This window comes from Colossoma macropomum, unplaced genomic scaffold, assembly GCF_904425465.1.
Source record: "Colossoma macropomum unplaced genomic scaffold, Colossoma_macropomum, whole genome shotgun sequence".
In the NCBI taxonomy this organism is placed as follows: domain Eukaryota; kingdom Metazoa; phylum Chordata; class Actinopteri; order Characiformes; family Serrasalmidae; genus Colossoma; species Colossoma macropomum.
The window spans coordinates 20,001-75,465 of NW_023495417.1; the positions used below are offsets into that span (position 1 = coordinate 20,001).

At 35.7% G+C, this 55,465-nt stretch overlaps 3 protein-coding genes across 3 annotated transcripts; all 3 read right to left on the reverse strand.

Annotated features, from left to right (window-relative positions):
* Positions 1-6,708: 6,708 nt before the first annotated feature.
* LOC118802071 (golgin subfamily A member 6-like protein 22) lies at positions 6,709-51,320 on the reverse strand. The gene is made up of 13 exons (XM_036562531.1): positions 51,130-51,320; positions 16,113-16,175; positions 15,639-15,962; positions 14,377-14,390; positions 13,658-13,697; positions 12,780-12,814; positions 11,494-11,554; positions 10,819-11,295; positions 10,677-10,745; positions 9,434-10,185; positions 8,525-8,531; positions 8,158-8,226; positions 6,709-8,085 (listed from the first exon to the last, which is right to left on the reverse strand). Exons 2-13 carry the CDS (start codon positions 16,129-16,131, stop codon positions 6,770-6,772), a joined length of 3,183 nt encoding a protein of 1,060 aa, XP_036418424.1. The 5' UTR covers positions 16,132-16,175; positions 51,130-51,320; the 3' UTR covers positions 6,709-6,769.
* Positions 20,377-27,889, reverse strand: LOC118802068 (trichohyalin-like). The gene is made up of 4 exons (XM_036562528.1): positions 27,549-27,889; positions 27,407-27,475; positions 24,608-25,273; positions 20,377-22,390 (listed from the first exon to the last, which is right to left on the reverse strand). The coding sequence occupies exons 1-4, from the start codon at positions 27,634-27,636 to the stop codon at positions 21,030-21,032; spliced, it is 2,184 nt and encodes a 727-aa protein (XP_036418421.1). The 5' UTR covers positions 27,637-27,889; the 3' UTR covers positions 20,377-21,029.
* On the reverse strand, positions 27,873-29,704 carry LOC118802069 (microtubule-associated protein 1A-like). The gene is made up of 2 exons (XM_036562529.1): positions 29,576-29,704; positions 27,873-28,194 (listed from the first exon to the last, which is right to left on the reverse strand). The coding sequence occupies exons 1-2, from the start codon at positions 29,667-29,669 to the stop codon at positions 27,887-27,889; spliced, it is 402 nt and encodes a 133-aa protein (XP_036418422.1). The 5' UTR covers positions 29,670-29,704; the 3' UTR covers positions 27,873-27,886.
* Positions 51,321-55,465: the final 4,145 nt, after the last annotated feature.

The window sequence follows — 55,465 nt, forward strand, 5'->3', positions numbered from 1 at the left end:
AATATTCAAAGCATCATGCTTGTATTTAATTCAATACAGTAACATTCTGTATAGTCGCATTAAATGAAATACAATAACTTCAGTAATGCAGTTACATAGTGTATAATCACAATAAAATAAGATACAGTAGCACTACAGTAATAGTTAAAACACTGAGTTTCCATACTGAGACCCTGACAGAGTGGAGTGTGTTGTTTTCTACCCATTTCCAAAGCCAAAACTGTAAAATTGACAATAGCTTTGGATTTGTCTGAGGTAAATCTGACCATCCACTAAAAGCACAAACATTATGAATATGTTGATGTGAAGCAGCCAGATATAGTGATGCTCCCACCTACATACCTCATTGTGAGTCAGATGTTATTATCTATTTATGTTTTATTTTTTTTCATTGATAGGCTTGAATGACTATGAATGAACAGAATCACTGAAAAAATATACATTCAATAACACAAAATTGTATGCTAATGAATTTCTGTTTATGTTAACACAAAAACTGAACTTAGATATAAACTTCTTGAAAGCTGTTTGCTGTATATTTTACGGTTAATGATTTTGACTAAGGAAAGAAGGAGCACCATTTACAGGTAGCATCCAGTCTGTGCTTGACAAAATTAAGATATGTTTCACAATTGTCATTTTTCAAAAATACATTTCTGAATTATATTTTAAAACTGATATTGTTGTGCAAAGATTTGAACACACCCTAAGAATTAAAATGTCTTATGGTAGTGTTTGAGTTTCCCAGTCCTAGACTCCACCCTGCACTGCCTACTCTTGTTGTTTATTTTCCCTGTTTACATTTGATTGATATCAAGTTAATAATTAACTAATAGTGTGACTCAGGTGTGCTAGAGCAGCAAAAACTGCACTGCTGGAACTGTGCACCACAACATTTAACACCCCCGTAAATCAACAAGAAAGATGACAGAAACCTTCTTCCCTAAAGATCACTGCACTTGGCTCACCAGAACCTCCGTTACCATTCTTACTTTATTCAACACATGGTGGCATTTTTTGAGTAGAGCAGACAGAACGTAGCATATTATAATTAATAAGCAGGTAATAAACAAGAGAAGGATCTGCTTGAAAACAAATCTTCAAATGAAATTCAAATGAAACAAATTCTTATTCAACCTTTGGCTCAGTCAGATTAAACAAAAAGTCTGACTGTGCAAAGCACATTGTAGCAGATGTTGATTTGAGTATGAATAAAACAGTTTGCATCATAACAGAATAATGCATATCAGGAGCGTCGCTAGGCCAGTATTAAAGCCCCCCAAATGTTTTTTAGTACCTTCCTAGTACAAATTCACAATATATTGTAAGAGCAGAACACTAAGAACTGAGGGAGCTACAGCATCTGCTCTGATCCAGCGCTGCCCTGGTTATGCTACCAGAGATTTATCATAACATTAGAGGACACTGCAACCCTCCTCTGTTTAGCATTGTGGAAAATTGTGTTGGCTGCCTCAGTCAATCAAATCAGACCTGGGGGAGAGTCTTTGGTGCTGCTCACTCTGCAAAGTAATGTGAGGTAGCAACTGCTGATGCTGAAGATTTTCAGCACCAAGCTGATGGTGCTGTGCATCCTTTTTCTGTAAATCTGAAATGGATCTCCCTACATAGTGCATTACATAGCAATTAAAACAATGGGTCCTGCACCCAATCAGAGCATAATATGTCTAACAAATAGCCATTTAGGGTTCAGCCACATGTGCACCATTTCTTGTAGTATAAACAATGTACCATTTGGGTGTAGAAACCAGAATTTCAGAGATTCAGCCTGGATTTTTACAGCAGTCTTTGTGTACATTGAGTATTTACAGCTTCGAATGTGGCTCAGTCACTCAAATTTTAGGACCAGCATTATGTGTTTTATAAAAAAGGTGTTTGTCAGTTTTATTGAAGACATATCCAGAGGTTTCTTCTCAAATCCCCTCAGCTACGGCCTTATCAAAATCATGCTGACTAAAGATTATCTCACTCATTAAGATCACTAACATCATAATCCACATCTAATACGATGACAAAATAATATTTTGGAGTGTGTACCCTCAGCCATTAAGTGCCCCTGGGCGGTCACTAGATCACCCAAATGCTAGATTCTGCTTTCCTTTTTAAACAATGATATTACTAAAAACGTCTCTGGCATACGTGTGACACAGTGAGCTGTTTCATGTTAGCCAGCTATTACAAACTGGGGGCCTTGTCTGGGAATTTAATGTCAGCTAGCATTAACAAAGGCTTTTAGCTAGCTTAATTCTGCAGCCCCACACAGTTCATAGAATAAAAGCAGGCACGGTGATGGCAGAGCAAAATACTAGGTCCCACTTTATATTAAGTGTCTCTAATAACTGTGTAGTTACGTGTGAACAACATATGCAACAACAATGTAACTACTAATGATTTAGTCACTGTTACAGATGGATTACAGAAGCACACCTTATTTAATAACACAAGTGTATCTTAATAGTAACAGTCTATTCTCTCTCATGGAATTACACAATGGTAATAACATAATTGTGTTTACATTGTAATCACTGGAACAGCAGTTTTTTCTGATTTTTTTTTTTTTTGCAGCAGTAAAAGGAAGTATGTAATAACTTACATTAAGACATTACTTACACTGTATCTGCCAGCTTTCCTAACATTTAGCTAGCATTTATGCTACCAGTTGTAACCAGTTTCAGCTTTAAACCAGTCTGTATTGTGACAGAACAGCAGATTTCCCTCATCTTAACATGTAACTTTTATGATATTAATTAAATGTGTTGCATTTCTCCCAAAGCAATGTCTATATTACCACTCCATTATTACACAGTACCTACATAACAACTACACAGGAACTGTCCCCTTATTTTAAAGTGTAACTTTAATGCTGCACTATAGGAAAGTTCCTGTGTAGAAGTTAAACTTGTGTAATTACATGAGGCAAAACTGAAGTTGAGACACATGTGTAATTACATAGGCTGCATTTCTTAACATTGGCTAAATCATCAGTAGTTACACTGTTGTTGCATATGTTGTTCATGTGTAATTATACAGTTATTAGGGACACTTAATATAAAGTGGGACCAAATACAATAACACATTGTAGTGTTCACTGCTATTAAAACAAACACAGCTTTTGAACAAGTCATGGTGCTTTATTTTCAGACTGTTGCTGGTGACAGCCATGCTGTAGATAAGCCGGGTTTTCTCTAACAGTTTGCTCTAACCCTCAGCTACGTCTTAATTCTCTCAGCCATCAGCCCCTGGCTGACTCTCGGTTCTCTCTACTCTACATAAATACTTAATACTTAAACATGACAAAAATGTTTTTATGTGTTTCTGTTGTTTAAAATGGAACTAATTAAATAATGAACATATTTGAAAAAAAAATTTATTTCTAAGAATTAAACGGGGTATGGCAACAATGCACAATCGTACCATAGCACGATGAAATCTAAAAAAAAAAAAGCACCATAAAATCAAATTTTTTTCTTTAAAAACATCCTTTTATTGAAAACAAGAACAAACAAATCCAAATTATACTTAGTGAAATGTATGACCCAATATTTACAAATATTAGAAATTAATACAATCTCAATTGTTATTTGGATTGTATGGTAATAACAACATCATAATAAGAATTTCTGGTCATGTGACGTCATAAACGATTTGTTCTTTCAAAGTAAAAGACCCTTATTTCACAAATAAATAGGAAAACACATACTGCTTTTTAGTAAAATAAAAAATAAAAATAAAAAAAGGAAAATATAAAATCTTGATTGGGCCAAGATGGCCTAAAGACCTAGCTGAGGTACATCTACATTTCACAAAATATATAATTCATATGTTAAATCACTTGAAGTCTTGAAGTTGGAATTAAATTGTCCCATATGAGCTCAATATGAGTTCAAAGTGCAAACTTTCAGCTTTAATTTGAAAGTATTTACATCCAATTTTCATACAAGGCCCTTCATATTTAGGGCCTCAAAAATATTTGGACCCTTGGCTGCTCGGCTCTTCCATGGCCAGGAGTGTATTATTCCCTCATTGTTTGCATTTGGAATCTGTTGCTTTTAACCCTCAATATGAAGTCCAAAAAGCTTCACTGCCAATGTAACAAACTTGAAAAATCAAAACAAACCCATCACAGACATAGCAAAAAACATTACATGTGCCCAACCAAGTATTTGGTACGTCCTTAAAAAGAACGAACTTTGTGGACAGATGGTTTAGCACAAGATGTACGCTAAAATTAGGGTGACCTGATTTTAAGGGTGACTCCTAAAAGAGTTTGCCAAAAACATCAAAAAAGCCTGTACAGTTCTGGAACAAGATCTTATGAACAGATGAGACAAAAATCATTGTGTACCAGAATGAGGGGAAGAGAAGAGTAAGGAAAAGAAAAAGAATTGATCATGATCCAAAGCATATCACCTCATCTGGAGGTGGCGTTATGACGTGGGCATGTATTGCTGCCAGTGGAACTGGTTCCCTTGTATTTACTGATGATACGACTGATGTCAAAAACAGCAGGATGGATTCTGAAGTGTATACAGCTATATTATCTGCTTAGATTCAGCCAAATGCTTCAATGGCGCTTCATAGTACAAATGGACAATGACCTGAAGTGGACTGTGAAAGCAGCCCAAGGCTTTATAAGGCAAAAAAGAGAAATGTTCTGCATGCATTTCACCCCTCTGGAGGTTGACCAATCAGAGCAGAGTTGGCAGGCTGATCAATCAGAGCACACTGGGCTCATCAGGAGGTGGGGATTAAAGACACAGGAGCTCTAAAAGAGCATTTCAGACAGGGGGTGAACAGAGATGTACAGTATGAAAAATAATAATGTGTTTCTGGAACATTGAATGATGTAAATCTATTCTAGAAGACCCAAAAAAAATAAAATTATGAACATTGAAAATAAACATAATACGTCCCTTTTAATCACTGTTACCAAAAGATAAAAATAATATCTGCAACAGTACCTCAACAGAAAGCAGTCATCCAGATGAAATGTCACAATTCATTAGAGCAAATCCATTTTGTAGTGAGATCAGTGACATTATGTTTGGAGCCATTCTTTGATCAGGTCTTATAGTAACCTTACATATTAAGGTTCACTCATTGTCTTTATTTTTACCTAGATTCTTCAACTTACCTTATCCTAATCTGATTTCAGCTTTGTCCCATCACATTCCTCACAAAGAAATACACTATTCATAGTCCTCAATCGAGTTCCACCAGTCAGAGACGTTGGTTTTCCATGTAAAAATTTAACTGTGTGGTTTGATGCAAAAAAGCATGAATCAGTCTCTGTTGGATGCTACACACTGCACCACAGTTTCACCGTCAGATGTGATGTGTTTATTTAGGATGAGAAGAAGAGTGTCCAAGGGGGTGAAACTCAAAGTCTGGAGTAGTGGATTGTAGGTCGGCCTTTGCAGCCAAATATTTGAAAGCTGACAGGCAGCTTTGACCTTTCTGAGAAAAAAATAAGGCCTCTGTTTGCTCTTCCTTCTGCTGTTCAGCTCTGCGCTGGTTGTGCTTTACAGGCTCTGTTGTGGAGGGACGGTATTACACATTTTTTTAAGCCACTTATCCTTCTGGGTAGTGGCGGGAGCTAGAGCCTATCCTAGCAGCCATTGGGCAGAATCCAGGTAACACCCTGAACAGGTAACCAGTCCACTTTCATCATTCACACACACAGACTTAAGGAGCAATTTAGCATGTCCAATTAGCCTGTGGGAAGAAACTGGAGTACCTGGAGGAAACCCACACCGAACATGCAAACCTCACACAGAATGGACCCTGGTCAGGCCCTTCTTGCTGTGAGGCAACGTCGCTACCCACTGCACCACCATGCAGCCAGGACAGGGTCACAGTATCACATACTGACTTTTTTGGTGTGCTAAAGTAGATATGTAGTAATGGTTAGCTGCAGCATAATGAGAGCAAACGGCGCTCAGTTATTGTAAAAATAAATAATTTTGTTAAAAAAAGAAATAAATAAATAAATAAATAGAATGCTTCTCAACCAATCAGTTTGGAACTAACTGTGTAAATGTATGTATTATGTATTAGCTATAGCTATAGCTACAGTTAAAATTAGCCATCATTTCTAGCTATTATTTGATCGTTATTTGTGAATTTACATGGTATGATTAGGTTTTATTTAAACTCACACAGAATTCACATTTCAAATGTTTGTTGTAGTTTTTTAATACATTTATAATCTGCGCAGTTTACAAATGATTTGATATAAATCACACATTCTGATAAAATAAGATGACAATTGATGCAATTGGAGAGCTTCTATCTTCTGTAAAGAGATTATCTGTCTCTAATAAGATTCTCCTTTACGGAATTATTGTGACTCCATTATACAAACAAAACTGACCACTGTTCACCTGGTGTTGGTTTATGTACCATCATCCTAGTCATATTTTAGTATTACAGTGAATAGACATCGTCCCTGATCTGTGCATAATTCAATCACTAATCTTTTGTCTGATGTGTAAAGTTCTGTTCTAGAGTCAGAATTGTTCACAGTGGTGCTGATAGGAACCAGACGTCTGAAGAGTTTAGTGCCTCTGAAAGCTCCTTCACAGAAGGTTACCAAACCCTTCCTTCATAAAGTCCCTCAGCAAAACAACCTTTTCTAGACCAAAAACCACTTTAACATTCCTCTAGACTGTCTTTACGTACTTCTTCTCCATGATCATCACAGCTGACTGAGGAACCTCTTTTCTGTAAGGATGTGTCTCTCAGCACATCACTAAAACCAATTCCTGAACCTCTGAAAGATTCCCTTAGACCCCCCTTCTGCTGCTGGAGCTGCTCTCTCTGAGTCTGAGCTGCTCCTCACTGTTCTCTCATAAACCTCCTCCAGAAGTGAGTGAGTCTCTCTGAGCTCTGAGAGGCTTTGTTTCAGTGTCTCCAGCTCTCCATCCTTCTCCTCCATCTGTCTGCTGAACTCTTCCTGCATCTTTGACTTTGAGACCAGAATGTTTCTCTGGAGTTCAGGCAGGATGACCTTCATGAGTTTCCTCTCTGCCTCCATTCTGGCTTCTCCTTCATACGTCTCCCTGATCTCCTCCATCTCCTGTCTGTGTCTCTCCTCCATCTCTCTCCTCTCCCTCTCTCTCTTTTCTTTTAGTCTCTTCACCTTCTCCTCCATTTCTGTTCTTCGCTCTAACTCTCTTTCCAGCTCTCGTTCCAGTTCTCTCTTTTTCTCTTCATCCCTCTCTTCTTTCATCCTTCTCTCTAGCTCAGTTGTTCGGTCATTCAGTTGTTTTATCTCTCCTTCATGCTCTTGTACTGCTCCCTCAATTTTTCTCAACGAGTTCTGCAACTCCTTTTGTAGTTTTTCTTTCATTTCTTTTTCTTCTTGTAGCTTCTTTTCTTCTCTTTCTTTCATGATCTTTGTCTCCATAGCTCTGATCTGAGATTCTGTCTCCAGGTAGATCTCACTGCTGTAGAATTTCTCTCTGTTTCCTTCCACCATCTTCTCTATCTTCTCCAGCAGCTCTGAGATTTGAGAACCATCTCCACTCTCCTTAATGCTGAGACAGTGAAACCTGTTCCCACATTTCTCTACAAGTCTCTGCACCTCCTGGTTTCCTGACTGGATAAACTCTTCAATGTTCTTCTCTTGGACTTCATCAGTCACAGTGAAAAGGATCATGGTGTTCCTCAAACATCTCTCTCCAAAGATCTCCTCCATTTTCTCCAGCGTGCCTCTCTCCTCTCCTGTAGACTGCTTCACTGGTATGACTAGGAGGAAGGCGTGGGGTCCTGGGGCAGACAGATGGACACAGAGTCCCACGTCCTGTCTCAGCTCCTCCAGAGAGAGTCCAGGACAGAACCAGTCAGGAGTGTCCACCACAGTCACCTGCCTCCCAGCCACCTCCCCCTGTCTGCTCTCACTCTGCTGCCTCACTGTAGACGCTCCAGCCTGGCTCCTCTCCTCTCTGCCCAGGATGGTGTTTCCTGCTGCTCTCTTCCCACATCCAGTCCTCCCCAGCAGCACCAGCCTGAGCTCTGCTACAGGAACTGACACTGGAGAGGCCAAACTACAGGATTCTCCACTCACTGGATCAAAAACATAAAACAGTAGAAGTGATTATACTGTTCAAATAGATGCTTTGTAAAACAATACTTCACTTGTTGGAGGAAGACTTAGACTGTTTCTTCTCCTGAGTGGTGCTGCAGATTCAGGAGTCTCTTCACTCACTATGAAACAGAAGAACCAGACAGAATGGAGATTATGTTATTATGTAGGGGAAATCTGTGAATTACGACGGTGTTTAGGGCCACTGTTAATAAAAATAAAAATAGCAAACCTCGAGAATAAAGTCGCAATATTTCGCGAAAAAAAGTCATAATATTTGGAGGATAAAGTGGGCTAACTGTAGGGGGGCTGCCATAACGCGTTGGCGTCTCAGTTGCTGTACTGGCTCGAGTTCCACTCACTCCTGTCTCCTTGTGGATCAATCATTATGATTATCATTCTCATTGTCTGTGAAACTACATGCCCTCTTTGAATGATGCGGAGATGTAGCCACTGATAGCCATGTAGACAACCCTACCTGTGATTCTCCTTCAACAAAACAGACAGACAGTTTCCTCCAAGTCCATCTGGCTCTTTGTTCTTAATAAACACAGTTTCCTGCTCAGCCGTTTCAGCCGTTTCTTATACTAATAACAGGCTGGTGCTGATGTGCAGGAGAGACAGGGAGACTGAGTATTTCTTTATGGGTGAAATCAATATGAAACTCCACCAACTCAGCGCCCCTCATTTAACACGAGGAGGTGCTGCTTTCTTTTGCAAAGCCTTTGGCCACAACATTGCAACCTTTCCTGGTATTAATGCCAATTTAATGTCGAAATTGTATGGCTTTTTTTCTTGAAAGAGTACGACTTTTTTCTTGAAATATTTTTCTTAAATATTTTTTCTAAATATTACAAACTTTTTTTCTGAGAATATTACGGCTTTTTTTTTCTCTAAGTCACTTTTGTCTCGAAATATTATGACTTTTTTCTTAAAATATCATACCATATGAATTTTTTCACAAAATATTATAATTTTTTTTCAAAATGTTACGACTTTATTTTCTAATTATCTAAGTCTGCGATTTTTAATTTTATTAACAGTGACCCTAAAACGCTATTATAGTGAAAAGTTTATGAAACTTTTAGCTGTTTAATTCTTACACGGTACAAATACCCAACTGCATATTACAGCGTTATTATATTTTTATTACATTACATTATTTTATTACATAAATCTGTATATTTATTCTAACCTACTTAACACCTACATGGTGTAATACATTTGTGATAAAAATAAACAGATTTTTTAAACAGCTTTACTTATAAACAACTTTAATATTAACTTACTTTTTTGAGGCTCAATCTCTTCGCTGTTTCTCCTCCTGGCTGGAGCTGCTGAGTCTGGATCTGTTCTCTCCTGCAGCTGCTTGTTTCTCTCCTCTAGAAGTCTGTCTTTCTCCTCAACCTGCTTGTCTCTTTCCATTAGCTGTGTGTTTCTCTCACTTAGAAGTCTCTCCTTCTCTTCAAGCTGTTTGTCTTTTTCACTCACTTCAGTTTTCTGTTGTTCCAGTAGGATCATCATCTCCTGTAGTTTGCTGCTCTTGTCCTGCAGTTCCTTTCTCAGAGTCTCCAGCTGCTTTTTACTGCTTTCCTCCTCTTTCACTGTGATCTCCAGTAGAGTCTCTTTCTCTCTCAGCAGTTTGATCTGATTCTCCAATTGTGAGTCTTTATCTTTAAGCTGTTTATTAACACTTTCTAATCTTTCATTAGTTTCCTTTAATAATGAATCTCTCTTATCAACAGTCTCTAAATGTTCTTTTATAATCGTTTCTTTATATTTCAGTTCTTGTTTTGTCTCTTTTAATTCTTCATCTTTCTCCACAAGTCTTTTCTCCATTTCTTCCATTTGTTTTCTATGATTCTCTAATGTCTTTGTTGTTTGTCTCAGTTCATCTTGTGTCTCTGTGAGAAGTTTGTCTTTCTCTTCTAAAATCTTCTCCTTCATCTGGAGTGTTGTTGTATTTTCTGTCAGAAGTTTTTCTTTCTCCTCCACTTGTTTTTCTCTCTCCATTAGCTGTGCATCTCTCTCAGTTATAATGGTTGTTTTCTCTTCAAGTTGTTTAGCCTTCACAGTTAAATCTGTAAGAAATCATCATTTTGAGTTCACAGTTGGCTTGGATGGTATTTCACAAAGAAGGTTTTCTCAGTAAGCTAGAAAACTTAAGCCAAAGGTTGTGGCTTGTCCAATAGGATTGTTGCTCAGCTCTTCTCCTATTGGACTGGCGTGTTTTTGGTCTAAGTTTTCAGGCTAACTGAAAAATCCTGTTTTGTGAAATGCTCCCCTGCCCCACCCACCGTCACCCCCATGGGATCACATATTTTCAGCACAGCGATATCAAAGACTTCTGTTTATTAGTCAGTACTAAAACATTAACAATGTCTAGATTGTATCTTCCCATTAGGAAAGTCTGATAAAGATCAGTGAGAAGAAGTAGAGTCAGAAAACCTCACTTGCTAATTAATGGGAGAGATGAATTAAAGGTGATGAATTTATTAATGTTATTATTTGATCATAATATGTTCTAAAGATCATAAAGACTGAGGTTACTGTGGTTAAACCTGAAACTCACCAGTCGTCTGTGATGAAATGAGAGTTGTCAGGGTTTCAGTTTCAGTCTGTAGGTCTGAATTCTGTTGTGCTGAAATGATAAAGACAGAATATTAATTTATCAGTCAGATATTTTACAATCAGTCTGTGTCTTAAATTCTTACCTGTGTGTTTAAGTTGTTGTTCTTTCTCTTCTAACTCTTTCTGCTGACGGGTGAGTTCAGTTTTCTGTTGTTCCAGTAGGATCATCATCTCCTGTAGTTTGCTGCTCTTGTCCTGCAGTTCCTTTCTCAGAGTCTCCAGCTGCTTTTTACTGCTTTCCTCCTCTTTCACTGTGATCTCCAGTAGAGTCTCTTTCTCTCTCAGCAGTTTGATCTGATTCTCCAGTTGTGTGTCTTTATCTTTTAGCTGTTTCTGATTCATCTCAGATTCTTTGTTCATTTGTTCTAGTTTGCTTTTTGTCTCCTGAAGAAGTGTTTCTTTCTCTTCCAGCATCTTGTCCCTCATCTGAAGTGTCTCTGCATTTTTTGTCAGAAGTTTTTCTTTCTCTTGTATTTGTTTGTCTTTTTCCATCAGCTGTGTATTTCTCTCCATTAGAAGACTCTCTTTGTCTTTCAGAAGTTTATCTTGTCTTGATAACTCTATAAAACATACAATAATGTAATATCTTGCCCATTTTCTGCATTTTAGGGATGATTAACCAGTGAATTAAAGAAAATGTCAGATGTAACTCGTTTCTATGCAACAAATAACTAAAATTATTGTTATTATAAAACCTCAAGATTGTCTTAATATTAGAATAGGATCATGTTTTGTTGTGCATTTCCTTTAAAACACACCTGTCAACAGAGCAGATTCCTTCATTTTCATTCTCTCCTCTTCTGTCCATTTTCTGGTGTCCTAAAGCAGCAAATAAAACAGTGTGAAGGTTTCATACATGGAGCCACACTATTTATTTTCCGAACAATAACTTTCAACTGTTTAACTGTTTCATAACGCTGTCAGATGAAAAATGTGCCCACTTAGAATAGACTGATCTGTATTATATCAAGAATGGCAATAAATTACAAAGATAGTTGATATAATATATACATATACATATATATATATATATATATATATATATATATATATATATATATATAATATAATTATATGAATTCAGTCATTGGAAGTGTTTCCCCAAACGAATGACGGTTTCACCAAATCATTGTTGATGTGTCAGTATGAATCACCTAAACAAAGTTTATTTTTCAGAAATTTGAAAAATACCTAAATATCTGTTGGATGAGGTGGAAAACTTGGTTATCATTAAATGAAAAAATATGCAAAAAGTGATAGAAGCAGATTTTATAATAAGTGAGGACGTAGTGGGAACAAACATTACGTTTCCGTTCCCTCTGACGATGACAAAGTCTTAAACTGCACATGCTTGAAATATTACATCAAATTAGTACACCACCAATAGTCCCTTTACTATCTTGAGCATACTATTCAGTACAGTAGTATGCAAATTGGGGCGCAGACATTGACGCTATATCTGGAATGTCATTCCCAAGGTTTCACCTGGTGATGTAGGAGTGAAGTCCAAAAAAGCAGATAAAATAAAGTGGTAATTAATCAGTGTTTCCATCAACTACTCTCACACACAAATTCTCAATGATAGCAAATTACCAACCAATTTACAACTACCAGTTATTTACACTCAGGTATTCATAAACAGCTGGTACATTTGTCACATAACAATACATCTATTTGCAGGAATGAGCCAATGATATTGCCTATTCTACAAAACAGTCCAAAGAGAAACGTTGCTTGGTGCTAAACACCTGTTCATTACAGATTTAACATTCCAATCATTTACACACATTATGATACAGAAGCTGACGTCTCATTGATACATTTACATTAAAGCTGCTACATTGTTTCCCAGCTTGGTCTACTGTGTTCACTCAAATAATGTTTATCACTTGTATTCATGGCTTTGTCAGCCATTGGAGTGCTTCATATAAACATGCAGTCTTTATGATCAGTTTACCTTGCATCCCATTAACATACATCATGGTTCCATACTGCAAATTACAGATTTCTCAACAATCAAACTAAAGCAGATCAGTATACTCACCTCAGATATTAAAACAGTTTGAACTTGAGGAGAATCTGTTTAGAGACAAAGAAAAACCTTAAAAACACTAAAGGAAACACTGAATAAGACAAAAGCTTTGTCTGTTTTTCTAAAATAATGACGATGTTCTGCAATAAGTTCTGAAGTAATAACAATGCATGTATAATAAATTTTAAGTAATACAAAGGGCTCATCTCCAGGATCATAGCTGTTTAGAACCAGAGCAGACTTTTTAGAGAAAGCAGTTAGTAAAAAAATCCTAAACTGCCAAACTAAACTACACAAAATTAAGACTATACTTTTTTACAGTTCTACTGTATTTTACTGTATTTTCTACTTGTACAGTAAGACAAGCAAGAATGGATCTATAGCTTCTAGATTTATCATGCTGGCCTGACTTCTGTCTTCAAGCTATTTGGTCTGGTACTTAACTCTGTGTAACGTTTCAGAGGCCCAACCACTTTTTGATATTTCAGTATAAACTAACTTCACCTCCTTCATGAAGTATTTTAAAAATATGAATATTGACAGAAACATCTCTTAAAAACTTAAAACAGGCCTAAAACAGACAGAGATATCTGATCCACAGGCTGGTACTGAGGAGGAAAGGTGAAAAATTCACAGTTTTCACCTCACTGTTTATGTAAATCATAAATCCAATCAGAAATGAGTGTTTGAATACAGATTTACACATTTAAAATACACTTCAGAAGTGTTCTGGCTCTGCTGTGAGTTCTACATTATAGCAACACACATAGCTGATTACTGAACACACAATACAGATAAACACATTCAGTCTTTACAACAAAAAGCTTCATGAAGAATCAAGACATCAAAATAAAAGCAGTCATGTTTACTTCAGCCTGACGTCCACTCACCTCTCTCCTCTCCACCCGACACACCTTTCACTTCTGATATCTGCAGAGGTTAATAAGACATCTGTCATAATCCAAACTCTGCACTTTCTAAGTAACTATGATGATGAGGGGTACTGCACTGTAAAAAAAGACCACCCTTTCATTTATTTAATGTCCAGTCAAAATAGCCATTAAGTACAAATTCAATTTTTAACATCAGGAAACATATATTTAAGCAGGAAACAATAAGAATAAAATGAACAGTTTCAGTATTTAGTGTGTCCACTCGTTTCCTTCATTGCAGCTTCTATTATTTTTGTAAGATTTGCTTTCAGTTTAAAAGCTTGTAAGACTTGTACATAATGGCTGTTTTGACAGAAAATTGCATAAACAAATGTTGGTCTACTGCACCGTACTGTATGTACTGTATGTGTGTGAGTAGGTCTGTTAGCAGTTATCTCACAGGAACAGTGACATCACTCCTAACAGATCCTACACAGATTTTCTGCTGTCTTTTGTTTGTCATGGTAAACGTCACTGACTCTATGTTTCTGCATGCAGTACGGTTTTGCACAGGGGCACTTTGGGAAGGAAGGAGAATGTTTATTTTAAGATCACAGACTTTTCACATAAACTTTATATGGAACTTGATGTGACTGGAACTAAAATGTGACATAAGTACAAAACTATCAGTCATCCTCATCAGGGAGAAATTAAAAATATAGCAAGCATTTACTTACACTTGAGAAAGGACCTGTGTGAAACAACAGAAAGGAACACAATGTTAGATAAACCATGATTAGAAACCTTCACATCATCTATAATTAGAACACTTTTCACTTTAATATGTCCTTATCATTTCCTTATCCTCATTACTTTTCTGTTACCCAACAACTCTAGAGCTTAAGAGTTGGTTAGAAGCCCAATCAGGGATCACTGCTACATTAATTAATACCTAATGAGATCTTCAGATAATAACACTGAAGGTACCACACATGTCGAACAGGTGGTGGAGGTGACATCATAATCTCTGGCCACCAAAACTTGAAAGCCACGTACAACGCTATACATTAGCAATGCAATCATATAACTTAAAGAGGTGTCTTTAGTGTTTAAAGACCCTCATCTCAGTGTAGATCACGTTTAATTATACTTTTTATGCAAAAACAGCAGTTTTGTTTTTCTCTATCAAATATTATGCCAATGTGAAATGTGGACAACATAGGGACAGCAAGACTTACTCAGATGAATAACACATACTGTGCTGGGCAAAACCAGAGAAATTTAGAATTAAAAGCATTAAGCATTTATTTGGTGAGGAAAACATTAACATTACAATAAATACAAATAATATTACTACAATAAGTAGTGAATTTATGTGTGTCTATGTGTTAAACTATTTCCAAATTACTTCTCATAGCAGACTCGTGTTACCTGTAGTTATAATCCAATAACTGGTTTGGTTAATCAATACATCATTATTTTAAATCAAGTGTGTTGGTGATAGAATTTAATAAATACATGTGATTGCTGGGGGCATCCAAGAGAAATGGATAATCAACCAAACTTTGTTTTTCAGAGTAGCTCACAAGATAACAACTACTGTTTTCAAATTCAGAAATTCTGGTTACTGTTTACTGTATTCATTCATGCATCTATTCTAATGATATGTGGTGTTTTTATAGGCAAAAACAAATGGTTTAAATCAATTTGCTTATGTGCCTCATGCACAGTACTGTATATTTATCACCCTCTTTAACAGTAAACTGCCAGAGGCTTCCATGCTGTTTCAGTCATTCCTGATGTGGGTTAAAAACAAAAGAACTTGGGCCCCCAGAGCACCATCTGCTTCGCTGCACAGTAGCATCATTTGCTCATTACTCTGTACAGCGATCTTCATTTATTTAACCAGTGCAAACTTCTGTATGTCTGTATTTCTCATTTGAATTTTGTGACGAGACTACTGATGATGATGTAATACACAGTGGACTTAATCACTTACCAAATACTCCTACTGTACACTCCTCTGTTGTGTCTCCATTGGTGACCTGACACAGGTACTGTCCTGTATCTGATGGTCTACAGTTTCTGATCTGTAAGGAGACGTTTCCTCTCTGCAGCTCCTGAGTGAACAGACTCATTCTGCCCTCGTAGCCCCTCCCTTCTGTCACCTGCCTGTTTTTATAGAGACAAACACAGTCTGTCCCCTTAAACCACCTGATCTCCACGGCAACAGCACTGATTTCAGGAGACAGACGACAGGAGAGAGTGACCACATGGAGAGGCTGGTACTCTTCATCACTGGGGCCAAAGAGTTTAAACTCATCTATGAAGGAAAAGTCATACATATGTACAAGTAGTTTAATCGACTGTGTCTGCATAGTAAGAATCAGTGAATATAACACAATGTCAATGTTCATGTTATGAAATCAAAACCAGCACAAAACACTGACAAATCTCTGAACATTTCACTTACTGTTGCCAGCAGCTGCCATCTTTATCTCTTTACCTCCTCCTACAGATTCACACTAATACAATCCTACAGAGAGAGAGAGAGAGATACACACACAGAGAGAGAAATACACACACACACACACACACACAGAGAGAGAGAGAGAGAGAGAGAGAGAGAGAGAGAGAGAGAGAGAGAGAGAGTTCTGCAGTATACTGAGTTATTCATTTTAATATCAGCTCTTCTGTGGTGAATTCAGTGTGTTTTTAGCATGATGCTAACTCTCTTTACCTCTGCTGTTCTTCAGTCACATCGCTGCTTTAACTGAAATATAAACACATTTTAAAGCGACTAACATTCAGGTTTGGTCTTGTAACTCCATCATCCAGAATAACAACACGGTATTTAAACCAACTCTTACAAACTACTCTCCATTTTAGCGTCCAGAGCGGAATCCGGAACTACTTTCACTTTCACCTTGGTTCGAGCGTCAGCCTGGGTTGCCAGATTGGCCCCACGGTTGTTCCAAATCCTCAATACATGTATCAAAAACTGTCGTTAATACTAAAACTACATCACAGACAACTTTCAAATGTATTTGAAGGATTTCGTTGTAAAATGCATTATATATTTTTTTTCGTGATATACTTTAAAAGTGGGCTTCACATATGTAAGAAAAGTCAGTGCTATATTGTGATTAATAACACCTTTATTAGTGAAATAAAAAAAGCTTTTTTCTTGTCCAACATTAATCAACTGATTTTCTTTTCAAAAACCCACTGTACCAAATATGGTACAAATGGATGTTCAGCAATTTGAAATGAAACTCTTCATTTGTTTTTATTCCAAAATATGTAAGGAAACATATTTGTTATTTAGGGCAATAATGCTGCTCTAATACCCCCAAAAGACCGAACTGTGTAACAGGGCCACATACACTCAATAATGTATTTGCGTCAGTTTGTAAATGCTGAGGACAGTAATGCATTACTACTTATATTACTTACATATTTCAGGGACACGATAAGAAGTCACTGGTTTTATGTGTGACTAAGTTGTGCTCAGTATTAAGTCTTCTCTCTTGCAAAAGACCAAACAAACAAACAAATAAGAAAGAGCAATGTGAGCAGATTTTTATTAATTAATGCTGCAGCTAACACACTGTCCTAGTGATGTCTAGAGTGTATTCAGTCGTGGAATGAACTCATTGGATCCCTTTTACTCCAACATCCATGCATACAAGGCTACACCCCCTCCCCACTCTGGCTGCTCAGATCTCATCCCTCTTATGCTAATTCCAGAATACAAACATCGGCTTAAGCATTTCAGCAGACATCTTCAATATTTAATTTGCCATGAACTACTTCACCATGACTACCATCATTCCTGAGCCAAAGTAATCATCTGTGTCTTGCCTTGATGACTACCAGCCCATAGCACTCACTCTAATCATTATGAAGTGTTTTGAGTGGTTGGTAATGAAACACATGAAGAGCAGTTTTCCTTCCACACTGGATTCATTTCATTTTGCATATCACCCTAACTGGTCTACAATGGTCTGCCATCCCCTTCTCACCACCACACACAAAAAGTCAACACTGTATCATTAATAATCATAAATTTCCTGTCTTTATGTCACTCTGGCACCAGTCACTTGATGTAACTCACTCAGATTTGAGTCTTCATTTTCTAATCTTGCTTTCAGTGAGGAATGAAACTGTGCTGTGGTGAAACTGTTGCATGCTAACCCATTAAAGTAGCGTGCTACTTGCTATCTGAGCAGAGCCAGGTACCAACGAGAGCCGGCATGAGGACAGTGCCCAAGGCCCAATGGCCACTAAGAGCTATGGTGAAGCGGCATAAAAGCTGTGATTGATTCCTTGTATGTAGCTGCCAGACCACTGTCAAGGCAAAAACAGTGTCGACTGGCTTCTGTTAAGGGCAGCATGAGCACCTGAACCGAGAGGTTTGGACCCTGGTGTCATTGCCATGGGATGTCACGGCTGAGGCAACATGACATTAAGTTTCTCTTGCCATCTCAGGTCAGGTGCTCATGCTGCCCTTAATGAGAGCCAGCCACCGATGGTTACCCTTGAGGCTCGGATACTCATGTCGGCTCTCAGTGGTGTCTGGCACATCCTCTTATTAGCATATTTGAGTATAATGTATTGTGATAGGATCCAGCTTATTTGTCACAAGACTAAGCTGCTAAATAGCAGCCTGTGTTTTTCAATGAAAAAATGTGAACTCTGCTCTGCAGTGACACATTTGAAACTAATATAAGTCTAAACATTCATTGTAAATCATCGTAAATTTAAGAGGAGTTAAACCTTTAAAAAATACTTTTTTAAGTGCAGGGGTCTTTAATTCTTTGCTGCTATGGGATGGCAATCATTCCTAAAACATGGCAACTATTATTTGTTGAGAACAAAATTTTGCAAGTAGTTTTGCTTTTATTTCTAGAAAAACATCAGAGACCCCTAGTGACCTCTATGTGCATGACCAAGGCTTCTATATATAAAGAAAGACACATTCACTGATGGACTGTACAGGTACTTTCAAAACTTAGGAAAGCAAGTTTCTTTCATGCAATAATCAAAAGAACAACACATTGATATCAGAATCATTTTATACTCATCAATATCTCTTCATAACACACACACACACACACACACAGAGGGGACAGTACTGTATTACTATCCTCATGAAGACTTGGATGGACCAAAGTGCTACTGCAACCAAATTAATATAATTCAGTGTCTAAGGTTTGAAAAGGATATCAAGGCCTTTTCAAGCTCATTTTAAAATAATAGTTAAAAGGTTCCTGGTGGGTCTAGTTATAAAAGATCTTTTATAACTGTGCCCACTATTTCTTCACCATACCTAATCTAATCAGTGCCCTAAACTTTGGAATTTTTTTTTTCTGGACTCACTAGAAGATGGACTTAACACCCCTGTCTGTAATACTCGGTGTGAATTTCGTGTTATTTCAGAGCACTACAAAACATCATATATCATCATAAATTCAGGTATCAGACTTCTTTAAGATGATATTTACATATACAAATAACATCTAAATAAAAATAGTAATATGAAAGGACCATGTTATCTCTTTAGTTGCATCATAACTGGACCTTTATAAAGGAAAAACAAGAAATATAAAAATAAACATTTAGATTTACTACAAAGTCCCGATTTGCACTCCAATACAAAGGAAAAATCTTTGTACACATAACTTAGCCAAGACACAAGGACCAATGAAGGCCTAAGCCCACCTAGACAACCCTTAGAGCTGCGCTGGTAAGATAACAATATTGTATAAATGAAGAATTTTGAATTTAGAAGTCATTTATTTTTATTGGTGGAATCATTTCTAAGGAAGAACTAACATGGCACACAGTGCTTATAGTTTATATACAATGACAGACCTGATTAACGTGCTCTGAACAAACACTGTTCAAGGTACAGAACAACATTGCAAGTCAGATCTTATAAAATCCACAGTGTATACAAACATCACATTATAAAAATATGTTGGATGTACATTTGATGCAGGATAGAAATAATTTAAAATCACACCACAATTCAATGTAGCAACATCTGACTCTTCATTGTTACCGTACATTAATATAAATGTAACAGAATTATGTCCATTTACTGTAGTGTCCTGAAGCTTTAGGGGGTCCTTTTCCAGCAGCTGATGAATCACTACTGCAATTCAGAATATGAATATGAAGACCTGAGATGATAACGCTGGTTGAGAATTACAGTTTAGGCCAGAGAGATATTCATATCCAGACTTATATATGAATCTGTTGTCATTTTGTAATTACTGGTAGTTATTTGCACAGTTGTATTGAACGCTGGGTAAATGGGGGGATGACCTGTTATATCTGTAGGCTTGTTGAAATGATGGTCTTGTCTTCTAGTGGCCTCCATAAACACCTAGACATAGACTGAAGGAGTTAAAAGTGGGATTAAAAGTAAAAACTAAAAGTTTTAACAGATAAATTTAACAGTCACTCACATTTTAACATTAAATTAACATTAATGTAGTGCTCAGATTCTGTACAACCTAGACTAAAATGTTTTTGTCATGAGCCTTTACAACAAAATGGGTAGTTCAGCAACTAATAGGGGGTTCTGGTCCTTGCACAATTATGAATTAATATAATTATGGGCAAAATCCATTTTTCAGTGATATAAATTTGAGAAAAGTAAGATCAAAAAATGAGAAAAATCTCATGGAATGTGATATTTGTTATAAGTACTTTAAAGGTCTAAGTGAAAATGCAAGTAATTTTTAAATTATTAAAATAAAAATATGTCTCTTCTGGAAATGTAAGTGAAAAAGAGTAACTCATTCTTTCAAAATAACACTGAAATACAGTAAAGAACTACAATTATATTTCCAGCCCTGCTAATCAACTAATTAACACACCCTTAATGAGTTGAAGTGGTCATGAAAGAGAAGGGGAAACCCACAACTTGTGGAAAACAGGGGTACCCAGTGACCAGAGTGGGGAACCACTGTCTTACATTGAGACAGAACGCCATGACTGCTTGACTTTAGTCTTTTAGTACACAGGTTGTGGACACTACCTGGTCTCCTGAGCGGAAAGTGTGACAGAAATAGCAGCAGTAACTGAGGGAGGTGGTGCTTGTCAGAATTTTACAAACAGTCAGTGGGAGAGCGACAGGCATTGGCATGTATGTATCAGAAGTCTTCGGCCTAAAATTCTATGGTAATGTTCTTGTCCACATAACAGAATTACAGTATTAATGTCAGCTTAGAATGTAAATAAATAAGAGTCATTCTCTTACATAATGATATCATTTCTGATTCAGTGCTTCAGGACTGATTCATTCTGGGTAATATCACATCTATCAGTGGTACGTTTTCATTTCTGCATTAAGAATCAAAGTTAATACTGACAGAAATCAAACATCCATCACTCCTCCACCTGATTTCTCACTCTGGTCCTTTTTTCGGAAGAGCCACTTCAGCACTCCTCCAGACTCTTCTTCTTCTTGAGGTTCTCTTCCTGATGTTGTTCCTCTTTTCTCAGTTTCTGCAATTCTCATCACAGCCGTCTCATAAACCTCCTTTCTGAGCGAATGAGTTTCACTGAGTTCTAAAAGTCTCTGTTTCAGTGTCTCCAGCTCTCTGTCCTTCTCCTCCATCTGTCTGCTGAACTCGTCCTGCATCTTTGACTTGGAGACCAAAATGTTCCTCTGGAGTTCAGGCAGGATGATCTTCATGAGGTTCCTCTCTGCCTCCATTCTGGCTTCTCCTCCATACGTCTCCCTGATCTCCTCCATCTCCTGTCTGTGTCTCTCCTCCATCTCTCTCCTCTCTTCTTTTAGTCTCTTCACCTTCTCCTCCACTTCTGTTCTTTGCTTTAACTCTTTTTCCAGTTCTCGTTCCAGTTCTCTCTTTTTCTCTTCATCCCTCTCTTCTTTCATCCTTCTCTCTAGCTCAGTTGTTCGGTCATTCAGTTGTTTTATCTCTCCTTCGTGTTCTTGTACTGCTCCCTCTATCTTTCTCAGAGATTTCTGCACCTCCTCTTCTAGTTTTACCTTAATTTCTCTCTCTTCCATCACCCTCCTTTCTTCTTTTTCTTTCATGATCTTTGTCTCCATAGCTCTGATCTGAGATTGTGTCTCCAGGTAGATCTCACTGCTGTAGAATTTCTCTCTGTTTCCTTCCACCATCTTCTCTATCTTCTCCAGCAGCTCTGAGGTTTGAGAACCATCTCCACTCTCCTTAATGCTGAGACAGTGAAACCTGTTCCCACATTTCTCTACAAGTCTCTGGACCTCCTGGTTTCCTAACTGGATAAACTCTTCAATGTTCTTCTCTTGGACTTCATCAGTAACAGTGAAAAGGATCATGGTGTTCCTCCAACATCTCTCTCCAAAGATCTCCTCCATTTTCTCCAGCATGCCTCTCTCCTCTCCTGTAGACTGCTTCACTGGTATGACTAGGAGGAAGGCGTGGGGTCCTGGGGAAGACAGACGGACACAGAGTCCCACGTCCTGTCTCAGCTCCTCCAGAGAGAGTCCAGGACAGAACCAGTCAGGAGTGTCCACCACAGTCACCTGCCTCCCAGCCACCTCCCCCTGTCTGCTCTCACTCTGCTGCCTCACTGTAGACGCTCCAGCCTGGCTCCTCTCCTCTCTGCCCAGGATGGTGTTTCCTGCTGCTCTCTTCCCACATCCAGTCCTCCCCAGCAGCACCAGCCTGAGCTCTGCTACAGGAACTGACTCTGGAGAGGCTGAACTAGAGGATTCTCCACTCACTGTAAATAAACAACAATGAGGCACTTAATCTCTTACTGTGTGATGGTGATTCTTTTGATAAAAAAATTTAAGATACTGTATGAAACTGGAATTTTAAATATCTTCAAATTTAGAAAAACTGAAAGAATTAAATAGCTATGTTTGTTCTTTGGAAGGATTAAATAGCGATTTGGAGGGGACACATTAGCTTGTTTCTAGCATAGGAAAGGGAACCACAGTAAGTCACAGCTGAATATAAGTGTTATTATAGTGAGTAGCCTCTCTTGCTCCTCAGCCTGGATCTCCTCTGGATCAGCACAGCAGCTCAGCTGCTCCTCCTTTAGGTCAAAAGTTCCGGCAGCAACATTTGTAGCAGCATCCGCTCCATTTCTCCTACTTTTACTCATTTTCTTTCATACCTTGCAGATCTATAAATTTACTCGAAACTTGATGTTTAGTCACAATATTTTTCTGCTGTTGGCTTTTGAACATTAAAATGAAAATGCTGCCACAGTCATGGCAGATAAAGAGGCTGTATCAGTGAAATAACCAGCTTTAGCTTAATTATAACAATGAACATCACCATTTTGTGTAAACAGGAACATCAGACTCGATTTATAATTTGCATTGTACAAAAGTGTTTTTTGATTTCATGTATGACATTCTGAGCTTGCAGACTTATTAATAGTAGTGCTAGTAAAAAGTAATGGACTTTGAGTGACACAATAGAAATAATGTGTACACAGCATATGCTATTTGGACAAAAGTATTTGGACACACCTCTTAATCACTGAATTAAGCTGTTTCTTTCAGTTTCTTTGCCCCAGGTATATAAAATCCAGCCATGCAGTCTGCCTTCACAAACATTTGTGAAAGAATGGGTCATTCTAAAGAGTTCACTGAATGCGAGTGTGGTGCTGTAATAGGAGGTCACCATTGCAACAAGTCAGTTTGTGAAATTTCTTCCCTCCTAGATATTCCATGATCAACTATGAGTGGTATTGTGGAAAAGTGGAAGCGTTTAGGAATTGCAGCAACTCAGCCACAAAGTGTCAGGCCGTGCAAAGTTACAGAGCAGGGTTGCCGAGTGCTGAGGAGCATAGTGCATAAAAGTCACCAGCGCTCTGCTGACTCAATAACTGCAGAGTTCCAAACTTCTCTGGCATCAACATCAGCACAAAAACTGTGCGCCAGGAGCTTCATGACATGAGTTTACATAGTCGAGTAGCTGCATGCAAGCCTTACATCACACAAGTACAATGCAAAGCATCAGATGGAGGGGTGTAAAACACACCGCCACTGGACTCTGGAGCAGTGAAAACATATTCTGTGGAGTGACTAATCACGCTTCTCTATCTGTGAATGCCAGGAGAACGTTAGCTGCCTGACTGCATTGTGCCAGCTGTAAAGTTTGGTGGAGGAGGGATGATGCTATGGGCTCGTTTTTCAGGGATTGGCCTAGAACCCCTTAGTTCCAGTGAAAGGACACTTTAATGCCTCAGCAGACCAAGACATTATGGACAATTGTATGCTTTTAACTTTGTGGGAACAGTTTGGGGAAGGCCCTTTTCTGTTCCAGCATGACTGAGCCCCAGTGCACAAAGCAAGGTCCATAAAGGTATGGGTGGGTGAGTTTGGTGGGTAAGAACTTGATTGGCCTGCACAGAACCCTGACCTCAACCCCATCAAACACCTTTGGGATGAACTAGAATGGAGATTGCGGGCAAGGCCCTCTCGTCCAACATCAGTGTCTGACCTCACAAATGAATGAATGGGAAACAATTCCCACAGACACTCTCCAAAATCGTGTAGAAAGCTTCCCAGAAGAGTGGAAGCTGTTAGCTGTGAAGAAAGTTGTTCCCAAAAATGCAAGTCCGTTCTTCTTGTTCTTGGTAGAGAAATGTCTACTATTTTCTAACAGCTGTTAGCCAAAATAGAAAGTTCAAACACAATTTTAGGAAGTTAAATGGAAATTGAAGCCATACTTTCTTTAAATGGGTGGGGCTGATTAAGTTTGTAGTAGACAATGTCATGAAATTTATAAATAAGTGTTTAATATTTTGCTTTACACCTGTATATTAGAGCATAATAAACAATTGTTCTATTTGTTTTAATTCATATCAAATCATATTTTGTCTTGAATATACACCTGTCTTCTAATTTGTTATAGATGGCAATGTACACAATTTAAACATTTGTATTTTGAAAATCTTCATGCAACCCTAGTTATTACTTACTGTTTGGAGGATCAATCTCTTTGCTGTTTCTCCTCCTGGCTGGAGCTGCTGAGTCTGGATCTGTTCTCTCCTGCAGCTGCTTGTTTCTCTCCTCTAGAAGTCTGTCTTTCTCCGCAACCTGCTTGTCTCTTTCCATTAGCTGTGTGTTTCTCTCACTTAGAAGTCTCTCCTTCTCTTCAAGCTGTTTCACTGTGATCTCCAGTAGAGTCTCTTTCTCTCTCAGCAGTTTGATCTGATTCTCCAGTTGTGAGTCTTTATCTTTAAGCTGTTTATTAACACTTTCTAATCTTTCGTTAGTTTCCTTTAATAATGAATCTCTCTTATCAACAGTCTCTAAATGTTCTTTAATAATCGTGTTTTTATCTTTCAGTTCTTGTTTTGTCTCTTTTAATTCTTCATCTTTCTCCACAAGTCTTTTCTCCATTTCTTCCATTTGTATTCTATGATTCTCTAATGTCTTTGTTGTTTGTCTCAGTTCATCTTGTGTCTCTGTGAGAAGTTTGTCTTTCTCTTCTAAAATCTTCTCCTTCATCTGAAGTGTTGTTGTATTTTCTGTCAGAAGTCTGTCTTTCTCCTCCACTTGTTTTTCTCTCTCCATTAGCTGTCTGTCTCTCTCAGATAGAATGTGTTTTGTTTCTTTGAGCTGTTTGGTCTTTTCAGTTAAATCTGTAAGAAAACATGAATTCAGTCTTTCTCAATTCACAATGTGCCGAGTTGACAGATACACAGTACTGAGATTTAACAGCAGTGAGTTTATTAGCTGGTAATAAATCATTAAAATGGAGTAGACTTCATCTTTCTCTTATAAAAGTCTGGAAAAAAATCAACTGGAATATAAAGAGTCAAATACATACATATATATATATATATATATATATATATATATATATATATATATATATATATATATATATTTGTAGAGAATAACAACAAATACACTACCAGTCAAACCTTTAGACACGGCTACTATTTTTCCTCATTTTTACTATTTTCTATATTATGGACTCAAAGTGAAGTAATATATAGAATCATGAAGAGACTGAAAATGTGTTAAACACACCAAAAATATCTATATTTATAAAATTATCTTACAGCCTGGAAATTATCAAGAGTTAAAATGAGGAAATTAATGGTAGAGACTAATTAAGGACAATTACACTGCCAGCCAAAATTTTGACAAACTTACTGAAAAAATGTTTTTCCTTTATTTATACTAATTTCCACATTTTACAATCATAATGAAATCATCAAAACTATAAAATAACATGTTTTAAATCATACAGCGACTAAAAAGTGTAAACAAATCAAAAATATTTTCTTAGTTTAGATTTTTTTTATTTCCCTACTTTGCCTTGTCGCTTTACACACTCTCGACATTCTCTCAATCAAGAGTCAGTTTAAACACCCTGCACAGTTTTTTAATATCTGTGAAAAATTAATATTTCCATAGACAATTTTATATGTTACAACATTAAAGGAGTGTTTTGTATTTTCTCTTTTCTCCGTCGCCTTTTACCATTCTGCCCTGTGGGCGTGGACCCAGCAGATTGACCGATATCCTCTGCATCAAATGTAATCAGAAACATAGTCAGTACGGCGCAGGCTGGAAATCAGATCATCAACATGGTCTTAACTGTATAAACATGAAGAGGGAGATTCTGAAGAGGAACCTGTTAATCACAGTCTTGTAGGAGCTCCTCAGTGGTACCGTTACAGACTGATTTTAGTTTGTTAGGCAGCTTATTGAAGATTTAGCATTTCAACTGTAGTGCTAACACAAAGCTGAGCTCAGATTCTTTTTTGCCAGCTTCTTGTTTGAATTCTCCCACATTGCACCATTTAAAGTGGAACAGGAAACTCTGAACAAGAAGCTGGTGAAAGGAGGTCAACTTCAGTCTCGTACTGTTAACTGTAAATGTGTAACTCCAACGTGTAGAGACTGACTGTTCTCCCTCCTGCATCCAAAACCTGACCATTTGTAAATGAGTGTCATCCCCAAGTAGATTTAATGTTACGTCAGGTAGAGAGATGTGGAGCGTGTGAAGTGTGGGAAGGTCAGTCGATTGCAGAGCTCATTAATATGCAATACAAGGTAGCTTATGATTCCCAATTGTCAATTAGTGTTGTCTGTGACATCTAAATCTAAAATAAAGTCTAATCCCAAAACAGTGATTAGGGGGCAGTATTCCAAAAAATAAACATTGGGAGGTCATTTTTATGCAGTCTGCAGTGCCATATAAATGTTGCACTGAACCAGAAGTATGAAGATAATCACATACTTCCTGCTAATATAACATTTTGAGTAAGGAGGTACTGTGATGGGCCTTTAAGATGTGCTGGGCCAAAAACATGACTGCGGAACACTAGAGGGCGCCAATGAGTAAGTCCTTAATAAACGTGAGGGAATGGAGCCAAATGGCTAAAAAATCAATAACAGCAGTGTTGAAGCTTTTCATCCTATTATACGTTTAGAAAACAAGAGCATTTATATGTAAAAAATATTAATTATTGTTTTTACCAATTATTGTTTTTACCATTTGTAAAAACTCCATAAAAAACCCATTCATTTTGGACTGGCTAAGGAGTGCAAGACAGACCCACAAGACACTGAGTGGCAGCTCTCCTCACTGCAGGTTCTCTGCTCCTGGATGATTTTCCAGCAGGACTGAAGACTCACACATAGGCCTACATGCTAAACGTCTCACTGGTAGTGTATGTTAATAATTATTCAGTTACAGTAATTTAATTAATTTACCTTAATAAAGACTAAGATTGATGAGGTTAAACCTGAAAACTCACCAGTCGTCTGTGATGAAATGAGAGTTGTCAGTGTTTCAGTTTCAGTCTGTAGGTCTGAATTCTGTTGGGCTGAAATGATAAAGACAGAATATTAATTTATCAGTCAGATATTTTACAATCAGTCTGTGTCTTAAATTCTTACCTGTGTGTTTAAGTTGTTGTTCTTTCTCTTCTAACTCTTTCTGCTGACGGGTGAGTTCAGTTTTCTGTTGTTCCAGTAGGATCATCATCTCCTGTAGTTTGCTGCTCTTGTCCTGCAGCTCCTTTCTCAGAGTCTCCAGCTGCTTTTTACTGCTTTCCTCCTCTTTCACTGTGATCTCCAGTAGAGTCTCTTTCTCTCTCAGCAGTTTGATCTGATTCTCCAGTTGTGAGTCTTTATCTTTAAGCTGTTTATTAACACTTTCTAATCTTTCATTAGTTTCCTGTAATAATGAATCTCTCTTATCAACAGTCTCTAAATGTTCTTTTATAATCGTGTTTTTATCTTTTCAGTTCTTGTTTTGTCTCTTTTAATTCTTCATCTTTCTCCACAAGTCTTTTCTCCATTTCTTCCATGTGTTTTCTGTGATTCTCCTCTAATTTCTTTGTTTGCTTCAGCTCATCTTTCACCTCACTGAGATGTCTGTCTTTCTCTTCCAGCATCTTGTCCTTCATCTGAAGTGTCTCTGTTGTTTTTGTCAGACGTTTTTCTTTCTCTTGGATTTGTTTGTCTTTTTCCATCAGTTCTGCATTTCTCTCCATTAAAAGACTCTCTTTGTCTTTAAGAAGTTTGGTCAGTCCTTGTAACTCTGTGAGAAACACATTAATTTAACATTTAGCATCCAGCTGATCATCACACTGATGATTAATTACAGTATTTACAGCTCTTAAATTCAGTTATTCAGTTTTTAAGCTCCTTTGCCTGTGAAACTTACCAAGTCAGAATTGGTCAGTGGTGGTTATGGGAACCAGACAACTCAAGAGTTTAATGCCTCTGAGTTAAAAATACACTGTCTGATTCCTGAAACATTGAGTTTTGAAATTACATTTTGGTCTAAATCCTTTATTCTAATTAATCCATGGTGGAGTGATAAACTCAGGGAGTTTTAATGACCCCATAGTAAACTAGATTTACCACTAGTATGTCATCATCAACATTACATAGAAAAACTCAGGAGACACGTGGAGGTTTACTGGAGGTTTTTTTTTTTTTTTGATTTTTACCGAGTTTTCTTTCCAATTTTGTCGTTTCCAGTTCCCCCCGCTAGTTAGGACCCCCCAGTCACACGATACTACCAACGCTAGGAGGGCGAAGGCTAACGCAGGCTTCCTCCGAGACCTGTGAAACCAGCCACCGCTTCTTTTCTACCTGCCGCTCACGCAACGTCGCTGGACAGCTGAACGCGCTCGGAGGAAAGCGCCAACCGCCAGATCTGTTACGTCAGCTAACATACGCCTGCGCTGACCAGCATCGCGCTGAGTGATGGGGGGAGATGGGGGGACAAAGGGGGGTAGGGGGCATCCCACCCACCCAGAGAGAGCGAGGCCAATTATGCTCTCTTGGACGCCCGTCTACGGATGGCTGTAGCATCACCAGCGATCTCCTGATGACAGAGCCAACGCTTAGACGGTTGAGCCACTCGGGAGCTACTGGAGGTTTTAAATAGTAAATTAAATCGCTCTGTTTGTGTTGCAGATATTACAGCCCCTGATTCTTTTCACCACCACTGTAAAGAAATCTGAGTCAATTTCAATACAATCAACTATTCCAAATCAGACCACTCTGAGTTACATCTCTGGGATTCGTCTTTAAACAGTTCAGATACTTTAAATAAGAATAAAGACATCAAGTGGTAAAAACTGATTGAAACTATATCAGCAAAGTGTTAAATCATCTCATCCTCTAAAACAGACCTTTAACAGAACAGAGTGATGATGTTAAACAGTTATCAGAGAAAGAATCTGTAAAACTGCAGCAGAGAGATCTGAATGATTTCTATCAAAACCAGTGAAACACAGAGTCTGTGATGTGATAGTTTAATAACACTGCATTATATAAATACTAAAAACTAATCTGTTTCATTATAATACAAATGAGAGAGCTTTGAGAAACCTGCTCACATTATAATATTAGAATATAACAGGTTTAACTGTCACTGATTTTAATGCTGTATCTCTTTTAAAACTCACCGGTCAGCAGAGCAGAATCCTTCATTTTCAGTCTCTCCTCTTCTGTCCATTTCTCTGTCACTCTGAATAAAACCAGTGTGAAGATTTCATACATGATGTCCAGGGTTGGGTCACTTACTTTAATAATGTATTCCGTTACAGATTCATGATTAGTTGTTTAAAACTAACTGTAACCTAATCAGACGGTTTACTATATTAAAGTGATGTAATCTGATTACTTTCTGCTACTTGTGGATTACTGGTCTTTTAATTAAGGACAAATAATTAAATAAAGAAAAGAGAAAAATATTTCAACAAGAACTGAACTGAACTCATGCCAAACACAAAAACTGCACTGTTTATGAAACAGAGTGATGGATTATAGGTGACTTAAATATCTAAATATCGTGCCTCACAGAAACTTCACTGATCTCACATTTAGTCAAACAGTCAAGTCTAAGAGGAGCCTTATATGAAAATATTTCAAATATAAAAATGACACATTTGTATGACAGTATAATTAGTTTGAGTTTAGACAGGTGTACTCAAAGCTTGAGGTTCAGAAATCAAGCTTCACTTCCCAGAAAAAAAAAAGATTTTAACAGGAAAATAAAATAAAAAAACCTCTCAGCTCTCAGCTGTTTCAGCAGATCATAGAAATCTATGTGCACTATGAGTTTAAAAAGGCATTAATCTGAAGAGGTGATCAGCTTAGTTACAAATAAGGATCATTTATACATATTAACACTTTACACCCATCATTCAAAAACCACTGAAGAAAGAAAATAAAACTAACTTTACTGCTCAGGAGACTTCGCTCTTCTCACATTTCAGACTGTTAGTTAAAACCTGTCAGGTTAAGGTTAGCAAAGGTTTCAAACTGTAGAATTTTACAGAGCAGCCAATGAGAAGAAAGAGTTTACTGGCTGTGTGGAGATCCAGAGCTAAAGGCCTGATTCAGATTTCTTCAGGAAAACACTGCAGATCTCAGTTCTGACAATCCAAATAAAGTGTTTACTAAATTTGCTTTAGATGGGCTGAATAAAAAACTGTGAACTGCTGCTGGGCAGGGACTTCAGAAATCTCTCCCAGCAGCAGGATCGCCTCCCCTTCCTCCAAATTACAGGCTCTTTAAATCTACACCACTCATGTCATATTTAACATTAAAACTTTTGGAAAAAGTCTTCATTTGAAAATAATCTAATTACTGTCTTTTATTTCTGTAACTGTAATTGATTACAGTTTTATATCCAGATTACATAATGCCAATATATGTATTACCTTATTACCCAACCTTGATGATGTCATACTGTATGTTATGTGATCAATAACTGTTTCTCTGTTTAAATCACTGCTGAGACTCTGGTGAGTTTAACTGATTTAAACTCATATTGTTTAAAAATCACAGCATCTTTTAAACTTGTGTTTAAACAACATAATATACATCAGTTTTTGCAGTTGTGTGACTTTACAGTCAGACTGTGCTGTGATCATGACAAATATTAATATTAATAACTATATAAGAACTATTTTTCATCTTTAAAAGTAGTTCAGCTCTGCAGCTTCTGAGGATCATGATCACTTACAGAACACTGATCAGCATCAACACTGTACTAACACTCAACTCAACACCATGAAAGAGAATCAACAGAAAAGAAGAAAATAAACTAATGTAGACTTTATCAACTATCAGCCCTGCACAGCTTTGACACACAACAATGTTTATATTCATAGATTTAAAAATCACATTAGGGTCTATTTAGTGGTCTGTTTAGAATAAATGTGCTCACCTGAGAAACGTAGACTGTCTGAACTGGAGGAGACTCTGATTAGAGACAAAATACAAACATTTAAAATAGTACATAATAAGACAAAACAGTATATCAGTATTTTCTGTACAGACATGAAGATGTGTAGACGTTCAAAGGGCCACATAACAGAAAACAGAATTTGTTTTTCAAATAAAAGTTTGATTTAGTATAAACAGTGATGAAGTTGTTCACTCTTCAGTCATACAGTCCATATATGGAAACTAAGCTGTAAATAGAGCCTGTTTTAAGTGTCAGGAAAACCAACACATTTGATAAATCCCTCCATTCAGCCAACAGCAGTTTAGCCCCGCCCATTCACACTGAAGTTATAAGGAGTGTTTCAGCCTGCACTGCTTTTATAATGAGATACAGGACAACCAATCAGAGCTCATTTACAGATTTTGTTTCACACAAATGTTATAAGTGGATCAAAAGAGAAAATAAAATTCTTGAAAATATACAGTATAGACTCTTTAAAGAACTCTAGCTGTTACTGTATTTACAGTTAGACCTTTAAACACTTTATAATAATAATCTGCTCCTCTTCCAGATCATTTCTATTGGTTAATATTCTAGAGTTTTAGAGGAAAAATGGATGAGCACTAAAACTGAAACTGCAAATTAAAGAGATCATTTTTTTTCAACGTTTGAGAGTTTGAAAGTGCTGATCTGTAGCTTCTCAGAAGTTAGTCTGGTTCTCTTCTGCAGCATCTCTGACTGTCTGTAACCTGCTTTTTTACTGTGCTGATCATTCTGGGTTCGTTTCCCAAAATCACTTCATTAACATGTTTTTAAGAAAGTTCGTTAAATAGCGAGTTTTTTCAGAAACTCTTCTTCACTAAAGAACCACAGAAATTCAACAGTAAAGGTGTTATTTTTAGATTATTTTTACATCAGTTTTGTCCTCATTAGTTAATCAGAACGTATTATTATTATTATTATTATTATTATTATTATTATGGATCATCATATGTGTATTATAAAATCTAATATTACAAGAAATATCTATAATATATTATACTACAATGTAATTTAATATAATATAATGTGAAAAATATGATTATTTTTAAATTTTAATATAATGTTCAATTATTTTTTTAATCTCATAATGAGTATTATGGGTATTAACAATATAATTCATTATGCTAATTTTGCAATAAGTTGTTCTTAACAACAACAATAACAACAAGAATAATACTGCCAATATTACTGTATTAATAATAATAATAATAATAATAATAATAATATGAATCATCACCATATGTCTATTATAAAATCTAATGTTACAAGAGAGATCGATAATATTGTACAATATAATATAATATAATATAATTTTAAAAATATTAATATATTTTTAGAATTTATGATAATATGAAATTTGAAATATTCTAAAGAGTATTATTGGTATTGACAATATAATTATGATAATTTTGTACTTAACAACACCAAAAATAATGATGATGATGATGATGATGATGATATAATAATAATAATAATAATAATAATAATAAAAAAAATAATAATAATGTAATTAAAACATTTTACAATTACTGGATTATTATTATTATTATTATTATTATTATTATTATTATTATTATTATAGACAACAAACAGATAGATGGGGATAGTAGGGAAAAGAATATCTAATATTGTAAAAATAATGATTTAAATAATAGTTTTATTAACAGTATAATTATATTTGATATTATATTAAGAACAACAACAAACAATAATAATAATAATAATAATAATAATAATAATAATAATAATAATAATAATAATAATTAATGTAATTAAAACATTTCATATGTATTATTATTATTATTGTTATTATTATTATTATTATTATTATTGACGACAAACATATAGATGGGAATAATAGGGAACAGTATATCTAATATTGTAATAATAATTATTTAAATATTTTAATAGTTTCTCTAATACAATTAACAACAACAACAAAACAACAACAACAACAACAATAATAATAATAATAATAATAATAATAATAAAAGTTATTGTTATTGTTATTATTAGTAGTAATAATATGTTATATTTATACTCTTGTAGGCTTTGTTTGTTTTTGTTTTCATTCAAAGTTGCTCTGTCTGTCTTTTTCAGAGCTGCAGGTAAAACTCTAATAAAGAAGCTCTGTGTGAGGAACTGATGGGTCTGTTAGTCGTTCATTTAGAGAGAGTTTATGTGGTTCATGTACTTTAAATGTACTTTATCTGATTTTAACTGCTGCAGGAATAAAATCAATCTCTTCTCATGTTTATTCATTAGTAATGAAGAATAACACATTATTCATTACTGATAATCCGCTTGTTAAATCTGACGCCACTCATGATGTAACAGACATTTTCAGGTCCAAAATCTTCTTCAGATCTAAAAAGTAAACAACAATAGTTTAACCTGTGAACCATTTTTAAATCCCTTCCTTCTTCAATGAGGCACCACTGAGGGTTTAAAGGTTCTAAATAGGTGTATATTAAAGCGTCGAGTCCAGACATCCATTTACGAAGTTGAGTAGAGTTAGAAGTCAGCAGTGAACTAGTTAACAAGTAAAGATGATACGCCATGATCTGACTGAGGTCTTTCTAAAAAAAACAAAAACATACAGGACAGCTGAAACTTTGGATGTAAACAACAATGAAAACTAAATATGTAGCAATGAGGATTTAGAGGGTTAGTGAAGTTGGGCTGGTGGCCACCCTCTGTCTAGTTAACCTACAGAAGTATCATTAGGCTGATATAAACACAGCACTGACAGTGTGTTTGAGAGCTGTTTGAGACAAAGAGGGTTAAATTGTTCTCAGTATAGGTACAGTTTGAGGGTCAGTCAGTGAGGTACAGCTCAGGTGCTCAATCTGCAGAGAGAACTGCCTTCATATGGCAGCCTTGTTGATTTAAAACCTGCAGTCAGGTTGATATTTTACAGTTTGAGAGGAAAAATGACTGAGCACTAAAATTGAAACTGCAAAGTAAAGAGATGTAAAAGCTGTTTCTACAGTCTGAGATCTGCTGATCTGTAACTTCTGAGAAGTTAGTCTGATTGTCTCCTCAATAAGTCTGATTCTCTGCTGCTTCTCTGACTGTCTGTAACCTGTTTGTTCTGTCTTTACTTCATGATCCAGCTGATCAGTTATTATAGTTCATTATTAGCTCCATTATTGTCTTCACAGAACTGTATTAAATATAAATGCTGATATAAATGTGACTCTGCTGTTAAAATTAATGTAAGGAATTGATTCTAACACAAACTTCTGATTATATTAATGATAATCAGGGTGAAACACTGTGAGCTTCACTGTGTGTGTGTGTGTGTGTGTGTGTGTGTGAGACTTGTGTGAATGAGTAACAGTGTTTTAATGGGTCAGTCTCAGGTGCTGTGAGCTCTACACTTAGTGATACATACAGAGCTGAAGTGTGTGTTAGTAACTCTCTCTGCTGATGATGTTCAGCTGAACACTCTGAACACACAGTACAGATAAATACATTCAGTCTTTACAACACAAACATTCTTCATCAACAATCAGCTCATCACAATAAAAGCACTACACACTGAATTATACTCACCTCTCTGTGCTTCTGTCCCTGAAAACCCCTGTGAAGTGAATGATATAATGTGAAGATTTCATTCATGAAACCTTAAATATTAATTAAATGAATATAATAATTATTATATAATTATTAAAATATTAGGAAAACTGGAAATGTAACAACACAGTGAAAGTGGATGATGCTGCTCTGTTGTTTGGGCTGTTTCTTTTCTTTATGAGGGTCTGATACAGACTGACAGTGTTACATTTTAGAACTTAAAATTTTTGCTTCAGTTTTTTATTTGTTACTGTAATTTTTGTCTGTGTCCTCTGTCTGTCTGTCTGTCTGTCTGTCTGTCTGTTTCCTGTGAGACCATATTATAATTAATTGATGATATATATGTGAAAGTGTCTGTATTGGTCATTAAAATAGGTCTCTATTTAAACAGATTAACAAACACAGCTGGAGAAACACAACTACTTCACTGAGTGATGGAGGGAAATCTGCTCTCAGAGTCAGTCGTTTATTGTGTTTGTTCACTACTGGACTGAGCTGTGAGGAGAAAGTTCATTTAAATAGAATCAATGTACAAAAAATATAGTAGTCTGGTCTATTTCAGTGTGTTTTCACTCCTCCTTCTTCATTCTCTCCTCTCTTATCTGCCTTATTACAGACTGTAGACGTGAATAAAACAGCTTGAAGGTTTCAGACTTGAAGCCACGAGTTACACATAAAAAGTAAAAATAAAAACTGCTCTCAAATCTCTCCTTCAGCTACTTTATGATTAGTTTCATGCTTTCCAGTCCATCTAGTAAATCTGTGCTGAGAGACTCTGCAGACTGAATAAGAGAAGCTGATCATTCTTAAATGAAGTGAATGGAAGTGAAGGAGATGAGAGGATCTCAGTAATCAAGTCTTTCAGAGCTGCTGACTCTTCATTATTTGCTGCTTGTTGTGAGTCACTGATATAGAGACTCATCAAACAGGCAGATAGTGTGTGTGAGTGTGTGTCAGAAGCTCCTGCTGTGTGTGTTCTGGGCTATTTTCAGTAATGGAGGAGAGGAAAACTACAGTAATGAGAGACACTCTAACGATAATGATGTACTGATGATGAACGACTCAAATATTCCATCATCACATAAGAACAGTGACATCACTCCCAACAGAGCCAGACTGCTTTTATTTGTTGTGTCTTTTTCTCATCAGTGAACTTCACTGTCTCTACATTTCTGCAGTGCAGTGGGATTATGCACAGGAGCATTGTGGGAAGGAAGGAGGGAGATGAAGTCAAAAGCTTTCATTCTGAGATCAGAGACTTTGTTCATCATGTGAAATTTACCTGAAACTCAATATTATGTAGCTGCTTGATGTCTGTATTGAATGTAGTTCATGTGATAAGAGTATAAAATCAGTCACTACCAGCAGAGAAAGAAGGAAACACAGTTATTTACTTACCAACATGACTGTGGAATAAAAACAGAAGGAAACACAAAGTTAGTCAAATCTCCATGAGAAACACTTTTACAGTTATAATATTTCAGTCTTTTTAACTCTTTATCTCCTTATCAGAATCTCCTTTTCTCATCTGTACTGTAGTTCTTCATCCTTCACTACTGAACTGTCACTCAATGCTTTCAGTACAACTCCATGAAGACGTTCAGCTAAACAGTTAAAGTGTAAACCTACAGCAGAAACTCAACCCTTATAGAAATGATTGGTAACACTTTACAATAAGGTTCCTTAGTAAACTAGTAATTATGCATCAACAACTCATGAACTAATATAGTAATTATCAGTAATTAATAATGTGTTATGCTTCATTACCGATGAACAAACATGAGAAGGAATTGTTTTTATTCCTGCAGCAGTTAAAATCAGATAAAGTACATTTACAGAATGAACAGACAGATTAACTCATATAATAACTAAGATTAACTGATATATGAACTAAAAGATGAACTGATATAATAACTATTATTAACTAATATAGTGTCAATCAGGAACAGATCATGAAGGAACATATGAAATAAATCATTAAGAAACGGTAAATATAAGAAGAGAGTTTTGTGTTCTGAAGCTTCATGAATGAATGAGGATCATGAGCTGAAGGAAAACTAATGAATAAACTGAATGAAAGACTAAAAGATGAATCTCTATTGTAACAGTCAGGAGGCGGAGCTTCAGGAGAGCCGAATACTCAAACACCATCAACACGTTTTCAGGTTTATGTGGAGAACTGAGAGCTGAAAACAGCTCAAATCAGAGCCGTCAAGCAGCAGGTCAGGCTTTTTTACTGTGCTGATCATTCTGGGTTCGTTTCCCAAAATCACTTCATTAACATGTTTTTAAGAAAGTTCGTTAAATAGCGAGTTTTTTCAGAAACACTTCTTCACTAAAGAACCACAGAAACTCCAAAGTAAAGGCATTATTTTTAGATTATTTCTACATCAGTTTTGTCCTAATTAGTTAATAAGAACGTATAATAATAATAATAATAATAATAATTATTATTATTATTATTATTATTAATGTTATTATTATTAGTGATATTATTATTATGATATTATTATTATTATTATTATTATTATTATTATTATGGATCATCATATGTGTATTATAAAATCTAATATTACAAGAAATATCTATAATATATTATAATATACTATAATGTAATTTAATATAATCATGTGAAAAACACGAATATATTTTTAAATTTTAATATAATGTTCAATTAATTTTGTAATATTATAATGAGTATTATTGTTATTAACAATATAATTCATTACGCTAATTTTGCACTAAGTTGTTCTTAACAACAACAATAACAACAACAACAACAAGAATAATACTGACAATAATAATAATAATAATAATAATAATAATAATAATCAATATAATTAAAACTTTTTACAATTACTGTATTATTATCATTAATAATAATATTATTAACATTATTATTATTACTATGAATCATCATCATATGTCTATTATAAAATCGAATATTACAAGAGATCGATAATATTGTATAATATAATATAATATATTATAATATAATTTTAAAAATATGAATACATTTTTAGAATTTATTATAATATTCCATTAAATTTTAAATATTATAATGAGTATCATTGGTATTAACAATATAATTAATTATGATAATTTTGTATTAAGTTGTTCTTAACAACATCAATAATAATAATAATAATAATAATAATAATAATAATAATAATAATCAATATAATTAAAACATTTTACAATTACTGTATTATTATTATTAATAACAATCATATTATTAATATTATTATTAATACTATGAATCATCATCATATGTCTATTATAAAATCTAATATTACAAGGGAGATCGACAATATTGTTTAATATAATATAATATAATTTAAAAAAATATTAATACATTTTTAGAATTTATTATAATATTCCATTAAATTTTAAATATTCTAAAGAGTATTATTGGTATTGACAATATAAATTTGTACTAAGTTGTTCTTAACAACACCAATAATAATGATGATGATGATGATGATGATAATAATAATAATAATAATAATAATAATAATGTAATTAAAACATTTTACAATTACTTTATTATTAATATTATTATTATTATTATTAATATTATTATTATAGACAACAAACAAATAGATGGGAATAATAGGGAATAGAATATCTAATATTGTAATAATAATTATTAAATAATAGTTTTACTAACACAGTATAATTATATTTGATATTATATTAACAACAACAACAACAACAACAATAATAATAATAATAATAATAATAATAATAATAATAATAATCAACAATTAATGTAATTAAAACATTTCATATGTATTATTATATTATTATTATTTATTATTTTATTGTTATTATTACGTACACATATACAGATGGGAATAATAGGGAACAGTATATCTAATATTGTAATAATAATTATTTAAATAATATAATAGTTTTTCTAATACAATATTACAACAACAACAACAATAATAATAATAATAATAATAATAATAATAATAATAATAATAATAATGAAGTTATTATTATTATTTTTATTATTAGTAGTAATAATATCTTATATTTATGTAACCCACTTAAAGTGAAGGTTTATTTTCATTTCATGTTTGTACTACACTTAAATATATAGGTATAGTTGTTGCAGTTCTCGAATTTTCCTGTAGAGGGCGCTTTAAGATAGTCTGAGCCAGCTGGGAAAACCGGTCCAAACCAGTTTTAGACGAACGATACCACGAAACCACTTGCAGCTTAGCTTCGGATTTACTACTCTTAAGAGCATTGAATTATTGACCTAGAGTACGAATTTGCAGATATGAAGACTAGAACTGAGCCATATTTTACTTATTTCACTCTGTAAAGGTGAAATTATCCATCAAGATCTTTTGCTGTCGATTATTTCTCCTTTTAATGAGCAACTCCGGTGAGTTAAACTCATCTGTTCTCATGCTGGTCAGTGTGAGTTAGCCTGTTATGCTGCTGACTATAAAAGAGTAGGATGAAAACTGTTCAAACGGTTTATTATTAGAAAGAACGAAAGAAAAGAAAAAAAAAGCCAGTTGGAGTTGTGATTGTACTATGTTTTGGTTCTGTAAATGATTTCAGGTTCATGTTTTTATAAGTATTCTTTGGAAAGCAGAATGCTAGCGCTCGGATTTGTTAAGAGCGAAACTACATAGTTAAATTTGTCTGTACTGTAATTCGACGCCTAACGTACAAATGTACTACAGGAATTGAAGATTTCCAGCTGTAAGGTTTTTAGAATTGATCTTGAAGGAATTGGTAAGATGTCAGTAGTAGAATGTTCAATAAGTAAAGCATTATTTTTTACTGTATCGAAGTAAATTGTTTGCTATTCACAGAATCCTCTGTAATGAATCTACACAAGAATTACTTGTTGAGAAGTTGAGTAGTAATGGTTGTATTTTTTTATGTAGATTGTTTTTTTTTTTGCATTGAGTTTGGATCCTTCAAGCACGCACACGCGTCAGATTGTGAGTGAGACCAGAACGGCGAGCCAGGACCACGTGTTGAAAGCCATCGGCCTTGCGTGTTGTTCCTTCACGGGCAGGGAGAGAACAGGAGAAACAGATAAGCTTTTCCTTACGAACTGAACTGAGATTCATCCCAAAGAAAAGAAGCTGCATAGCAGTTTTGAGCTTCAGATTTAAATTCAGAGACAGTGAACCTGAAGAGCTCTTAAGGTTTTTTTTGGGCCCATTTTTATTTCTTTTTTTTTGTCCTTTGTGTAACTATTTGTTTCCTTGTTTTGTATATGGCTATTGAGCTAACAATATATTCATTGTTGTTATTTTTCTTCCAAGCCTTTGTTGCATCTCATTCTTTCCATCCTCCTTGTTTCGAACCTAGCAAACATGACCAAAGTGGATTTCTCCATACCAGTGAGAGGGTTACATTTATACTCTTGTAGGCTTTGTTTGTTTTTGTTTTCATTCAAAGTTGCTCTGTCTGTCTTTTTCAGAGCTGCAGGTAAAACTCTAATAAAGAAGCTCTGTGTGAGGAACTGATGGGTCTGTTAGTCGTTCATTTAGAGAGAGTTTATGTGGTTCATGTACTTTAAATGTACTTTATCTGATTTTAACTGCTGCAGGAATAAAAACAATCTCTTCTCATGTTTATTCATGAGTAATGAAGAATAACACATTATTCATTACTGATAATCCGCTTGTTAAATCTGACGCCACTCATGATGTAACAGACATTTTTTGGTCCAAAATCTTCTTCAGATCTAAAAAGTAAACAACAATGGTTGAACGTGTGAACCATTTTTCAATCCCTTCCTTCTTCAATGAGGCACCACTGAGGGTTTAAAGGGTCTAAATAGGTGTATATTAAAGGGTCGAGTCCAGACATCCATTTACAAAATTGAGTAGAGTTAGAAGTCAGCAGTAAACTAGTTAACATCTAAAGATGATACGCCATGATCTGACTGAGGTCTTTCTAAAAAAACAAAAACATACAGGACAGCTGAAACTTTGGATGTAAACAACAATGAAAACTAAATATGTAGCAGTGAGGATTTAGAGGGTTAGTGAAGTTGGGCTAGTTGACACATAATGATCTGCCACCCTCTGTCTAGCTAAACTACAGAAGTATCATTAGGCTGATATAAACACAGCACTGACAGTGTGTTTTAGAGCTGTTTGAGACAAAGAGGGTTTAATTGTTCACAGTATAGGTGCAGTTTGAGGGTCAGTCAGTGAGGCACAGCTCAGGAGCTCAATCTGCAGAGAGAACTGCCTTCATATGGCAGACTTGTTGATTTAAAACCTGCAGTCAGGTTGATATTTTACAGTTTGAGAGGAAAAATGACTGAGCACTAAAATTGAAAATGCAAACTATGAGATCTAAAAGCTGTTTCTATAGTCTGAGATCTGCTGATCTGTAGCTTCTGAGAAGTTAGTCTGATTCTGTCCTCTATAAGTCTGACTCTCTGCTGCTTCTCTGACTGTCTGTAACCTGTTTGTTCTGTCTTTACTTCATGATCCAGCTGATCAGTTATTATAGTTCATTATTAGCTACATTATTACCTTCATAGAACTGTATTAAATATAAATGCTGATATAAATGTGACTCTGCTGTTAAAATTAATGTAAGGAATTGATTCTAACACAAACTTCTGATTATATTAATGATAATCAGTGTGAAAAACTGTGAGCTTCACTGTGTCAATCTGTCAGTATCAGTGTGTGGATCAGGTGTGTGTGTGTGTGTGTGTGTGTGTGTGTGTGTGTGTGTTAGACTGTGTGTGAATGAGGTAACAGTGTTATTAATGGTGTTCAGTCATCTCAGGCTGCTGTGAGCTCTACACTATAGTGATACATACAGAGCTGAAGTGTGTGTTAGTAACTCTCTCTGCTGATGATGTTCAGCTGAACACTCTGAACACACAGTACAGATAAATACATTCAGTCTTTACAACACAAACATTCTTCATCAACAATCAGCTCATCACAATAAAAGCATTACACACTGAATTATACTCACATCTCCAACTTGCCTCCTGTGAAGTGAATAATATAATGTGAAGATTTAATGTGTGGAATCATAAATGAATTATTATATTTACATATTCTGAAAACAGGAAAAATAACAGCACAGTGAATGTGGATGATGCTGCTCTGTTGTTTGGGGTTTTTTGTCTTTTCTTTATGAGGATCTGATACAGACTGACAGTGTTATTTTTAGAACTAGAAACTTTCAAATTTAGTATTACATTTACAACTGTAATTTTGGTCTCTCTCTCTCTCTCTCTCTCTCTCTCTCTCTAAAAGTAATGTAACAGATGTGATGTAGTTCATTTAAACAGACACAGTGAATAATCAAAAATGAGCATTCTATATTTCAGTCAGTCTGACACTCCTCCCTCTTCATTCTCTCCTCTCTTATCTGTCTGAAGAAGTAAAAGACTGTAGAAGTAAATAAAACATCCTGAAGATTTCATAATTAAAGCCACAAAGAATATATGAAAAAAAAATCATCTAGTAAATCTGTGCTGAGAGACTCTGCAGACTGAATAAGAGAAGCTGATCATTCTTAAATGAAGTGAATGGAAGTGAAGGAGATGAGAGGATCTCAGTAATCAAGTCTTTCAGAGCTGCTGACTCTTCATTATTTGCTGCTTGTTGTGAGTCACTGATATAGAGACTCATCAAACAGGCAGATAGTGTGTGTGAGTGTGTGTCAGAAGCTCCTGCTGTGTGTGTTCTGGGCTATTTTCAGTAATGGAGGAGAGGAAAACTACAGTAATGAGAGACACTCTAATGATAATGATGTACTGATGATGAACGACTCAAATATTCCATCATCACATAAGAACAGTGACATCACTCCCAACAGAGCCAGACTGCTTTTATTTGTTGTGTCTTTTTCTCATCAGTGAACTTCACTGTCTCTACATTTCTGCAGTGCAGTGGGATTATGCACAGGAGCATTGTGGGAAGGAAGGAGGGAGATGAAGTCAAAAGCTTTCATTCTGAGATCAGAGACTTTGTTCATCATGTGAAATTTACCTGAAACTTTATATTATGTAGCTGCTTGATGTCTGTATTGAATGTAGTTCATGTGATAAGAGTATAAAATCAGTCACTACCAGCAGAGAAAGAAGGAAACACAGTTATTTACTTACCGACCGTGCTGTGGAATAAGAACAGAAGGAAACACAAAGTTAGTCAAATCTCCATGAGAAACATTTTACAATTATAATATTTCAGTCTTTTTAACTCTTTATCTCCTTATCAGAATCTCCTTTTCTCATCTGTACTGTAGTTCTTCATCCTACAGCAGAAACTCAACCCTTATAGAAATGATTGGTAACACTTTACAATATGTTTCCTTAGTAAACTAGTAATTATGCATCAACAACCCATGAACTAATATAGTAATTATCAGTAATGAATAATGTGTTATGCTTCATTACTGATGAACAAACATGAGAAGGAATTGTTTTTATTCCTGCAGCAGTTAAAATCAGATAAAGTACATTTACAGAATGAACACAGATTAACTCATATAATAACTAAGATGAACTGATATATGAACTAAAAGATGAATTGATATAATAACTATTATTAACTAATATAGTGTCAATCAGGAACAGATCATGAAGGAACATATGAAATAAATCATTAAAAAACGGTAAATATAAGAAGAGAGTTTTGTGTTCTGAAGCTTCATGAATGAATGAGGATCATGAGCTGAAGGAAAACTAATGAATAAACTGAATGAAAGACTAAAAGATGAATCTCTATTGTAACAGTCAGGAGTCGGAAGTCATTTTCGTTTCCCAAAATGACTTCATTAACATGTTTTTAAGAAAGTTCGTTAAATAGCGAGTTTTTTCAGAAACTCTTCTTCATCAAAGAACCACAGAAACTTGACAGTAAAGGTAATATTTTTAGATTATTTCTTAATTCTAGATTAGTTTTGTCCTCATTAGTTAATCAAGAAATAAAAAAAGATGAACAGGAGTTTTAACCACCTTTACTTACATACACTGACATAGAGTATCTGATATTATAATAATAATTTTTTGGATGATATAATAGTTTTACTAATACAATATAATACTTTGTGATATGACATTATTATTATTATTCCTATTATTATTATTCACTTAGAGAGAGTTTGTGTGGTTCTTGTACTTTAAATGTACTTTATCTAATTTTAACTGCTGTGGGAATAAAAACAATCTCTTCTCATGTTTATTCATGAGTAATGAAGAATAACACATTATTCATTACTGATAATCTGCTTGTTAAATCTGATGCCACGCATAATGTTACGGCCATTTTCGGGTCCAAACTCTTTCTCAGATCTCAAAAAGTAAACTACAGTGGTTGAACCTGTGAACCATTTTTCGATCCCTTCCTTCTTTAATGAGCCACCATTGAGAGTTTAAAGAGTCTAAATGGGTGTAAATTAAAGGGTCAAGTCCAGACATCCATTTACGAAGTTGAGTAGAGTTAAAAGTTAGCAGTAAGCTAGTTAGTTAACATCTAAAGATGATACGCCATGATGTGGCTGAGATATTTCCAAGAAACAAAAACATACAGGACAGCTGTAACTTTGGATGAAAATGAAAATGAAAAACTAAATATGTAGCAGTCAGAATTTAGAGGGTTAGTAAAGTTAGGCTAGTTGCCACCCTCTGTCTAGTTAACCTACAGAAGTATCATTAGGCTGATATAAACACAGCACTGACAGTGTCTTTTAGAGGTGTTTGAGATGCTGAGGGTTAAATTGTTCTTAGTATAGGTGCAGTTTGAGGGTCAGTCAGTGAGGTACAGCTCAAGAGCTCAAGCTGCAGAGACAACTGTCTTCATATGGCAGCCTTGTTGATTTAAAAACCTGTAGTCAGGTTGATATTTTACAGTTTGAGAGGAAAAATGACTGAGCACTAAAACTGAAACTGCAAACTAAAGAGGTCTAAAAGCTGTTTCTGTAGTCTGAGATCTGCTGCTCTGTAGCTTCTAAGAAGTTAGTCTGATTGTCTCCTCAATAAGTCTGACTCTCTGCTGCTTCTCTGACTGTAACCTGTTTATTATGTTCAGTAAACTCTGTATTAAAATCCTGCTGATCAGTTATCATATTTCATTATTAGCTACGTTATTGTCTTCATAGAACAGTATTAAATATAAATGCTGATATAAATGTGACTCTGCTGTTAAAGTTCATGTAAGGAAATGATTCTAACACTAATTTCTGATTATATTAATGATAATCAGTGTGGAAAACTCTGACCGTCACTGTGTCAATCTGTCAATATCAGTGTGTAGATCAGATGTGTGTATGTGTGTGTGTATGTGTGTGTGTGTGAGTGTGTGAGTGTGTGTGTGTGTATGTGTGTGTGTGTGTGTGTGTGTGTGTGTGTGTGAATGAGGTAACAGTGTTATTAATGGTGTTCAGTCATCTCAGGCTGCTGTGAGCTCTACACTACAGTGATACATACAGAGCTGAAGTGTGTGTTAGTAACTCTCTCTGCTGATGATGTTCAGCTGAACACTCTGAACACACAGTACAGATAAATACATTCAGTCTTTACAACACAAACATTCTTCATCAACAATCAGCTCATCACAATAAAAGCATTATACACTGACTGATACTTACTTTCTTCTTCTGTGTCTGAATCAAGCTGTGAAGTTAATAATATAATGTGAACATTTCATGCATGAAATAATAAGCAAATTACTATATTGAAATATTAGGAAGGCTGGAAATGTAACAGCACAGTGAATGTAGATGATGATGCACTGTTGTTTGGGGTGGCTTTTTCTTTTCTTTATGTGGATCTGATACAGACTGACAGTGTTACATTCTAGAACTAGAAATTTTAGTTTCAGTATTTTATTTGCTACTGTAATTTTGTCTGTCTCTCTCTCTCTCTCTCTGCCATCCTATTTTCCTGCAGTACTGTGTTATAATTCATTGATCATATGTATATGAATGTGTCTCTATCATTATTAAATATACTATATATTATTATTATTATTAAAATAACTCTATTTAAAGAGATTAATATTCTGGTTCAGCCGCTTCCCATATTCCATCGTTCACCTTCTCTGCGAGCAGCCCAACTGCTTCTCTCTAGAGCTTTCATAGCTTCTCACACACATTACAGCCTTCTGTTCATTATTACACCTGAAATTCTGTTATTTCCTAATGAGATTAACTATATTATTTGAGTGTCACATAATATAAATAAATAAGGACTTGTAATACAAAGAACATTTTAATGTTTTAAACATTTGAGCAGAAAATATCAGAAGAAAGTCTCTGTGATCTGACTAAGAAACTGCTATGACATCCATCTCTGTTCATTTGAATTAAATACTTAAGATACTGTTTGTATCAGATTTTCTTTCAAAGTTGGGGAAACACAACATTCACTCCTCTCTTATCTATCTTACTACTGGGTATAGAAGTGAATAAAACAGCAGGAATATTTCATAATTAAAGCCAAAAAAAATCATCTAGTAAATCTGTGCTGAGAGACTCTGCAGACTGAATAAGAGACGCTGATTCTTAAATGAAGTGAATGGAAGTGAAAGAGATGAGAGGATCTCAGTAATCGAGTCTTTCAGAGCTGCTGACTCTTCATTATTTGCTGCTTGTTGTGAGTCACTGATATAGAGACTCATCAAACAGGCAGATAGTGTGTGTGAGTGTGTGTCAGAAGCTCCTGCTGTGTGTGTTCTGGGCTATTTTCAGTAATGGAGGAGAGGAAAACTACAGTAATGAGAGACACTCTAATGATAATGATGTACTGATGATGAACGACTCAAATATATCATCACATAAGAACAGTGACATCACTCCCAACAGAGCCAGACTGCTTTTATTTGTTGTGTCTTTTTCTCATCAGTGAACTTCACTGTCTCTACATTTCTGCAGTGCAGTGGGATTATGCACAGGAGCATTGTGGGAAGGAAGGAGGGAGATGAAGTCAGCTTTCATTCTGAGATCAGAGACTTTGTTCATCATGTGAAATTTACCTGAACCTCAATATTATGTAGCTGCTTGATGTCTGTATTGAATGTAGTTGATGTGATAAGAGTATAAAATCAGTCACTACCAGCAGAGAAAGAAGGAAACAGTTATGTACTCACCCACCGTACTGTGGGATAAAAACAGAAGGAAGCACAAAGTTAGTCAAATCTCCATGAGAAACACTTTTACAGTTATAATAGTTATAATATTTCAGTCTTTTTAACTCTTTATCTCCTTATCAGAATCTCCTTTTCTCATCTGTACTGTAGTTCTTCATCCTTCACTACTGAACTGTCACTCAATGCTTTCAGTACAACTTCATGAAGACGTTCAGCTAAACAGTTAAAGAGTAAACCTACAGCAGAAACTCAACCCTTATAGAAATGATTGGTAACACTTTACAATAAGGTTCCTTAGTAAACTAGTAATTATGCATCAACAACTCATGAACTAATATAGTAATTATCAGTAATTAATAATGTGTTATGCTTCATTACTGATGAACAAACATGAGAAGGAATTGTTTTTATTCCTGCAGCAGTTAAAATCAGATAAAGTACATTTACAGAATGAACACAGATTAACTCATATAATAACTAAGATTAACTGGTATAAGTCAGGAGTCGGAGCTTCAGGAGAGCCGAATACTCAAACACCATCAACACGTTTTCAGGTTTATGTGGAGAACTGAGAGCTGAAAACAGGTCAAATCAGAGCCGTCAAGCAGCAGGTCAGGCTTTTTTACTGTGCTGATCATTCTGGGTTCATTTCCCAAAATCACTTCATTAACATGTTTTTAAGAAAGTTCATTAAATAGCAATTTTTTTCAGAAACGCTTCTTCACTAAAGAACCACATAAACTCTCTCTAAATGACCGAATAACAGACCCATCAGCTCCTCACACAGAGCTTCTTTATTAGAGTTTTACCTGAAGCTCTGAAAAAGCCAGAGGGAGCAACTTTAAATGAAAAAATAAAGTCTACAATAGTATAACATACACTACTAGTACTAATAGTAATACATCTAAATGTATTATTTACTAAGTACGTCAATAAATGAGATTAGTTTTGCCCTCATCATTTAGTCAGGACATCTGTGAGCTTTTACCCACTTTCTATGACTATTATTATTATTATTATTATTATATTATTATTATTATAGATAATTATAATTATTCATTATTATTATTAAATAATAGAATACAAAAATATTTTTAAATAATATAACAAAATGTAATTTAATACACTTTTGTAGATTGTAATATATTAACTTGGAGGATAAAGGATTTGTCCCTTAAGAGGAAATAATGACTAAAGATCTATAAATGTGTTTTTAGTTGTGAAGTCATTTTGATCCACGTTACTCTTAAAGCTTCTTCAGACAATCAACACAATTCTTGTAACTCAAACCTCAAAAACAGCCTGTTTGACTTTTACAGTGTATGTAGTTCATATTTCAGCTCAGTTCAGTGATTCTGTAAGAAGAACTCAATATTTAAGATGATTTAGAACTGAACTAAACTGATTTAGAGTTTAAACTAAAACTTTGCTTCATTTGATTAAATAAATGAAGCTTTTATCTTGAATGTTTGTTGATGGAAATCCATGATGTGTCCTGTCAGGCTGAAGGTGAGCTGGCTTGAAATAACTCAGCTGTAAAACTGTAGTATTGCTGTGATTTTACAGATGTAGAGAATCTTCACCATCATCACCAGATCTACAGGCTGGAGATCACATTCACTCACATTCTTCACCTTCAACTCTTTAGAAGATTAAGATCAGATTTAATCTTCTATCTGTATTTTAATGTTTTTATAAATACTTTTATTCATTTATATGATATTTATATTTAAATTTGGTCGTGATGACTTTGTTTTTATTTCCCACTCAAAGACATGAATTTCAGTTTGAAATATTGTGCTTTCATCAAATGGTCAGACGGGGGCGCTGGACTTAATACAGCTCCTGGCGGGAGTGGACATCGCTCAAGAGAAATGAGCTGAAGTTCAGGGTCTGAATCGGAGAACTGAGACTCGCCTCTTTATTGGTCAACTCCGCCCCGCGCGCAACGAGTCTGAACAGCGCGCGAGTCCACAGATACGACTGAAGTGTGAATAAAGATGCGCAGTTTCGGTTTTATCTCCTCACTACGCGCAGCTCAACTCTGAACACGCCCCTTTTAGTGTCTGTAGTTTGTGGATCTGCAGCTTTAATTAGTTAAGAACAGGATTTTTTTGGGAAAGTGAGTCAGCAGCCTGTAGTGACGTCACATATTAAATATAATATTTTAGTTTTTATTTTTCATCTAAAATATTTACTTTGTCTTCTAGAAGTTTTTAATTCAGCTGCAGTTGTAAGTTTTCCACTGTGCAGTCATGATGTGGAGGTTTAGTGTCAGAGTGAGAAACAGAGTCACTGTTTTTCTACTGAAATGCTCCATCTGTCCTTCACTCCACATTAACATCATTTATCCTCTGTATGTTTTACCTCCTTTATCTGAACACAACACCATTCTGAACATCTGTGTTTCTCATTTCTGTCTCTTCATCTTTCATTCTGAGACGCTGATGATGATGATGATGAGTTTATGTAGAGTGAACTTCTGGAATACTTACTGCCCCACACATTTACTGTACACTCCTCTGTTGTGTCTCCATTGGTGACCTGACACAGATAATCTCCTTCATCTGACCCTCTACAGTCTCTGATCTGTAAGGAGACGTTTCCTCTCTGCAGCTCCTGAGTCAACAGACTCACTCTGCCCTCGTAGCCCCTCCCCTCTGTCACCTGCCTGTTCTTATAGAGACAAACACAGTCCGTCCCCTTAAACCACCTGATCTCCATGGCAACAGCACTGATTTCAGGAGACAGGTGACAGGAGAGAGTGGCCATAGAGGGAGACTGATGCTGTTCATCATCACAGGGTCCAAAGAGTTTAAACTCATCTGTGTAAACACACACACACACACACACACACACACACACACACACACACACACACACACACATTAATAGTTGTGTCTCGTGTGTCTCCACAATAAAAATAAACTCTCTGATTGAATATTATTTAATGATGTTCACAGTAAAACCTTTTGTAGGTTCTGGAAGTTTAACTTACTGTTTCTTGCAGCCGCCATTTTATCTCTTTATCTCCTCCTACAGACTCACACTAATACAATCCTACAGAGAGAGAGAGAGAGAGAGAGAGAGAGAGAGATTTACTCACAGTTACATAAAAATACACATAAATGATCTGAGTCATTCTATGGAAACGTACATTTTTTGTCCCTAGTGTTTACATATCAGGGTTATAATTTCTTTATATTTTAAAATAAAACAATACGTTCTTTTAACAATTACACATTTTTGAGCCATCAGTTTAGCAATATTGGTTTTTAAATCAATTATCTTGAATTCCAAGCACCACAGAAGTGCTTGTCCTAACAGTCATGTTTAAAGGGTGAGAAACACGTTTTCTTTGCTATTTTAACTGCAACAATCTTTACATCACTATGACATGCATGATGACAAAAAGAAAACAAATGACAAATAAATATTTTAACATACATAATGAAAGTTGTGGTCCCCAGGAGTCCGGTCGCTGGTGTTACTGCATAACAAAAAATCTCTTAGTTTGAAATAACAATCACACTCATAACATCACTTGACTTCCTTTTACCTATTTTCTGAAGGTCTATGAAGAAAAGCACATAGTAAGTCCACTGTTTCTTTTCAGTTATCAGAACATTTCTCATTTAGCTCATGATTTCATATGAAGCTTTTAGTTGAAGTCACTGGTGTGACCTACTTCATTCTTAGGTAGTTGGGAAAAAATAGAATACAAATGGAAATTACATATTTTAGTGGATATTCCATGACTGACAACATGTAGTTCGACGTTCTGTTGCAGCCATTTTGTAAAAAGCATTTTTCATTAAAAATGTCTCTGGAGTTACTGACTCTGATGTTACACCTTATGTGTAATACCAACGACGATCAGTAACACCAGTAACTTCTATTGATAGATGAAAAGTGGACGTTTCTGTAGAATGACCCATAATCATAATCATAAAGAAATATTTTATTTAATGTTTTGTTTATATTACTTGTTGTTCTTTTTCACTCAGGTTCGACGTTCACAGTTTATCCTGGTTAGCATGATGCTAACTGCTCTCACCTTCGCTGTTCTTCATACAGTCATATCGCTGCTGGTGGTGAAATATGTCCACATTTTAAATCAGTTCATATCAGGTTTTTTGTCTATAACAGCAGATCCATAATAATAAGACCGAGTTTAAACTCTCCACTAATCTCACACACGACTCTCCACTTCAGTGTCCAGAGCGGAAGAAGCAGCGACTACTTTCACTTCCACCTTCATTCCAGTCACTGTGTTTGAGCGCCACTCTGGGTTGCCAGATTTCCAGCTAAACAAGTTTTCAAATCCTTCCAAAATATTATTTATCAGAAACAGACAGGGGGCAAATTTGATCAGATAACTGTGAGAGTGACCAACGAAAAAGTAGGTAAATAAAATATGTCTACAGTTTCCCAACTGACATGATATCTAATGATTTATATGACAACATTAAAACAGAAACAAACAATATTAATAACAGTATAATAACAATGTCATGTGGTTTCTTATTACTGAGATATTTTACTGAGATATTTTGAAAGAGAAAGAAAGAAAAAACTGTCACTGTAATGAAAAATAAAACTGAGCTTCAATAAAGAAGCTCAGTTTTATTTTTCATTACAGTGACAGTTTTTTCTTTCTTTCTCTTTCAAAATATCTCAGTAAAATATCTCAGTAATAATAAAGTGATGCTAATTAAACAGAAAGAGAAAAGTCTATTAACTGTTATGGAAAGTCAACAAATGATCATTATACAGAAATGCAGGCAGGGCAGGTTAGCACTTCTTTCTCTTCTGCTTTAACTGCATGGAAAACATTTAGTGCTGAACTTCGTAGCACTAAAGGAAATAATCCATTTAGACTTTAATTACAGAGTTCAATGTGGGACTATCTGTAAATATCTGGCAGCTCTTTCTCAGAACAGTCCATCTGAATGAGGCCATTTATTGACTTTCTAAGCTGAATAACAATAACAGGCAGAAATCTTTTCTCATATGAGGAAACTGAATGATCTGCTTCAGATGGCAGACTGTTTTTCTCACAAGCTAACGCTCCATATGTGCTCGCTAGACAATAATCCATCACATTAATACTAATAAAAGGAGTGAAGTTCACTGATGGAGCCTCTTTTAGACTAAACTCAGTGTTACAGCAGGAATATTCAGAGAGAGACTCACTCACACCTTCATCATCATCATGAAGGAGGTTCTTCATCATCACTATTGGTAACATTTATAAAAGCTTTTTCAGTAGTCTTATCGGTCTTTCAAATGCAGAGACACTGATGTAGGAATTGAAGAAAATGTGTTTATTACGGTGTAACCATATACACCAGAATACTAAGCAATAAACAGTCATTGTAATACAAAATCTTTACACTTCTATTAAACTGAGAGCTGTTCTACACTGTAATGTTAAAGACTAATGTTTTGTATTAAACTTCATCTGGAGACATTTGGAACATTTAAAACATTCAATCTGTTCTCTGACCACAAGAGGGCAGCAGCATCTAAATGGAATGAACCTGCTTTCATTCCTTTACTCCTCTTAAACTGAGAGCTTTTATGGCTTTAATGGTTTTTCCTCCTTCTTCTTTTTTGTTTGTTCACCACAATCTATCAGCTCAGCAGTTTCCATGTTATTTAGTCATGTTAAACGAAGTGCAATTGGTGTAAACTTCTATCAGACTGAATTTACTGGACCAGGAGACCTTCTTCCATTGCTCCAAGGTCTAGTTCCAGTGCCCATTTTAGGCACTTACAGCTGTGGACAGGGGTTAGCATAGGTTCTCTAACCGGTCTGAGGCACCGCAGCTCCATACGCAGCAGGGTGTGATACACTACGTGTTGTGACACATTCCTCCTGTAACCATCATTCACAATTTCTGTGACTTGTGCCACAGTAGCCATTAGGGGTGCGTGAAAAAATCAATTCTTAGATGCATCGTGATTCGGACGTGAACGATTCTGAATTGATTCACAAATGTCAAAAATCGATTTTCTAAAGATTTAATTTAGAACGTAATGTTGACTGAACGCAAAAGGCGGAACTTGGAAGCACGGAAGCGCAGCACCCAGACAGTCTGTGGCGGCACATAACAAAAACACCACTGGATGAGCGAGAAATCTGACCGACTCCCTCTGCATTAAAGCCAGGTTAGGTCAGGAGTCACAACCCAAATGTTAAGAACAGCCATTTTGTCCTTTCAACAAAAATCAAACCACCTTGGGAGCCACAACATTTAATGTCCAGTCTGTGTCAGTACGAAAACGCTGACTTACTTTGCTCTGCTTTAAGCTTTAACTAGTTATAGCCACTTTCCTCCCATCTCCACCAGAAAACGCTTCCTTAAAAGTAGAACAGTTTCTTGTAAAATGTCTCTCATCGTTCGACTGTTTTACGAGGCTGAAGTCACTTATTCTCCAGTCTTTTGTTTGAATTTTCCCGTTCCACCTTAAATTCTGCCTGAGGCGCTGAATGTAAATGCGGCACCGTGTAAGGTTGACCAGGAAAATTAGAAAGAGAAGCGACTTCATCTTTGCGACTTTTAGTGTTTGACAGTCTCTCGTTGCAGATTTAACGTACCAGGAAACCAGCTGCGCTGTTTATAAATGTGAATAAGTCCATTTGACTCTAGATGTTCATCTTAAATCTGTGCCTTTTCTTCCGCTACTAGCCAGGCGAGACTTCGTTGCCAAGTGACCTGCAGTCTGCACGGCAGTTCTCAGTCATTGCGAACCAGGGCTTTTGAGCTATGTTGCACACTTTGGAGCCGAGATTTGGCGTCCCGTCTCAAAGATATTTTACTGACACAGAGATCCCACCACTCTCTACAACGAGACCAAAACCAAAGTTATAAAATCATTAAAGAAAATGAGTAGAATAGCTGTAACATGTGCTGCATGGACATCCATTACCACTGGATCTTATGTCACCCTAACAGCGTATTTTATCAGAGATGAGTGGCAGCAGCGTCTCATGTGCTCCAAACAGCAGTGAATGAGAGCCTTTAAGTTCACTTGCCACATAACTTCCATTTGATTTATGAATAAAATATATTGGAAGTAAATTCATTGTGGATCATTACAAATACTTTGCTGTAAAACTACGAAGTCCTCACACAGTGAGAAAATAGAAATCCTGTATAGCAAAAAAAGATGCATCAAGATGTATCGATAATCGTTTTATAATCACATCGCAGCCTCTGAATCGTAATCGAATAGAATAGTGAGGTGCCTAGGGATTCCCACCGCTAGTAGCCATTATGTCACTTTTGACCAGATGGGATAACCGCTGGTTTGTGGTTTGTCCCTGTTCGGATCACTGTCTGCAGGTACTCACTGTTGCTGAACAGGACCACCTCACAAGACCCACCTTCTCGGAGATACGCTGAGTCCAAAATGTCAACTTTGAGAACTGACTGTTCATTTTACATCTCAAATATCACAGACCTTGACATGCATCAAACGATTGGCTAGTAAAATCGTCTGGTCTCTGAGAACCGATGTCTGCAAAATCAAGCACCAAAATAACCGACAAACATCTCTTAACATCTATATGTAGTTATATGCTTGATCCAGTGGGTAAACACCGCATGCTGGCATATATACAACATCACACTAGTGCATGAGGAAAATGAGCCCTGGCGCCACCTGCAGGCTGATTCACTATCTCAACATTGACTCTGAACCACCAACTACAAGAGAAAATGAACTCTGCTCTGCTGAACTGAGGATGTTCAGACCTTTGATTTAATTCAGCTTTAATTCAAGTCTAATTCAGTACTACTTCCTATATTTATTACCATAGAGATATCAGAGGTTGTTCATTTCAGACAAGACCCTTTGGGGCAGGATGACCTTAAAGCTGCACTGTGTAAGATTTTTTATGTTTAAAATGGAAATATTTGGCTTTACTGAGTCAAGAGGAAAAAAACATCATGCTAAAATATTGTGTCGCCCTGTAAAGCCTAAATTAATCATTTATAAGTCTGAGGTATCAGGTCAGATTTTGCAGGAGTTTTTAGACATGCAGCATTTGATCCCTGAATTTCTGTAGTTTGTATACCTTTGCTAGGCTTTCTACCTTCAAAGGTAATTTTATGGAAGAATGGATTTTCCTTGTTTTTGGTTAAAAATAAATGAATAATTTAAACACAATTTCAAAAGTTTTAAAATGTAGTGTCCACTGCACAGTTCATACAGTCCATATATGGAAACTAAGCTCCAAAATATTTTGAATTTATAACATTTGTGATTTCAGTGGTACTAGGATATTACAGGCCCCAGAGCAAAACTATTAATGGGCTCCCACCACACAAAATTGCTTTGTATTAATAAAGAATGACAATAACATTGTTATGTCTCAAACGTGT

Excerpts from the sequence above, each read along its gene's own strand:
- LOC118802069 (XM_036562529.1), bottom strand. The coding sequence starts at position 29,669 with ATGTATGAAATCTTCACACTGGTTTTATTCAGAGTGACAGAGAAATGG. Across the intron at positions 28,195-29,575 it reads GGATTCTGCTCTGCTGACCG|AGTTACAAGGACTGACCAAA; the intron begins GTGAGTTTTAAA and ends TGTTTCTCACAG.
- LOC118802071 (XM_036562531.1), bottom strand. Across the intron at positions 10,746-10,818 it reads ACAACAACTTAAACACACAG|CACAACAGAATTCAGACCTA; the intron begins GTAAGAATTTAA and ends TTATCATTTCAG. Across the intron at positions 10,186-10,676 it reads CATTTCATCACAGACGACTG|ATTTAACTGTGAAGGCTAAA; the intron begins GTGAGTTTCAGG and ends GATTTCTTACAG.
- LOC118802068 (XM_036562528.1), bottom strand. The coding sequence starts at position 27,636 with ATGATGATCCTACTGGAACAACAGAAAACTGAACTCACCCGTCAGCAG. Across the intron at positions 25,274-27,406 it reads CATTTCATCACAGACGACTG|ATTTAACTGAAAAGACCAAA; the intron begins GTGAGTTTTCAG and ends GTTTTCTTACAG. Across the intron at positions 22,391-24,607 it reads AGAGATTGATCCTCCAAACA|TGAGTGGAGAATCCTCTAGT; the intron begins GTAAGTAATAAC and ends GTTTATTTACAG.